A 72,089-nucleotide genomic window follows, 5' to 3' on the forward strand; every position below is an offset into this window, starting at 1 on the left:
GGTCACAAACAAGTAAACTAGCATGATCACAAACAAATGAAACATCAATCGGATAAAACATGTCTAAAGGGAATATCTGAAAGACTTGGAAAGTCTTCTAAAATGAAGAGAAATGGGTGCTACAGGACTTTAACAATTTCTCCTAAAAGAGGGGCTTGGGATGACTCCTTCATCGCCCTCGCAATGAAGGGGCAAGTGTCTAAAGACATCTAAAAGGCTGGGCTAGCCTACTAAATAAAAGAGGGAAGAATGCTACTAGGACTTAGTAAGTCCCCTAAAGTGATGGGCTTGGGCTAACGCCTTCATCGCCTGGGTAAGGGTCTAATGACTAGGCAAGCCTCCTACATCAAAAGAGAAAATAAAGGAATGCTACCAGTGAGGCTAAATAAGCCTCCTAAGAGGGTATACTTCTCTAAAATGAGGCAAAACTTATTTTCTAAGGTAAAAACTATCTAAAGAGACAAAGCATGTCTCTTAAAAGGGGAGGCTCTGGCTAGCGCTATCATAGCCTTGCAATGAGGAAAAGATAAATGTTCAAAGATTAAGTAAGTTCTATAAAGGAATACATGACACATATTAAAGAGTTTTAACGCGCACAATTATGAATGATAATGACAACACAAACACCTGATCTATATGAATGTTTTAAACTTCTTGTTTATAAACAACTAATAAGTACTAAAGTTTTCTCTTCTTTCATAATTGTAACAAATCATACGTGAAAATTTCATACCTCATAATCAAGAGGTTAAAAGATATATGCCGTACATTTATCACCTCTCAAAGAAGTTTTCTCTTTTATATTTGCAAATTAATCATATCCATATCAATATTAAAGCATCTGAATAACTATTTTATTCACAGTTAAAATATAAAGCTCTAAAAGATGATACTATGTTGCACAATATAAGACTTTGATAAATTTCTTCTTCGAGACCCAAACTAAAGGGAAAGCCAAATTCTTATAGAGCAAAATTTCTCATAAGCTACCCTTATTTTTTTCAATAAATTTTAAATGATGATTATGATAATGGACAGTAATATCAGCCTTGCTATGATTTAATATTCATATGAAGGCATATAGTTTGACATCATTAAAAAGAAAACTATCAACAAATTATCACAATTCCCAAAGGGCTCCTGTAAGCTTACTAAAAAAATAAGATGAGTTATATACCTACCAGAATACATTCAAAACAATGTCATTTTTTACAGGCCATATGATAAGAAAGGACATCCTGATCATACATAAAGTTACAAATGAAATAGGAAACCCCATCTTTATCCTATTTAAGAAAAAACAAATAATAATAATAATAATAATAATAAAAACTGAACTCTCTTTTATAGAAGCAATCAAAACCATTAAATGAACAAAGTAATCAATTTAAAGCCATTGGTCATTTTCTTTGTAAAAAAAATGAACTTATTTTCTCATAAGATATAAATCCACTAACACTACATTCACCTGTTAAGAACTGAGAATTCAAAAGAACTCTAGAGAACATAGACATTTTACATCTTCCAATAAATTTAGAGAGATTTTTTTTATGGATATTTCAGTCATTGAATTGGTTAAATGACATTTCATGTAAACTTACTTTAAACCCTGGAACTATACTCACAGCTTGTCATATAAAAAGAATTTGATTCTTGTTTTTACATAAGTCGATGAAAGCATTGTAGATCCAATCATACTCATAGGACAAAACATAATGCCATTATCAAAATATGGTGTCCCTAGCCATACTATTGTCAAAGTAAAATAGAATGAATACATGCTCCTAAAGGGAGTGACCTTATCACAATAATATCTCTACCACTGAACTGATCATACCTTCATCTAATAATTTGAAAAGAAAAAATCATCAAGGTCTATTACAAACATGGCTAACTTAGATGTGAACAACCTGAATTTGTATATCTCTAAGAAAGCTATATTATTATTATCACTTATACAAATAAGGTAACCCAAATAACAAAAAAAACAACACAGATCACAACACTAACACAGATACCTATGAACACTCTATTATAATGATTTCCCTATACTAGAGACCGCACATCTTGGGTCCGAAAGAGGTAGAATTCAGTAACAAAATATAAAAAACCTCAACCACTAAACTGAATAATATAGAAAATGGATATCCATTTTGAGTCAATACAATTGGTACTCTTATTAGCACAAAATGTAATAATAGATTTAATATTTTAGAGGAATGATAAATGCAAGTTCCGTGCTAAATTAACTCATAGATAATATAGAGCTAAACAAATTTTGTACCATTGCTAAAGCTACACATAGTTCATCATTCAAGAATAAAGCATAAAAGCCTTGTAATACAATTGGGAAGAAAAGAGACAAATTGGGCTATGCGATTATCAAACATGGTTGAGCTGACATCTTTCCCCAATAACTCCACCGCATAAAAACTCATTTTTAAACCCTGTATATGGGCGTTAACACGTCTGATCTTTCAAGTATTTCAGCTAAAAAAAATAGTCCAAAAGACCAAATACCATAGCTTGGCCTTGCTGGGGAATTTCATTGAAAAGCATTTCACAGCCAACATTTGGGTAAAAGAGTAGCCAAGAAAAATGACTTTCCAGGTAATAAAAAGGATCCGACATACATGGATGAAGCCTTAGAAATTTTTTTTTTCTTTTAATTTAAAATTGGACAGAATCTCAACATGATGATATAGGGAAAACAGTTTCTCATAAAAAATATGCTATTACTTTAAACCTTTTGAAACAAATCATTTGATTATTAGCTGGAAACAAACACTAATTCAACCCAAACTATAACTATATAACACCAAATAATCAGCAACAAAATCAGAGGACAGCAACCAATAAAAACGCAAATAGAAAACTCAGGAAATAGAACTCAAAGGAAAAAAAAGCTAGGATTAACAGACACAGTCTACCAAAACAGCCATAACGTTTTACCCACAGCTCCAAATTTCGACCATGAGTACTTGTTAGAAATATATCGAAAAGACCTAAAACTTTGTAGTTTACCATTTTTCCTAATTCTGTCATTTACTCACCCAAAAACGTGATTTAAAAACAGCCCAGAAGCTTATAGGGGGAATTGCACAGATATGTTATCTATATAGCCCTGCTTTTACCATTATCCTAACCTACCTTGTCTTTTAGCAACCATACCTGCTACAAATCTCCTGCTCAAGTTAACTTATTGAGATTAAACAATATGCAATCCTATACAGATTCAATGATTTATAGCATGAATCATAAAATTATGCAACATCAGATAATTATTCCCGACAGGAACACTAAATTGTTCGGAAAATCTTACCTTCTGTAATACAAAAAATCATTTTAATCTAAACCTCTAATTTCAATCTAGACGAAAATGAATGAAGACTCTGTTTTTCATGAGATCGACTAAAATTTTCATTGAACTTGCTTTTCTCACATGGAATTTACTTACAACCTGTAGCAATAAATCCAGTTCTTCATAAAACAAATTAATAACTCCCATGTATGGAAAATCAACTTAAATAGAATCCATTCAAAACATAAAAATCAAAAGCAAATGATCATACATCATCAAATCAATTAGAGCTACATCCATTAGAAGCACATAGAACAACAGATCCATATATATTCTCCATTTTAAGTCACTATTTCCAAAAAGAAAATATCATATATAGTACTTACCTGAGCTCTTGATCAAAATTTTCAGTTCAATCGAAGCTTTTTGAACCAAATGATGTGTTGATTCTCAAGATCTCAAAATTGTTGGAACTCGCACAATTTCCAAGACAAACTTATCTCCTTAAAATAAATCTGAAAAAAAATTTGATCTCAACTTCTCAGATATAAGCTAGGGTTTCTTAAGCCTGAAGTTAGGGTTTGATTAGAAAAAATCTCTTGCTAGAATGAAGAACAAGGAGGATTTTAAAAGTATAGATCAGCCGGAGCTCCGGCAAATCACCGAGATAAACTATCGGAGAAGAGGAAGAACTAGGGTTTGGAAAGAGAAGATCGGATCAGATTAAGCTCAGATCAGGAAGGAATCGGTAATTGTAAAGCAAAACAAAGAGGAAAACGAGAGAATCATGTCACTCGGAGCTTGCCGGAGCTAGCTGGAGAATGGCTGGAGAAGAAGAAGATAATCGGAGCTAGGGTTTGGGTTTTTAGGGAAATTTGGGGGAAAAAAATCTCTCAGCTCTCTCCCTTTTTCTAACGAATGAATTTTTTTTTTTTAAATGAGGAGTTGGACTGCTATTTATAGGAAAACTCCCCTAATTTTTAGCCCTATAAGTTCCCTCCAAACACCCCTCTTTATGTTATTTCAACTTGATTTATATCAAAATGAGTGGCCCGCAAGTAAAAGTCTTAATGAAATATTAAGAAATAAATTCTTATCCTTTTCCATTGCCCAGGGACACCCCTCCCTGCAGATTAGACACGCTTAATTTCCGCCAGGCCACCTCCTAGCCAGGATAATGCACACCCTTGCTGCTACACTATTTTACACTAAGCTACCTACCTCGCTTGTTCGCTAGGCAAATTGCGACGGATTTTTCTAAAATTTTAGAGGGATCTAAATGGGTCTCTAACCTACCCTAAGGATGAATTTGGGTCACCAGATCATAGATTTACTTGAGTTTTAATCAAATCAAGTGCAAAAGGGGTTCGGTCAAAATGGGGTGTCTACAGTACCTAAAATGTCTCCGACCCAGCGATGCTGCCTACACTCTCTAGGAGACTCATGAGGGGATCTGCGGAGAACATCTATGGGGCAAAGCACTGGCCATCAAGATATTGCTTAGGGGCCTATATTGGCCGACCCTGAGGCAAGATGCTCTCGATCTAGTAAAGAAATGCGAGAAGTGTCAGAAATTCTCATCTGTCAGTCACCAACCCGCCATTCCAATGACCCCCATAATCAGCCTCCTTCCATTTGCTGTATGGGTAATGGATATCCTGGGCCCCTTCCCACCAACTCCTGGCGGGCGAGAATTTGTGGTAGTCACAATAGACTACTTCACGAAGTGGGTGGAAGCAGAGCCCCTTGCCAAAATCACCGAACAGAATATCCAACCATTTTTCTCGAAATCCGTGGTTTGCCGATTCAGAATCCCTGAGCTCTTATAACGGACAACGGCAAGTAGTTCGACAACAAAAAATTTAGAAAATTCTGTACGGACCTCAAGATTGAGCAGCGATTCACCTCCGTCGCCCACCATCAAACCAATGGGCAGACGGAAGTCACGAACAGAATCCTCCTCCAAGGCATCAAGAAAAGATTAGATGAAAAGGTAGGACGATGAGCCGATGAGTTGTACCACGTCTTATGGGCATACAGCACCACTCCGCGTTCCACTACGGGAGAATCCCCTTTCAACCTAACTTTTGGAACCGAAGCCATAATCCCGATCGACATCTGCGTTCCCTCACCGCGTGTAACCTGCTTCAATGAACAATTGAACGGAGGCGGGCTCCGGGCCAATCGGGACTTACTTGAAGAAGTACGTGAAGAATCTTAGATCTGATCAGCGGCGTACAAGCAGAGGGTGTCCCGCTACCATGACACCAAAATCCGCCCCAGAGAATACCGTGTGGGTGACCTGGTCCTGAGGAGAGCTGCAGTATCCCAGCTGAGAAAGGTCGGAAAACTCTCCCCCACTTGGGAAGGGCCATACAAAGTGGTCGTAGTTATCCGGCCTGGTAGTTACAAGTTGAAGACTCTCGACGAGAACCAGCGCCCCCATGCTTGGAACTCCAAGAACTTGAGGAAGTACTACCAGTAGCCCATCAAAGGAGCGTCCTCCCATCTCCATTAAGACCAGAAATATATTTCTGGTCAGGATTGGTTGAAGCCTAAAACCAATAAAGCGCTCGATGAAAGCCCGAGTCATTAGCTCAGGCTAACTTGGTTCACCTCGACCATTTCCATTAAGATCGGAAATATATTTCTGATCGGGATTGGTTGAAGCCTAAAACCAATAAAGTGCTCGATGAAAGCCTGAATCATTAGCTCGGGCTAACTTGGCTCACCTCGACCATTTCCATTAAGACCGGAAATACAGTTCTGGTCGGATTGATCAAAGCCCAAGAGCCAATATGGCGCTCGATGAAAACCCAAGTCATTTAGCTCGGGCTAACTCGGTTCACTTCGATCATTTCCATTTAGACCGGGAATATATTTTTAGTCGGCATTGGTGTTGAAGCAGAATACCAATGAAGATCTTAAGCCCCTAGTTCTTTCACTAAGGACTTATGTCACCCAAGCCGTTCTTATTGAACTTAACAATGTACCTTGAATGAATCGACATGTGTTCTCAAAGTAAAGTAAGCGGATTAAAAATAAACACACATAGACGAAAAGCCGGCCTTATCCTTCTCCAACTTACCGACCTTCTCTTCAGACGAAGTCAGTGTCTTGGAAAAATAGGCAGACTTAATCGCCAGATCAGTCCAGTAACATTGGAGATGAAGAAAACAATACAAACTAAAGTAAGGTTCCAAGTCGTAGACCAAAGACAGATAAACAAGCCAAACATTTCAAGAAGAAGTACCTGATAAAGAGCACTAAAGCCCCCAACCTCGACCGTCTCGTTGTTCTGGTGGAGGATACGAAGCCGATCCTTGTGCAAACAGCTCTTCGTGACGATCTCCTGAGCAACCCAAGCATCATCCAAGCCGTAGTCGTCCTTTTTTACTCCCCACTTCGGACGAAAGGTGCTATTCGCTCCAATTCGTTTAGTAGGCGCCGCCTCCAAGCCAAGGATGGGCGTATCATCATCTCCAGAACGAGTGGCTCCACCAGCCGACGACCCCTCAATCACCTTTTGCGGATTTAGAGGCTGTACTGCCCTTGTCACCAAGGACGACCTTCTCTCTACCCTGAACAGTTGGAGCAACCAGTTTAGGCGGCTTTCTCTTCTGGCCTCCGCCCTTACCGAGGACGGACTGACGAACTTTTTCATAGGCCGATTGCTTCTGCATCTCTGCAAAGAATACAAGTAAATGAGAATGGCCCTTAAAAAAAGTATCTGAGAACGGCCTGAGACACCTACGTGTTCAGGTAGTGGAACTAATCCCGATCTCGACCAAAACCTCCTCCCTGGATAAGTCCGAGCAATGAATAATTCCTAAAGTGACCTCATCCTCATCATCTAAAGCCGGTTTGCGACTCATGGACTTCGTGTTCACAAAAGACCAATTTGTGGAGACCGGCCAACCTTCCTCGCACCTGGCGTAGAAAAACCTGCTCTTCCAAGTATGAATGGAGGTAGGAATGCCAGTAATCATCCTCATCTCAGCTCGTTAGCTAATATAAATCCAACATCCCAGTCGATGGCTTTTTAGTTCAGCGCACCTCCTGAAAAGGGGCACGGACAAGTTCCTTTGAAGACGGAACCTCACAAGATAAACAAAGCCGGCTATAGTCCTCCACGAGTTCGGCACCACTTGAGCGGGGGCCAGACTATAGAATCTCAGCACGACGGCTATAAATGAATTTATCGGCAACCTAAGACCGGCCTTCATGGCCTTCTCGTATATGCACAAATCGACGCTATCATTACACGCCCTATCCCCCTCTATAGCCGCTCTCAAGGTAAATCAGTCAGGAATACAGTACCGATCTCGAACATCACTAAGTCGAGAAGCATCAAGTGTGTTTTCCACCTGAGTGGCTGCGGTACCCTCTCTAACACCGCCCTCCATTCTCGCTGAAGCCAATAACTCGACCACTCTACTCCCAACAAGAGAGACCGACACTCTCCTCTCAAGGTTACTTTCCTCATCATCGTCCTCGGCTCCATTACTGTCATTAGTTAAGTTGTCCGGATTCTCGACCCGAACAGGACTCAGATTCAGGTCAACGATGACCTCATCCGAACCTACGACTACATCCTCCTCGTCACCCACATCGTCTGGCTGACCAGCCATGGACTCTTGCCCCTTCAAATTTGAGACCGATTTTGTCCTCTCCGACGAACCCGAACTGGTTCCGCTTGAGGAGGAAGGCCCTCCTGAAGACGAACTGGACCCTAAACCGGACTCCGAACTAGAACTACCACTACACATATGTGGCCAAAGAAAAATAAAAATTGGACTAGAAAATTACCTATGGGTAATCTGACCCCGAACTCAAGCAAGCCGCACCGAACTGACCAAAGAGAACAAACCGCGCTGGCAGAGCAAAGGTGAAAATAAAAGTTACGGATGGTAAAAATGAGGCCCTGGAGGCCCTCTTATACTCATCCCTGTTAGACGGCCGGCCGTGTCCGCCACCCATTTAGCGCCACTCGTCAGGATATTCAATGCAGACTTGAAAAACGAAGAGCCAAGTGCTAGGAATGAGATTGGAATGGAGGGAAAGCCGGAAAGGGAATAAGTAAAAACCTTCTGTTTAAAAACCATCAAGTATGGGAGATTTGGAAAGGGAATAAGTGAAAAACCATCTAGTATGGGAGATTTGGAAAGGGAATAAGTGAAAAACCATCTAGTATGGGAGATTCGGAAAGGAAATGAGTAAAAATCTACTCACCTAGAGGGGGAGAACGTACAAAAGCGAAGATCGTCTCAAGCTGTGGTGGATATAACGCAATCCACTAAACGACAAAAAAGAGATCGTCCCAAGCCGTGGTGGATATAACGCAATCCACTAAACGATAAACCGGAGAATGTCTCAAGCCGTGGTGGATATAACGCAATCCACTAAACGACAAAACTGAGATCGTCTCAAGCCGTGGTGGATATAACGCAATTCACTAAACGACAAAAAGAGATCGTCTCAAGCCGTGGTGGATATAACGCAATCCAGTAAACGACAAATAGGAAATCGTCTCAAGCCATGGTGTAGATAACACAATCCACTAAACGAGAAATCGGAGATCGTTTCAATTCGTGGTGGATATAACGCAATCCACTAATTGACAAAACTGAGATCGTCTCAAGCCGTGGTGGATATAACGTAATTCACTAAACGACAAAAAGGAGATCGTCTCAAGCCGTGGTGGATATAACACAATCCACTAAACGACAAAACTGAGATCGTCTGGATCCGAGCTGAAAAAGAAGGAAGAATATCCAGATCGTCTCAAACCGTGGTGGATATAACTTAATCCACTAAACGACAAAACTGAGATCGTCTCAAGCCGTTCTGGGTAAAACCAACTGGCTTCAGTATTGAACAAAGATTCAGATCGTCTTTGGCCGTTCTGGATAAATTCCACCGGCCTCAGCTCTGAATAAATAACTGAGATCGTCTAAAGCCGTTCTGGGTAAAACCAACCGGCCTCAGTACTGAAGAAATACTCAGATCATCAAATGGCCGTTCTGGATAAATTCCGCCGGCCTCAGCTTTGAATAAATAACTAAGATCGTCTAAAGCCGTTCTGGGTAAAACCAACTGGCCTCAGTACTGAAGAAATACTCAGATCGTCTATGGCCGTTCTGGATAAATTCCACCGGCCTCAACTCTGAATAAATAACTGAGATCGTCTAAAGCTGTTCTGGATAAATTCCACTGGCCTCAGTTCTGAATAAATAACTTAGATCGTCTAAAGCCGTTCTGGGTAAAACCAACCGGCCTCAGCTTTGAATAAATAACTAAGATCGTCTAAAGCTGTTCTGGGTAAAACCAACTGGCCTCAGTACTGAAGAAATACTCAGATCGTCTGTGGCCGTTCTGGATAAATTCCACCGGCCTCAACTCTAAATAAATCGCCAGATCCTCTCAAGCCGTTCTGGGTAAAACCAATCGGCCTCAGTATGGAATAAAGATTCAGATCGTCTCTGGCCATTCTGGAGAAATTCCACTAGCCTCCGTACTGAATACGGAAATCAACTTTCCAGATCAACCTATGCCGCTCTGAACAAGTTTAACCGCGCTGAACGTTAATCACAGAACCCAGTCCCCAGTTCATCAAACCAGTCCCCAGCTCATCAAAGACCTGGCCACCTCCAATATGACGCTCAAAGGAGCTTCTCTAAGTCATTACAACGACTCGAAGAGTTGGGGGGCTACTGATGGGGTATGTAAAACAACCCCAATCGTCATACGACACGTGGCACCAGGGCAAACCCCTAAAAGCTCTCATCCCCTAAAGGGTATCCTGGTCATTGCGCCAAACCAAAATGGAATCATCGGTTCACCTCACCCAGCCATGGGTCGACACCTGTCTAAGGGCGAAGAAACAGAGGCACAATTTGGCTCAATAACAGGACGACACCTGTCCCAAAAGGATAAGCAAACTTACACTCAAAGTCTCGCTATAAATATCCCTCATAAAGACAAGGTGAGGGACTCGAATCCCAAAAAAATCACTATACATCGCTTTGGCAGTTCAGTTTCACTGACTTGAGTGTCGAAGTGCCCATCTGGAGCAAGGATTCCGGGTTGGCCTTCTGAACTTGTGTGCCATTGTGCAGGTTATTGCCTCTTTATCAGCTCAGCTATCAGGATTCGCCAGATTAGCTCTTACATCACTGCCTTATCTGTTACCAATTCCGGGCGTAACAGTCGCTAATAGAACATGTATATGTTGAAGATAGTATTTGCGACCAAATTAAGTTGGTTGCTAAAAAACTAATGATTAATAGCGACGCAATATGTTGGTCGCTAATAGAGTTTTAGAGTCGAGCTAATAATCACTATTAGCAACCAAAATATTTCGTTGCTACAAATATATATTAGCGACCGCGCTGACCGTCGCTAATGCTTGATTTAGTTGTCTTTTTTGGTTGCCTACAAATCTTTAGCAACGGTTTCATGGGTCGCTAATGGGTAACATTTAGCGACTCTCATATTAATTTGGGTAGGTAAAGACTATTAGCGACGGTCGAATTAGCGACCACGCAGCGACCGAAAAAAATGGTCGCTATTAGTATTAGTGACGGTATTTTTAGTATTAGCGACCCGAATTAGTGGGTTGCCAATACCAATGTTTCTTGTAATGTCATATCCTTGGATATGTGCGGGGACACTCTTTCAAGTGCGACTTAGTTTCGAGTTCTACTCCAAATCAAGTGGTATCACATGCCATCAACTCATACTGTGAGGGCACTATATTTTGAGTGAGCCATTGCGGAGCTCTCCATCTCGTGTGGAGATCGAGAAGCCGCAGGGTCTCATCTCGCCGCCTGTCTCGAGATCGGGTCCCCCAATGTGCAGCCCCAAAATACAAATACAATTGAGCCCACATTGTTTGGGTGATCAAAAGCATTCATTTGATGGGCCCTGACATAATTAGGGTGTGCCAAAAAAATCTTCTCCCTACGATCATCCTAACCCTCCGATTGTTGAGGTATAAAATGGACGGCACAATATAGAAACCAGGACGGAGAGGAGGGTTGGGATGATCCTTTGGAAAAGAGTTTTTTGGCACGCCCTATCTATGTCATGGCCCATCAAATGAATCGTTTGGATCACCCAAACAATGTGGGCCCAACTGTATTTTGCGGTTGTCGGTCACCATATTAATTCTCAAAATTATAATGCTGTCCTAATTGGGAAAGGTGTGCGTACTCGGTCGAGTAGATAAGCTTCTCTACTCGGTTGGGTTAAAAACAGTGGGGGCCCACATTTTTGGGGTGATCCAAACCATTCATTTGAAAGGCCCTTACCTAGATAGGGTGTCCACAAAAAATCAGCCCCATAGGATCATCCTAACCCATCCAACAGTGAAGGGAAAAATGGGCAGATTTGTGGACAAGTTGTGTTTGTCCATTTTTCCCCATTTTTCCCTCCACTGTTGCATGGGTTAGGATGATCCTATGGGGCTGATTTTTTGTGGACACCCTATCTAGGTAAGGGCCTTTCAAATGAATGGTTTGGATCACCCCAAAAATGTGGGCCCCACTGTTTTTAACCCGACCGAGTAGATAAGCTTATCTACTCGACCGAGTATGCACACCTTTCCCGTCCTAATTTTATAGTTTTTTAACAAATCAAGGTTGTTGATAGTATCTTTTATCCACGTTACGGTCACGTCCACTCCATAATCCATTTTAAAAGGGAAAATGAAAGGAAGATTTGCGGAGAAGGCATTTCCCTAGCTATCACTCCTTGCACGTCTTCCGCATGCCAATGCGGCATTCTGAGGGTGATCTGCTTGTACCACGTGCATATAATCCAATCCGTTGATCTGATTTGAACCCATGTTGTTGATCGGATGATTCTAGGCCGGCTGTTCCAAGTAAACAATAAGGGCGAGATGAATATCACTGCCTTAATTAGAGACACTAATTGCTCAAATTCGCGTATGGTTGGATGGAAAGTAGCTTGAAATCAGGACCGTTAAAGTTACTGAATATCATAAGGCGACCCACATTGTCTTCATACCTTGCCGTACGGTCACTCCATCTGCAGAAGGAAATATAATAACCAACGGTTTAGATTTTCTAAACTAGGCTCTAGTGTACTAATGGCCACTCCATTACACTAGAGGGGGCTGTCCCAAGTTAAAATTTGGGTGTATATATCATTTACCATCTAATTATTCAGATGTCCAAAAGAAAAAAAACCCTCTCTTCCCAGCAGACACATATATACACCGACACAATCACCTCAAGAGAAAATAAAAAGCAGACACAATGCCTGTCCGAAGAGATCCACCCGCTCAAGCGATCTAGAGGCAAAAGATTACTGAGGGAAATCTTTGAAAGAGGAAGAGATAAAAAAAAACCTTCTACCCCAGGTAGAACAGGCAGAATAAGGTAAGGATCATCATCCTCCTTGAAGAAAATTTATTTATCTACAGGTAGGAAATTAGAGGAGGGTCTTCAAAATCTTTCTTCTTCCTGTGATAGATAGATAGATACAATGTTGGGTCGGTGCTTGGGAGATCGTAGGGTTCGACAGATCCAGAGAGCCCTAAGGCATGGTAAGGTGACCCTCCTCTGCCTCTTCATGACCATCTTGGTCCTCCGTGGCACTATCGGAGCTGGAAAATTCGGGACCCCCGAACAAGACTTCAACGAGATCCGACACCATCTCTCCTTTCGCAAAAGATCCGAACCCCACAGAGTCCTCGAGGAAGCTGAGACCAACATCCAAAACAACCAAGCAGTAGCAAAACCAAATGAAGAAGACGAAGAGGACGAAACCCCTCCAGATCCCAACAAACCCTACAGCTTGGGCCCGAAAATCTCCGATTGGGACGAACAACGTTCTAAATGGCTCAATCAAAACCCTAATTTCCCCAATTTCATTGGCCCTGGCAAGCCCCGTGTGCTCCTCGTTACCGGATCCTCTCCCAAGGCGTGCGAAAACCCTGTAGGCGATCACTATCTTCTGAAATCTATCAAGAACAAGATCGATTATTGTCGGCTTCACGGGATCGAGATCTTCTATAACATGGCCCTCCTAGACGCGGAAATGGCTGGATTCTGGGCCAAGCTTCCATTGATCCGAAAGCTCCTTCTCTCCCACCCTGAGGTGGAATTCCTCTGGTGGATGGACAGTGACGCAATGTTCACTGATATGGCGTTTGAGCTTCCATGGGATCGGTACAAGGATCAAAATCTAGTAATGCACGGGTGGAATGAGATGGTTTATGATCAGAAGAATTGGATCGGTCTTAATACTGGGAGCTTTTTGCTTAGGAATTGTCAATGGTCACTTGATCTGCTTGATGTCTGGGCTCCGATGGGGCCGAAAGGAAAGATCCGGGACGAAGCGGGGAAGCTCCTTACAAGGGAGCTTAAGGATCGTCCCGTGTTTGAGGCCGATGATCAGTCTGCAATGGTGTATTTGCTTGCTACTCAGCGTGATAAATGGGGGGACAAGGTTTATCTGGAGAGCGCCTATTACCTGCACGGATACTGGGGGATTCTTGTGGATCGCTATGAGGAAATGATTGAGAATTACCACCCTGGGCTCGGTGATCATCGATGGCCGCTTGTTACACATTTTGTTGGGTGTAAACCTTGTGGAAAGTTTGGTGATTATTCTGTTGAGAGGTGCTTGAAGCAGATGGATAGGGCTTTCAATTTTGGGGATAATCAGATCCTACAGATGTATGGTTTTACACACAAGTCACTTGTAAGCCGAAGGGTTAAAAGGATTCGCAATGACACGGGTAATCCCCTAGAGGTTAAGGACGAGCTTGGGTTGCTTCATCCTGCTTTCAAAGCTGTTAAGGCCTCCTCTTCCTGAATATCCACCATAGTAGTATTGACTTAGATTTTGAATCCCCTCTTCCTTCTGGGGCCCCTGGTACAACTGCTCTGCTGCTGCTGCGTATGATTTTGTTCTACCTCAGTACTAGTGCTTCTTTTTCTGATGTTTTCATAGTGTTTTCCTTTGTGAATCATAGCATATGAGATGCTATTATATGTATCATGTGTTGTACTTTTTGTTGGGTTTTCTGAAGATCTATTGTTGTCTTATATTTTTTATTGCACTCCAATTAATGGTTTTCAATATAAACAGGGGCCCCTCTGTTTTTACAATCGAATTTTGTCAATACAATGAATATAATCCATAGTTGTAAATTCCGTTTCGGTCGTCATTTCGTTTTGGCCACCGAAACAGAATTTCGGTGGGATTTCGGTCATTTCGGTGCATTTCGGTCGAAACTTTTCGTTCACACAAAAAATATATTAAAAAATATGAGAAAAATCCAAAAAAATAAAAAATCAATAGAAAAAGATGAAAAACTAATAAATAGTCCAAAATATGTGTCCCAAAAGGCATATTCATTATTTAAACACATAAAGTCTTGCACAAGTCCAACTGATGGTTTGATACATAGAAAAACATAAAAAAAAAAGATACATGAAAGTGAAACATAGACAATAGCTAGTAGCAACAACTCTCAGTCATCATAACCCGGATGATCATACTCAATGTCTTCTTCGTCGTCGTCGTCGTCACCACCTGGACCACCAGTAGGGACATCTTCTTCAAGAGGCATGAGAAAGTCGTCGTCGTCGTCCCCGGCCCCAACCACAACAGTAGGTGCTTCAAGATTTTTCTACCCAATGTCTTCCGGCGTGAATATGACATCTTCTTCTTCTGCAACCCAATCCATCATGACATCCAGATGGTCTATGCTCAAAGGGTCACTAGTGGTAGATGATTTCCTCAACAAGTCCCTGAAAAGGAAAACATTAAGTTTAATGTCAAAGGTTAAACTTAAAAGCTTAAAGTGATGAGGTGAGAGTTGAAAACATTATATTACGTTGTATACCTTTCTCGAAACTTAAGATTGTAATGGACAAACACCAAGTCATCTAATCTCTGGTGCTCCAACCTATTTCTCTTTGCAGAGTGAATGTGTTCGAAGGTGCTCCAATTCCTTTCACACCTAGTCGCACTGCAGGTCTGACTGAGGATTCTGATCGCAAAGGTCTGTAATTCTTCCACGTCACCTCCGAATTGATTCCACCATGCAACTGTAAAGTAACAAATAGTAAAGCATTATTTGTTGAGAAACTGAAAGTTAAAATGAATTATGCTTAATTAAACAAACAACTCAAATATACCTGGTCCCAACTTCGTTCGGTTGCGGATTGCAAGCTTCATTCCAAACATACCCTTAGCCTCTCGATAATCCTCAATCTGATTGGTGATGAGGTCTTGTGTACCTTCATTAGGTACCAGTCGAGTGATGCATGCCAACAAGCCTCTGGTTACTTCACTGTGCCTAGAGAAGGTAGGAGTGAAAAAGAGAGCAGGGTTAAGAAAATATCCTGCTGCATGGAGGGGACTGTGGAGTTGCCTATCCCATCTTTGGTCGATGATCCTCCAGATGGGATTGTAATATGATTTTCTCTTCAACCTCTCCTTGATGTTCTCTTTGGCCTTATCCATGGACTCATATAGGTAACCCATCACCGGTTTGTCCTGCCGATCTACCAAACGCAGCACTCTCACTAAAGGCTCGCTGATATTTAGAATGTACTTGCATTGGTCCCAAAAAGATTTATCCAACACAGTACTAACTACCCCTTCACTCAGTGGGTGTTGGACAAACCTACTAGTACTATACTCATCAGACACAAACATATGCTGAAGTGCTTTCCGATTCAACACCAGACTTTGTATGCTAATGAAATTTGTAGCGAATCTGGTTGCAGCAGGGCGGCACAACTCCTTCCCACCTGTGAACTTCTTCCTCATCAAATTCAAGAGGCTTCCATGATTGTAGATGAACTTTGTAATCGTCCGAGCCCTCTCAATTGTGGTTGCTATGTGAGGAAAAACAGTCAGTTTGCACAAATGCTCCAAGATGAGATCTAAGAAATGAGCTGCGCACGGAGTCCAGAAGAATGTACCAAACACAGCTTCTAGTCTTTTCCCAGCAGCTTTGTAACTTGGCTCATTGTCAGTTACAAATTGCACAACATATTCTGGATTCACCTCTCCGACAATCTTTTCAAAGATATTGTATAATTCATCAGCATTCTTCACTATGACAGATGCATCAACGGATTTGAGGAATATGACTCCTTTAGGGCAGTACACCAAAAAGTTGATTAGGGAACGTTGTTTGGTGTCTGTCCATCCATCTGCCATAATGCTACAGCCAGTGTATCTCCATGACATCTTAATCTCCTCCAAGTAGTTGTTTACCTCATCCACTGTATTCTTCAAAATGGGACCCCTTAAAGCATGAAAAGTAGGTGCCTTATAACCCGAATCCACGGCATTCACAGCATCAAACATAGGTTGCCAGAAAGGTGAATTGGCAACGTTGAAAGGGAGATTGGCATCGTAGCAAAGCATGCCAACCGCCATGTCTGCTCTATCCATTGTTTCTTTAGTAGCCAAAGCACTTTTAATGCTTGGCTGGGCTCCGGGGGTTGTTCGTGCTGCAAAGAAATTCCTGATCCCTCCTGTGATTCCCTTCTTCTTCCTTTTTGTACCACTCGGTTCTACAAGAACTTCCTTACCTCTTCGTTGAGGAAATTGTGTGCCAATGTCTTCTTCATCCTGCTCTTCTTCTTCATCTGGTGTGCCATAAAAACCTCCAACCTCTGCTCTGGATAGGCTCATCCTAGCCCTTTCTTTTCTCTTTGCATCTAAAAGTTGCTTCATTCGATATTTTACATCTTCAGTCACTTTTTTGCATGATGCTACTTCACCAGGAACAACCGCTAAATGTTCTTTCAAGCGAGCTATACCTCCACCCAATATGACTTTGCCACAAAATATGCAAGTTACTTTATTTTTTTGACCCGGAACCAATGTACCGTAAGCCCATGTCGGGTCATCCGATCTAGCGGGTGCCAAACCAATAGAGGATGCTCCTGTAGAAGGTCCCGAGCCCGACCTACTCATTCTGAAATGAAGTAGAAGAAGGGGAAAAATGAATTAGAAGAAAGAAAATTGAAACAAATTACAAAAAAATGAAGTAGAAGGGGACAAATGATGTAAGAAATCAAAGAAAGGAAATGGAAAGAAATAAAGAGAACCTTGAGGTTGAACTTGAGTTGAAGAGAAGAAGAAAAAATTAGCCTTCACTCACTTGAAATAAGCCTTTGGAAATAGTTCTTGACTTCTTGTAGTGGTAAGTTGAATGTATGCCTTCCCTTTACTCCAAAATAGACTTGGATTGAGTTGAAGAAGAGGGTAAACTTGTAGGAAATTTAGTAGAATAGATAATGTAAGTGAAAGTAGAGAAAGAAGGAGAGAAAGAAAGAGAATCACTTATGTGAAGGTGGAGGATAAGAAGATAGGGAAAAGGCTATTTAGAGTTTTTAATTGGTTGTGCATTTAAAAATGACTAAAATACCCTTCCCAACGGCTATAAACGGTCACATTTTGAGGTTAAAATGGTCAAAAACCAAAAAGAGCCGTTCCAGGGGCATTGTCGTAAATTATGCAAAATCCAGTCAAACTAGCCGTTATTTTGAATTTCGGACGAAATTCAAAATTTCGTCCATTTCGTCCGAAATCCGGAATTTCGGTCAATTTCGAACGAAATGACCGAAATTTCGGACGAAACGAAATTTTGCAGATTTCGTTTCGTTTTCGTTCCGAAAACGAAATGTTTCGTCCATTTCGGACGAAACGAAACGAAATTTGTAACTATGATATAATCTGTTTTTGGATTCCATGTAAGGCCATTGTATTTTTATATATCGGGAATATCTATTTTCTATGTAGATCCATTCAATCCCACACAAAAAGAGCTGTTTGATTTTACATTTGAATTCTGTCAATGCTATTGATATTATCTGCTTTTGGATGCAAACTAAGGCCGCTGCAGTTTTGCAATAATTTGGAATATGTATTTTCTTTGATGCTTAATTCAATCCCATGCAACAATAGCTGCTTGCTTGTTTTTCAACTGTTGGCATTTTCTTCTCACTCTTCTTATTAATGCTTAAAGCCATACTTCCATGATTTATGTAAAATTTCAGATTTCACTAATCTCTGATATTTCATTACTCAGTAAATGGTGCTTAAAATAAGCACTTACAGATGAACAGATAAATAGATAATGATGAGTAAAAGATAAAGATAAGAAGATAATCCTAATCTAATCTATTTCCTAATCCAACCCAACTACCTAATCAAATGATCTCATCCTCTAATGATCCAATGGTCTGATCTTACCAAAAGAGATCAGATATATCTTAACATGCCCCTCAAACGTATATTGATTGAAAATCTATATACGCTTGATAACAACAAAAATGCCCCCAATTGATTACAATATAAAATATCCCCAACAATTAGCGGCATACTGATGAAAGCACACCCAACCCAAGCTGATGCTGATGATGAAGGTCCACTGATGTTGACTGATGCTTTTTGCCGAATGTCCACTGATACCGGTTGTTGCAAGATGATCAATGAAGAGAGACTCAAGGCCTTGATTGGCGAGCCACGTTAAATGGGTCACTATGGACCAATGCCACAATGGGCAAAGACATGGGTCATTTGTTCGACTCTCTGAGGCACGCACTTAGGGTCCGAGACATGTACCTCAAAAGGACTAAAGCACCTCAACTGAGCAGAGTGTTATTTCAGGCACGCACCTCAAATAGAGGTACCTCAACTGAAATAAACAAATGAAATAAACTAAAACTACAGAAAAATAGGTAGGAGAGCGACAACTAGCGACTAAATAGGGACAACAAGGCAACATCAAAGGTCAGACGAAATCTTTTAAAAGAAATTGGACAGCGTCTACACAAAGATGGGTGAATGTCAAATATTTGAATAAATATTTGAGTATAGACAAAGGGGTGCTGTTATCAATACCTTGGGTAGCTATTTTGGAAAGACAAAATAGACAGGTGTGAGAAAGAAGAAGAGGGATCAAAAAGGAAAGAAAGAAAGCTGTTGAAGACATCTGGGATAGATAAAAAATGTCAAGAAACTTCTTACAAAAACTGAAAATAATTACATGGGCTTGGGATTAAAAGATTTGTTGTATTTTTCACTATCTCTACTTATATCATTAAAAGCTTTGTTGTATTTTTCACTATCTCTACTTTTATCAACCGGCTGTAAAAATTAATAGAAATGGGTTTTTCCCTTACTTGCTTATTGAAATTGGACTCGTGTTTCTTTGTTCCTTTTACTATCAAAATATCTTGAAGCCAGTTTTCAAATGGTAGGAAGGGTGTTGATGAGATTTGAGTGATTTTAACCTTAATGGGAGGACTAGTACGAGAGCTTAAGCTTAAGGCACAGTTTGGTGCTTTGGATTGTGTTGAAGGGAGGTGGAATGAAGGGAGGACTAACGGAAAAGCCATTGACATTGCGAAGGGGGTTTTTACTTGCCTTACAGGAAGGTAGGTATTTGCGTCACCGGAAGGAAGGAATGAGATTTGCATTAGAGGAAGGAAGTAATGAGATTTGCGTTAGAGGAAGGAAGGAGATTTGCATTACCTGGAGGAAGGAATGAATGAGATTTGCGTTGGTACAGTGGCAAAGGAAGGAGGGAAATTTGCGTTATCGGAAAAAGGTAATTCATTTTTCCCCAAGTTTCGCCCAAAGTGCTACTAAAAAGTAAGCAAATCTCAAAATTCAAATGTGGGAATCAAATTAATTCTGCTGGGAATCAAAATAATGACCACAATCTAGAGAAAATGTAGAAGGTTAAGAAGATATTTGATGCATATGAAGGCATACCATGCATGCTAGGTGGAATCTTGATGTTTTGGAGGGAAGATTGTATTCAGCTTCAACTCATGGATGCATCAGTTTCTAATTCATGTTGTAGTGCACCGCCAAGAGTTTAAAACATCCCTAGTGGCTTCTTTCAATATATATGTTAGTCCTTAGCCTCTCATTGCTGATCTTTTGGAATGAACGCCAGATCTAGTTAGCTATATTCTAATTCCTCTATTTCCCGAGACACCAATAGGAGATCTGAAGGAAACTCTCCAAGTGAGAAAATAGGATTACAGGATGTAATTTTTCCTAATCTAGCTTCGCAAGGGATTCTGGATTGGAAATCTGCTTTCCACGCCATCTTCCTCACATTTGGTTCATAGCTTGAGCCTCCTTAACACATCTCCAAATAGTAAACCAAAACAAAGTCTTTTCAATTTGTGGCTCCTGCACATGTAGCCTGACAACATGACTAAATCTTAACCATCAAACCAAAAACAAGAATTCTTATTCAACATCAAAAAGTCCCCAAAATACATCAAAAGAACAATGTATGTCCCTCAAAACCTTAGCCTATTTTATTTAATCCCAGACTTTTATCTAAACTTAAAACAAACATAATTTAAATAGAAAGAGGCCTCTAAACCCCAAAATACTCTTCTCGTTTAACAATGATAATCACACAAAGAACCCCTGAAACGTCTAAAGTAAAACTTCTATATTATCTACCTTGTTAAACAACCAATTACTCCCAAAGCTTAAGCTGTTGGAGAAGGCGTTATTTAATCTTCTATACTTTAACACTCCCCCTCACGTGTGCCCCTCTTTTTAGGGCTAGCCTATACGTGGCACATGTGGTCCCCTCTTTTTTTTTGGTTGGCCATTGCATGTGGAATTCTAATATCAAGGAGGTTTGAACTCAGGACCTTTGCTCTGATACCATGTTAAACAACCAATTACTCCAAAAGCTTAAGCTGTTGGAGAAGGCGTTATTTAATCTTTTTTACTTTAACATACCTAAAGGCATGGTTTTATATTTCCATCGAAACTGGCACGAAACAACCGAAATGTTGCTGTTCCATCCCCACCGAAACGCATACCAAAACCAAATCCGAAACCCATAAAGAAACCAAACTTTTAAATGTACTAGTTCTATACTATTCAATATTTGTTACATAATTATATTTATATAATTATATTAATTGCATGTAAAATGTAGCGTATTCGTTATGTATAAATATTTATATAAATTATTCTATGTGAAATATTCGATGTTGTTAAATCATTATGGATTGCTGTCATGCTTATGTGATGATTTCTATGTATGTATTTGTGCATATTCAAGCGTTTCCTGAAGTTTCATATTAAAATTCCATCATTGCATATGTTTGCATACGTTTCTGTGATTTTACTGGATTTGCTTCACAATTTCCAACCGAAACCACGACATTTATGTTTCCCTAGCGACCTAAACCGAAACCGAAATTTAAAACCTTGCCTAGACCTAGAGGTAAATAATATCTGCACTCCATTTCTTTAATAACGGCCTGCCTTTTTTTATGGGACGAAACCCTACTCTATCTTATTAAAGAAAAAGAAAAAGATGTTGCAATTTCCAAAAAGCTATCGACAGCTAAATTAGAGACGTGTATAATGAAGTGAGGAGTGCCAATATAATTTTCCTACCCAAGTTACCCCCATTCTTTTAAATTTCCACTGAAATTGACTTGAAACGATTAAAATGAAAACATTTTAATCCCCACTGAGGAAATGATTGAGAATTTCCACCAGGGTTGGGTGATCATCAATAGCCGCTTGTCACGCATTTAGTTGGTTGCAAGCCGTGTGGAAAGTTTGGTGATTATTCTGTTGAGAGGTGCTTGAAGCAGATGGATCAGGCTTTCAATTTTGGCGGTAACCATATCCTACAGATGTATGGTTTCACGCACAAGTCGCTTGCCAGCCTGAAGGGTCAAAAGGATTCGCAATGACACTGGCAATCACCTTGAGGTCAAGGACGAGCTCGGGTTGCTTCATCCCGCTTTCAAAGTCGTTAAGGTTTCCTTTTCCTGAATACCCACCACAGTAATGGTATTGACTTAGATTTTGAATTCCATCCTGTTGCTGAAGCCTCAATACCACAGCTCTGCTGCTTTTGCAGTTGATTTTGTTCCAGCTCAGTAGAAGTACTTCTGCTTCTTAACCTGTTTTTTCTGCTGTTTTCTTTCTATTTTCCTTGTTGAATCATAACATATGAGATGCTGTTATATGTACCATGTGTTGTTCTTTTTGTTGGGTTTTCAGAGGATCTATTATTGTCTAGTTTGCATGTTCTATTGTTTCCAACAAAACAGCCTCCCTCCCGCCTATTTTTGCAATTCAATTCTGTCAATACAATGAATGTAATCTGTTTTTTGATGCCAGGTAAGGCCATTGTATTTTTATAATATCGGGAACATCTATTTTCTATGAAGATCAATTCAATCCCACACAACAAGAGCTGTTTGATTTACAATTCTATTCTGTCATGGCAATGGATGTTATCTGTTTTTGGACGCAAACTAAGGCCACTCCAGTTTTGCAATAATTTGGAATATCTATCTTCTTTGAAGATTAGTTCAATATCATGCAACAATAGCTGCTTGCTTGTTTCTCAACTTTCTAGCATTTTCTACTCACTCTACTTCTTTCTGCTTAAAGCCATACACCCATAATTTATGAATTTCTCTTCTTGTCCATATAATCTTGAATAAACTTCCTCCACGGCATCTTTCTGCAAACAATGCCTCGTACCATTTCCCTCCTTTGGAGTCCTTTCAGCAGAAAATGCTTTGCACTGTATCCTAACCGAGTCTTATGTGTCTATTGCTATTTTCTTTGTTAATCTCCATGTATGACCAAGATAGAGAGAACCATTGACATGGATGGAAACATTTTCCTCCATAGCAGCTGTTACAGGTAAGTCCATTCCACTCTAATGAATGGGAGTTAGGGTGCCCCTATATTACGTTGAGTCGTGGTGGACTTTGACTGAACACAAACCATATCATAGTTCTGTTGGAAACCAGAATAATGCCCAAAATCGAGTGAAAATGGTTATCAAAGATAAGAAAAAATAGTTAAGAAATTTAACAAAAATATTTGATGCATATGATGACATCCCATCCTTAGGCATGTCGAGTGGAATCTTGATGTTTTCGTGCGATGATTGTGTTATTCAACCTATATTACAACCAGCCATGATTAAGTTTGATGGGACACATAAACTAGATCATAATTCTGTTGGGAAACAAAATAATGACCAAAATCTAGAGAAAATGTTGAAGTTTAAGAAGAGATTTGATGCATATGAGGGAATCCCACACATGCCAGGTGGAATCTTGATGTTTTGGAGGAAAAATTGTATTTGGCTTCAACAAATGGATACATCCAGGTTCTCATTAATGTCGTAGTCCACCACCAAGAGCTTAACCATCCCTAGTGGCTTCTTTCAATATGCATGTTATTCCTTAGCCTCTCATTGTTTCTCTCTTATGGACATATGGAATGAATGCCAGATCTAGTTGACTATATACCAATTCCCCTAATTCCCAAGATGGCAATATGTGATCCAAATGAAACCCTCCAAATGAGAAAATAGGATTATAGGATGTATTTCTTGTCGTAATCTAGCTTCAGTAGAGCTGATGTCAATGATAAATGGTACACGTCACATATCTAGGTTTATCAGAAACTCATTCACTTGGTCTAATTGTGGGACGCAGAAGCACCCCCTTGGATTCCCCTTGGAGTCTTTACATTGGCCTTTCGCTTGCTCATTAGCTTATGTTTATTTTGTTTTGGTTATGGCTAGTGGTGTATTGGTGGTGGTATGATGCAGGTGCATCCAGCAGTTCGAAAGCTTCAAAGACATGATCGAACAATTTGGGCCTTTAGATCAAACACCAAGCGATTGGATAAAGCTTCAGATGTCATGGATCGTCGATCTGCCTGATCATTGTACCCAAAAGCCGTTCACCCAGATCGCCAAGAGTTCAAGACGGCGCCCGGATCAACAGCTCACATTGATCATGGAGTTCTTTTATTTTATTAGAATTTTAGTTCAATTAGAATTTTTAGTTGGACAAATTTCCTAGGAATTTGTGACTTTTTAGGAGTTATTTTTAGGATAGTTTGAACAGGATAAGTTTTATGTCGAGATATTTTAGGAATTTATCTTTATCTTTTGTTTCCTAAATTTAGTAGAAATAGGAGACCTTGTTTTTTTTTTTTGACTGGTAATAAACCTTGTTTGAGTAGGAAACATCCACCAAAGTCTATAAATACATGCATTGTAAACCAAATTCATGGGCTTTATTGAATATTGAATATAATTTTATGCAGGTGTTTTTTTTTTCTAACTTCTTGATCTTTTTTTTTCTAACTTCTTGATCTTCATACAACCATCTCCTTTTTTAGGCCCTTTTTCTCTTTTCCAAACCCTTTTCCAATCCATTTTCATCTCTTTCAACCCTTAACTTTAAGCTTCCGCAACATTTATCTTTAACCTCCCGCAACAACATCCCTACACCAATTGGTATATCTGCCCCCCATCATATGGTGTCACAGCCCATGGAACAAGAGATTCCATCTCTCTTATACTCTTTCGAGACATCCCTAGTTAGTTATCCTAGCCTAGTTTAAGCCTTTTATCATTTTTCTAATAATATTTCGGCCTTAGATTGTTAACTTTTTTTGTGGACCGCAGCTTAACAGTTAATAAAGTTGAATATTTGAGCCTTAACCTCTCTCATTTTAATATTATTTATGCCATTATATGCTTGCATGCTTAGTGTAGGTTATTTTCCCATTCATGAGTTCTCTTTAAAGCTTACTGTTGAATCTTTAAGTGGCCATTAACCATCTTTTATTATTTGCTCATTTATTTTGGATTTGGATACGATTACGAGAATATGAAATTGGTTCCCATGAGCTCCCAAAATTTCCTAAAGTTGCGCGCCTCCGGGTTTGCACCAAATTTTATAATATCCAATGCAAGGAACCTCTATTGGAAATAATGTCTTCTTCTCCTACACTTTTTTCATGGTTTGGTAATGGTGTTTCTCACTTTCTCCTATCACATCTTTAGCCATTACTGTATATCGTGAACAGTCATTGTAGGTATATACAGAAGAATGAAAGTAATGGATGACTCAAATCATTAACCAATCATAATATGAGTCAATGGATCTTGAGTTGGGTTATACCAAGGTTGCCAGATCAGGAATCGAAAGCGGGAATCGAAGGCTCCCAGGGAAGAATCCTGCTCAAGGTTGCTAGAGCGGGAATCGAAAGCGGGAATCGAAACGGGAATCAAAAGCGGGAATGGAAGGCTCCCAGGGAAGAATCCTGCTTCCTTGGGTTAAACTATTTCAGATCTTTATATAGCAACTCTTAATGGTAAAAGGCCACGTACTCCATCAATTCCCTTTTTTTTTTCTTTTGATAACTTGTCTCCTTATAAAGGCTTTGTAGTTGTCCCTTTCTTCGTCGTTTATATTGTTAAATGTTTGTCTGATAGACGGATCACGACCAAATACTATGGGTCTATCTCTTTTACCACTCTTATGTAGGGTATTTAATAGTCTATATGGGGGTCTTTATACTAGCTAGGGTTAGTATAAATAAGGGGTGTGTTGTCTTTTCTGGGGACTTTTGATTTTGAACAACCAAGAACTTGGATAACTTGTTTTTGCCATTTCCTTTTACAAGAGGAGGAGTTTCTATCCAAGGAAATCGGGTGCAGGTATCGAGAGTACCCATAACCCTTGTTTCCAATTTTCTAGCACCTGTTGCAAGAGAATTTTTAAATTGTTGAATTCGGTTTCATTCTATTTTCCTACGATAGAAATTTCTCTTTAATTTTATTTCTTATCATTGAATTTCATATGAACTGTTTTAATATCTTACCTAGTTCTGTTATGATGGGGTTTGATTGAAAATTTCGGTTCTTCTTCATCTACTAGAATGCAAGACGTTGAAATTGTAATGGACATTTGTATATACAAATAGAAAATAGGTCTGGAGATATCTTTTGCGTAGGTTCTTATTAATGGGACTGGATCCAGTGCCTTTAGGGTTTAAATCTTACAAATAAATGGAATGAAGCTGAACTGAACAGTAAAAGAAAACATCAAAGATGCAAAAGCACGTGTGCTCACAGTTTGATTAAACATCGACTCCAATACAGAGCTGTCACCATTCGTGAATGGGTTTGGAATTTCCACAGCCGAATGCCTGTGCATGCCATTTATCAATGCGAAGCATTTCCTTGTCTTTTCTCCAAGGTTCCTTGGATTTGGAACTCATCCAGAAAGATCAAGTCGTAGATTTAACACGGTTGTATTGCAGTCTAGTTCAGGTGAAAAGATGTTTTTTCTTTTGGATTATTACGAGGTTCAAGCTACAGAAAGTTTAAATTTTGCATGTGGATTTGCATTCCTCAAAACCTCCATTGTATAAAGGTCCCTTGCATGTATAGAATCGTTACTCATAGATGCTCATGGATCAATGCTAATTTGAAGCATGTAATGGGACTACAAGTGGAGGCCTAGCTTGAGAGTTTGGTTTACATGGTTTGCCTCATCAAATTTAGATAGGAGAAGTTGAATTACTTGCATGCACGCCACTTGTTTGTTGAATGGTCTAAGAGGCTTCACTAAAGGAATTGGTCGGTTCCTTGAATTTACTGTTGGAAAGAGCATGCGTGCTTTCCCTTCCTATTGAATAGAACATGGGAATTCATTTACAAGGCATTTGGCCCTCAATTGCATTGGAATAAGTCCATCTACTTGAGATTCAAGTTGGAAAGCTACATTGGAAATTCAGTTTTAAACATGAACATTCTATTGCCTTTTCCAAATATGAGAACTAATTGATCATTAAGTGCCGAAATCTGTTTGCAAGTGTTGTGATTTCACTTTCGTGAGCTTGTTAGCCTCATCATTTTAGAGTCGAGCGGAACCCAGCCACCTCCCCTGAATCAAATTGGTAACAGAGCCCAACGAGCTCTTCATCATTTTTGGTATTGGAGCTCTATTTATTGGTCGTTTGAAATCTCACTCTCTTCTGTCAAATCTATCTCGTGCGTCAATTTGGTATCAAAGCTTCCCTGCGTAGTCAGCTCTACATCAGATTTGCTAATTTGACCTCCTTGCTTGGTATCTTAGCCTCTTTCTACAGTTCTCCATCTTTACCGAATTGTCGTGTTTGGTCTCCTGATGTTCAAGGTGGTTTCTCATTTTGCTCTTTTTCCGCTGGTTAGCTCACACGATATGAAAGTGTGTCGTTGTTCTAAAATTTGGCAACCCATCGCTCTGCCAAGGGTGGTGGCTTTTGCTTGGACAGTTTTTCATAAGAAGATCAACACTTGCGAACATTTAAAGAGTTGGTGCATGCACATGGCCAGCATGTGTGTCTGATGCAAAGAGGATGAAAGGTAGGATCCTTTAATGATTGAATGTCCTTTATCCCACAGGTTGTGGTAGACTATCATCGAGTGCTTTGGATTCTAACCGGTGTTCCAAAATTCCATAAAAAAGATTATGATGAATTGGAAGGAGGGCGAAACGATGTGGAAGCTGGAATCTATGCTCTCATTTTGCATATATGGAGAGAGAGAGAGAGAGAGAGAGAGAGAGAGAGAGAGAGAGAGAGAGAGAGAGAGAGGGTAGAATCTTTAGGGGAGAAGAAGTTAGGGAAGAATATCCTTAGAAGTGAAATTGGATCGGATCTTATCTTTTGGGCAAGAGGTAGGCTGGCATCAAGTTATACTACGGGAGATATTCTAAGGAAATGGAAGACGATAGTGACTGCAAGAAGAGAGAAGAAAAGCTGCTCCAAGATGGAATCCGCCACCTACAGGTTGGTTAAAATCAAACTTTTATGACAGCACAAAAGGAAATCCATGGCAAGCAGGCATTGGTGGCATCTTATGAGACTCAAATGGAAGGTGGTTGATGACTTTTTTAGGACCTATAGGTAGGTGCGATTGAAACGAAGCGGAGGCTAGAGGTTTACTTTGGGGGCTAAAATGGTGCATGAAGGGAGGGGAGGGGCTCCCCTAATCATTGAGGGTGATTCTAAAATATCCCGGCGTGGGAATCAAATAAATCAAATGGGCCTTGAAAGCTAGCAGAGATCATCGCTAAAATTAGAGACCCAGCGCCTCAAAGTATTCCCAATTTTTGGTATAGGCTACGATCAACAAACGCTAAGACAGATCAATTAGCTATGGAGGGAGGGAGTGGAAAAGGAGGAAGTGGGGATTGTGGAGTTTAGCCCAGAACTAGAGGGGGAAGGAATGTATAATTTCGGACTGATATATGTGACTGGGTTTTCTATTTGGGATCCTTTGTCCCATGATTTTGCTGTATTTCCCTTTATGTTTGACTAAAATGTCATATTTGAAAAAAAAAAATGAAGGTTAAAAATGCTTAAAGGGACCGAGGGAGTTGTATATGGTTTGTAAACTTAGGAAGGCATTCTATGGTCTGAAATAGTCTCCTTGTTTTGATAAAATCAATTCTACTATTACCAAGTATGGTTTTTGTCAGTCATGTGGATAATTCTGTATTTTTTAGATAGGGTACTGAATTTTTTATACTGGCTGTCAATGTTGATGATATCTTCATTACATGCAATGTTCATATTGGTATTAATGCTTAGAATACGACATGTTTATACAAAGAATTTGTTGAATTTAGGGCATTTATGATATTTTCTTGGAATTGAACTAGAAAAGTAAAAGTTTGGGATCAGCCTAATCACAGAAGAAGTATCTTTCGAAGTATTGTCAAAAACAAGTCGAAACCTTTTGATCCTGTCAATGTATTCTAATATCATTGTTACGTATGCTGTACGTTGGGTTGGGTACAATCACAGGAGTTAGAATAGGAATTAGTTTTTGAATAATTATCTGCTGTTTGAATAATACTGTTTGAATAATCATCCTTGCTGTATCACTTGGTTGTTATCCTTGTTGGGATGAGAATTGTTACCATTAGGTGGTCTGTTCCTATTGGGTGGAGAGTGGACTTGCATCCTATTTTCTAGGAAAGGGTAGTTGTAGTGAATAAAAGGATTTGATACTGTAATCAATCGCATCATCTTGTAATTCAAATTTTAATCAAGTGAAGGCTTCCCCCTGGATGTGGGAATTTGGTCTGCAACCTGTGTTTCTTCTTCCTCATATTCATATCATCTGGTATCGAGCCAACTCTTGGATCGCAGAGAAGAGTGAGATGACAGAAGGGACTAGGGGACAGGAAGCTAGACATGTGGAGTCGTCTATTTGGCACCTTCGCGAGAACTCTGATAAACAAGCCAAGGCTATTACCGAGCTCAGGCAGCTAGTCGCAGCCATGAATTTGAAGTACGAACAGCTGATCTCAAAAAGTCCATCTCAAAGGGAAGATGATCAGGCTGAATCCATGCGACAGTTACGAGAGTCTTCTTCATCTTTACGTGGGTCTATACAAACCCAGTTTGCGAAGATCGACTTTCCGCGGTTCAATGGAGACGATCCGAAGGCATGGGCGTACCGTTGTGAGAAATCTTTTGATTTCAATCAAATCGATGTAGCTGACAAGGTACAACTCGCATCAATACACTTAGAAGACAAAGCCCTGCAATGGTTTCGGTGGCTCGAAAAGACTACAGGACCGGTAGGGTGGGTCGAATTCGTCCAAGCTCTAAACACACGGTTTGGACCAACTGCATATGAAGACTCAATGGGTGAACTGAAAAAGCTGAGTCAAACAAGCTCTGTCAAACAATACCAAGAAAAGTTTGAAGAGCTCGTTAATCGGACCAATGGGTTACCTGAAAAGTTTTTTGTGAGCTGCTTCATTAGTGGACTTCGGGATGAGATTGAGGCAGGGGTTCGCATGTTCAAACTAACAACGATCAACGAGGCCATTGGCCTAGCCCGTTTGCAAGAAGGGAATATCGAGGCCATTGCTAGAAGGACGAAAGGCAATTGGAAATCATTGACACCAAGTCCTACAAACACTAAGCCAATTGTTCCCCCTTCTCTACCGCCTATTCGACGTCTAACACAAGCAGAAATGGATGAACGGAAATCAAAAGGCCTATGTTACAATTGCGATGAACGGTACTCAATGGGCCATAGATGTAAGTGGCAACAGATCTTTTTATTAGAGGGAGTGGATGACGAGCCACCCGAAACATCAGAAGAAATCGAAGAACCCCCCGAAGAAGAGCTCCAGATCTCGGTCTATGCGTTAGCAGGGTCTACATCTTATCATACCATGCGTATCAAGGGCTACATCAAGCGAAGACCGGTGACTATACTTATTGATTCTGGCAGCACGCACAACTTTTTGGATCCAGAGGTAGCCAAACGTACGGAATGTGATGTGCAACCCACCAATCCACTCTCTGTATCGGTGGCTAATGGGACCAAACTGATCAGCTCAGCAACCTGCAAGGGTTTTCAATGGGTAATGCAAGGCACCAACTTTCAGGCGGACATGCGTCTATTACCTCTTGGCGGTTGCGACATGGTCTTGGGCATCCAATGGCTCTCCACTCTTGGACCAATCATATGGGATTTCAACCAACTACAAATGGAGTTCTCGTGCAATGATAGGCTTCATGTTTTGCGAGGATCTAAAGGTGGGACTGTTCAACTAGTAGATAGCAATCAAATGAAGAAGATTCTAAGGAAACCGGTGCAGGGAGCAGTCGCACAGCTGTTTGCTATGCAAACCATGGAGGAAATATGTGCCAATCCAGAGATGGCCACATTGTTGCATCACTACTCGGACATTTTTGCAGAGCCACATGGTCTTCCCCCATCTAGATCACATGACCATTGCATACCTTTAAAAGAGGGTAGTGAGCCTACCAACGTCAGGCCGTATCGGTACCCAAACGTCCAGAAGAACGAGATAGAAAAGGTGGTAAGAGAGATGCTGGCAGCAAGAGTGTCAGTCCCAGTGTTAGTCCCTTTTCTTCTTCGGTTCTGATGGTAAAGAAGAAGGATAATTCGTGGCGGATGTGTGTAGACTATCGGGCTTTAAACTGCAACACCATTAAGGATAAATTTCCGATCCCAACTATTGACGAGTTACTGGACGAGTTACATGGTGCCAAATATTTCTCTAAATTAGATTTGCGGTCCGGGTTTCACCAAATCCGAGTTCACCCTTCTGACGTGCACAAGACAGCTTTCCGGACACATGAAGGACACTACGAGTTCCTTGTTATGCCTTTCGGGTTGACCAACGCGCCATCTACATTCCAGAGCTTGATGAATGAGGTATTCCGTCCCTATTTACGCAAGTGTATCCTTATTTTTTTTGACAATATTTTGGTGTACAACAAGTGTTGGTCCGAGCATCTACAACACTTGCAAACGACATTAACGCTCCTACGCGAGCATCAACTTTACGGAAAGAGATCAAAATGTTTATTTGGCCAAACTGAACTGGAATACTTAGGTCACATTATTTCGCAACATGGGGTGGCCGCCGATCCTGCCAAAATCGACGCCATGGTACATTGGCCACGTCCAAGATGATCACCCATCTACGTGGCTTCTTGGGATTGACCGGATACTATCGTCGGTTTGTACGTGACTATGGGAAAATCATCCATCCTTTGACCCAACTTCTAAAGAAAGATAATTTCATTTGGACTAATGATGCAGAGCAAGCATTTGAGTCATTGAAGGCCATGACTAGCACACCGGTCCGTGCCCTACCCAATTTTGACAAAGTGTTTATTATTGAATGCGACGCATCAGGCAAAGGAATCGGTGCCGTCCTTATGCAAGAGGGTAGACCAATTGCTTTTCTTCGTAAAGCATTGTCAGAAAAAAATTTGGGCCTCTCGACATGAAAAAGAAATGCTCGCTATTGTCTATGCAGTTGGAAAATGGCGGCTTTATGTCGTTGGGCATTGTTTTCAAATTCGGACCGATCATCTCAGCCTCAAATATTTCCTAGAGCAGCGCATCACGTCTCCTATACAGCAGAAATGACTCACGAAATTATTGGGTTACGACTATGATATTGTCGACAAAAGCGGCCATGAAAACAGGGCAGCTGATGCCCTCTCTCGGGTGCATGAAGCTGATGGTAACTTACTTGCCTTATCTGCCATACTCCCACACTGGCTGGACGATATCCTACAAAGCTGTGTTGATGATGCAGAACTACAAAAACTGATCAGGGAACTCCAAGCTAATCCGGATTCACATCCACAATACTCATGGCAGCAAGGGAGACTTTTGTACAAGGGACGGTTGGTGGTGGGGTGTAATCAGACTCTTAGGAACCAAATCCTACATGAGTTTCATAGTAGCCCGGTGGGGGGCCATTCAGGAGTTCAAAAAACGATACATTGGGTCGGCTGAACATTCTACTGGAAGGGTTTCCGCCAGGACGTACAGCGATTCATTTCCGAATGTGATACTTGCCAACGAAAGAAGTCTGAGACAGTTGCCTCGCCTGGGCTTCTGCAACCTCTACCCATTCCTACCAGAGTTTGGACTGACATCTCATTAGACTTCATCGAAGGTCTTCCCATCTCCCACGGAAAAGATGTCATTTTGGTGGTTGTCAACCGACTCACCAAGTCTGCCCATTTCCTGCCACTCTCCCATCCATATACTGTTAAGGAAGTCGCTCAACTCTTCTTCGACAACATTTACAAGTTGCTCGGTATGCCATCAACTATTGTTAGCAATCGTGATGTGGTATTTACTATTAAATTTTGGACAGAATTATTCCAACTTCAAGGCACACAATTGAAGCTGAGTTCCTCCTACCATCCATAAACCGACAGGCAAGCTGAAGTTATCAATTGTTGCTTGGAGAACTATTTGCGGTGCATGACAGGTGACCGGCCTAAACAATGGGTTAAGTGGATCTCTCTTGCTGAGTGGTGGTATAATACTACATATCATTCCTCGACAAAAACTACACCATATGAGGCATTGTATGGGCAACCTCCACCCCCCACATTCCATACCTTGTTGGTGATTCTAGTATTGCTGCAGTAGACAATCAGTTAAAAGACCGAGAGGCTGTTGTTCGTCTTTTAAGAGAACACTTGCAAATGGCTCAAGAGAGAATGAAACACTTTGCTGATTCGCATCGTAGCGAACGTGAGTTTCAGATCGGTGATTGGGTATTTCTAAGGCTCCAACCATATAAACAAGCTACCATTGCCCTACGACACAATCTCAAGCTTGCACCTCGATATTTTGACCCATACCGTATCCTAGACAAGATTGGTAAGGTCGCATACAAGTTGGAGCTTCCATCCTCTTCTCGCATCCACCCTGTATTTCATGTTTCTCTCCTAAAGAAAAAGGTTGGACAGCAGGTTACTCCTCAGACGGAGTTGCCCGAAGTAGATGATGATGGTCAGATGCAGCTCTGGTCCAATTCATTTGCCGAAGACGCTTCATGGGAGGATTGGCAATCTCTCTCTCGACGGTTCCCTCATTTCCGCCCTTGAGGACAAGGTCGATTCCATGGGGCTAGGAGTGTTACGTATGTTGTACGTTGGGTTGGGCACAATCACAGGAGTTAGAATAGGAATTAGTTTTTGAATAATTTTCTGCTGTTTGAATGATCCTGTTTAAATAATCATCCTTGCTGTATCATTGTTATCCTTGTTGGGATGAGAATTGTTACCATTAGGTGGTCTGTTCCTATTGGGTAGAGAGTAGACTTGCATCCTATTTTCTAGGAAAGGTAGTTGTAGGCTTGTAGTGAATAAAAGGATTTGATACTGTAATCAATCGCATCGTCTTGTAATTCAAATTTTAATCAAGTGAAGGCTTCCTCCTGGATGTGGGAATTTGGTCTGCAACCTGTGTTTCTTCTTCCTCATATTCATATCAATCATATTGTTAAAGGATCAAGGAAATATACTTGAGGACCCTGTAGATATTGTCGTCTTGCTGGAAGTCTAATTTACCTGATTATTACATTTCTCAGTATTTCCTTTCATGCAATTCATCGGATTATGAGATATCTAAAGTGTGTATCGGGCAAAGAAGTCTTAAAAAAGAATGACCGCTTGAGAGCAGGAAGGTTAAATGCATGTTGCTTTGGATCTAATTCTGGCTGACGTTCTAATTTTTTATATTATACCTTTATTGAAGGGATTCTAATTGCTTGGAAGAGCAAGCACTAGAATGTATATGCATGTTTTAGTGCAAAAGCAAATTATCTTGTGATTTCTCCCAATGCAAGAGAATTCACATGGTTGAAGACTTCAATGGAAAGTATGTGTTTTGAGGTTCACAAGACTGTGACAATGTTATGTGATAATCATGTGACTATTGACATTACTAGTAATTTAGAATTTCATGAGAGAACCAGGAACATTGAAGTTGATTTTCAATTTGTTCAAGAAAAAATTACTTGCAGAATGATATCTATTAGTTACTAGCAAACTGATAGTTTGAATTCACACCCTATGAATTCTTTCATTTCCCTTATTACTTTTTTGATTTCCTTCTCTTCCATGCCTCAAACTTCATGAATGTTCTCTAAGAGGTATTTCCCTCTACTTTAAAACCCACGTTAAAACCATCTATTAGGCCAATGAGTTCCATTGTTACTAGCTAGCACTCTACTAAGCCGTTCCCTATTTATTGGGAAGAGATGATGGGAACGGTCAGAAACCCTTAGGGGCTGTTTGGATACACAGCTTTTAGAATCCAGGTTTTAGTTTGAAGACAGTGTAAAAGAGGGTCAGGATCAAGCTGCTGGTATGCTGTTGGCAGCGTTTCTTGGATTTTAATTTACAAAACCAGGATTTAGAAATCTCTCCCGCATCCTGTGATTTCTAAAACCTAGAAACATGGGACGATTACCAGCTCTTGTTGTCGGAAAGAAGGGCTAGAAATAAAAAAAACCAACGGCTGCTCTCTTTCTTCTCGTCTCCCAACTACAATTTTGAAGAAATCCAGGATTCTAAAATCCGCGTATCCAAACGGCCCCTTAGAGCTCTTACAGGTGCAAAATAATTATTGTTAACAGGTATTTTTAATTTTTGATTCCTTAGAAACTTCTTCTCTTATTTTTTGTGGTGTCAAGATGATGCTGCGCTGGTCTATTTTATCTCTCTATAGGAAAATGGCATCTCCTGTGAAGATTTTCATCTCAATCCTTCTTTTCTTTCCTTATGACGGGGTATTAGCTAATGTCTTCAATTTCTCTATGCATTAAAGACGGCCTCTCTAACCATAAAAAAGTGGTCGGTATCAACTAACAGTGATTCCTGACTCGGATCTGATTAGCAATTTCAGCTATTAACACAATGATGGAGTGTGCCAACAATAGATTAGCACTCGTTCACGTTTTCTATCTCTCCCCAAAACCCAGTATGGCAGACAAGTGCTCCAAAAAATCCCAACCAAAGAAATTGTAGGTTTTGTTTTTATATCAATGCTACGGTATACCCCTACAGAACTTCGGCCTTTGTTTTTATTTCATTGTAGGTTTTGTTTTTAGGTGTGCGCGTTAGGTCGTGCCTACTTCTCTCTTTTGTTCCAATAGGACTGCTGCCTTGAGTCATGCCTAGGCCTCTTTTTGGTCCAACAGGACTTCGGCCTTGAGTCGTCGCGCCCTGTTGTCTTTTTTGGTCTAACAGCACTATTGCCTTGTGTTGCACTCAGGCTTTTTTTGGTCCAGCAGGACTTCGACCTAGGGTCACGCCCAATTCTCTCATTCGGTCCAATGGGACTGTTGCCTTGAGTCGCGCCTAGGCATTTTTTGGTCCAGCAGGACTTCGGCTTTGGGTCGTGCCCAGTTCTCTCTTTTGGTCCAACGAGACTTGCCCTGAGTTGTACCATGCCTTTTTTGGTCCAATAAGACTTCAGCCTTGGGTCGCTCTAACACAGTGGCGATGTAGCGGATTGATGCTTTGATACTAAATAATGCAGAAACGTATGGAGGGGTATAACGATGGTTGTCAAACTAAAAATAAAAACATATGGCTTTTATTTGATGGGACAAACCGAGCAGAAGGTGGTTCGTTCGTGAGAAGATTTTATTAAGGCAACAAACCTTAATCACCAATTTAAATTTTTATTCCAAGAAAAGACAATAAAAAGAATTACAAAAAGCCATATTTATAGCCAATAGCCTACTCAACGTCTAAATCCAACTTCTACACAAATAGGAAACTTAAACAAGTAAAACAATGAGAAACGTATACTAGTGCTACTAAAACTCCTAAATATTCTCTAAAAGAAATCTAAAAGATAAACAAGAGGCCTAAAAATCCTCTAACTCTAAACGCCCATGACAGAGATACTAAAAAAAATTAATAATTAAATCAAATACTAAGCAAACTAAAAAAAGGGCTCTTTGAAGAGTAGTAATCAAGGTGAGCCGTTGATCGAGATGCTGTCTCATATCTTCTGATCTGAGGGTCTTGAACGATCCGATTATGGTTCTAATGATCTCAACCATTGATCTTTGTGATCGTACGAGATGCACATGCATCACGCGCCCAGTTATCTTTTTGGTCCAATGAGACTATTGCCTTAGAGTCGCACCTAGGCCTTTTTGATCCAACAGGACTTCGGCCTTCGGTGCCAAGTTCTCTTGTTTGATCCGACAGAGCTATTGCCTTGAGTCTCCACCATATGTATGGGTTTGATTGGAGATGATGGGACTCACTCCTCACTCCATCAAAACATGGTGTAAAATGTTGGGCTATACCAGGGGCGGAGCCAGGAATTTGCTCAAGTGGGGTAGAGAAAGATTGATATAGCATGTTGGGGCTCTCTTTTTTTTTGATGATTAAGCTGGGGTTAGGCAAGACCCCCACTAGATATATTAAAGAAATAGGAACCAATAGGTACAAGAGGCCCCCAGGGCACAGAATTAAATCTCGGGGTTGGGCTCGGAGAGCTTACAGAGACAGAAAAAAAGCAAAATACAACAATAAATCAGTCCATTCTAAGACTACTTTGATAAACTACAGCCTTTGATAAATCTCGCCGGCTTGATCTTTGTCTAGAATATCCATCAGAGGCAAAGGGATGGAATGGCTGGGAATATTTTCGCCTTTGCATGGACAACTTCTTTTTGATAGATAGTCGGCTGCGAAGTTTGCTTCTCTCCAAATATGCGAGATCCTCCAATCAATACTATCGAGATAGCTCCATGCGTTCTTGATGTCCGGGAGATTTTTCCAAGGTGGATGGGATGATTTATCCATAGAAGCAACAACAAAGGTGGAGTCAGCTTCAATCCACAGTTTTGTGATCCCTAAAGCCATAGCAATAGCGACCCCAGTACAGATAGCATGAATTTCCAGAGAATAAATTTCGCCTTTTGGAATTGACAGGGAGAAACAGTATATCGCATCCCCGTTTGAGTCCTTGATGATTCCTCCTATGCCACCTCCTTCGTCGGACAGAGACGCATCAGAATTGAGCTTAAATTCTCCCGGGATTGGCGGAATCCATATGCAGAATCTGTCAGTTTTACAATTTAGGAGAAATTTGTACCCGAAATTGTTAGCCATTAGAATATTTCTTTCAGCATGATCATCAGAGATATTAAGATTTCTCAATTTTATCTTGATATCATCCAGAATTTGACTGAGGACCTGTCTTTTGTGTGAAGCCTTTCCTTCAAAAATTCTGAGATTCCGCTCTTTCAATATTCTGTATATGGAGGCAGCAAATGCTACCTTAATGGCAAGAGTACTGTCTCTTTCCCTTCCAATTGTTCCTTATCCATTCTTCTTCTGCAGAGAGAGAACGTTTGAGGGATCTTCGAGTTCCACAATGCCAAAGAATAGATTTCCAAATCCAAGCAGAAATATCCACAGCGGAAAAATAAATGATTTATATTTTCCTTACTAGATTTACATAGTGGGCATCTGTCATCAATTGAAGAGTTGATGAATATTGGGTGATCTCTGGTGACGAGTTTGCTGTGAAGAGCTTTCCATACCGTGATCGCATGTCTTGGAACATGCCCAGTGGAGGACCAAGGTTTAACAAGATACTTAGCTCTAAGAAAATTCCAGGCACTTTTGACAGTAAATTTGCCATCCACAAAGGGCATCCACACCACAGAGTTCATTGGTTCATCATGGAACAATGCTTTTTGCAAGATAATTTTTACATCAAGGAAAGAAGGCTTGTCGAGGATGGGGTGCCAGGAGTCCCTGAGGCGGATTTCATTCAGAGTTTTGATGGGTGCCAGGGAGTAGTCCACCCTCGATTTCGAGATTAGTTTGTCAAAAGGATCCTCAGGGTGCCAAGGCTGACCCCACACATCAATCTCAGCTTCGGCACCAATAATGTAGCATATATTTTCTTTGATCATCTCTCTGGCTTTTAGAATACTTCTGAAAGCCCACGATGGTTTAGACGGAATGGGTATGGTCCAAATATTCATATTTTTCAAATACTTAGCACAAACCCAAGAAGCCCAGAGCGAATCATTCGGCTGAAGGAGCCTCCAAATGAGCTTACATTGGAGTGCATTGTTAATGTCGCTAAGATTACGGATACCCAGACCTCCTTCTCTTTTTGATCTGCAGATGGTATCCCAGGCCACTATATGCAGCTTCTTTTTATTAACATATCCAGCCCAGATGAAATCTCTGCTCAACCTTTCAATTTTTTCCAAAGTACCTTTAGGAATATTGAAGGATGATGACCAATAAATCTGATAAGCATGAATAACCGATTTCACTAGTTCGATTCTGCCAGCATTGAAAGGAAACGATTGTTCCAGGTGCTGATTCTCTTATTCACCTTGGAAATGATAGGAGAACAGTCGTTCAAGGTGAGCCTGGAGGATGTGAGAGGGAGGCCAAGATATTTTATGGGGAGAGATCCTTCAGCTATATTCAGCTTCTCAAGAATTCTTCTCCTATCAGCTGGCTTCTTTCCGAAAAAAAAACTTCGCATTTGGCCAAATTAGCCTGGAGACCAGTGTATCAATGGAATCTTTTAAGACAGGAAACAATTCCTTTAGCAGACGAGAGACTTCCTTTAGTGAAGACCATAAGGTCATCAGCAAATAGAAGATGAGTGATTTCAACACCTCTATGTTTGAAAGGGATTTTAATTTTATCTTTCTTTAAAGCTCTCTCAAAAATTCTGGACAACATATCCATTGCCAAACAGAAGAGAAGAGGAGAGATCGGGTCCCCTTGCCTAATACCATTGGAGGATGAGAAGTGGCCTTGAGTCCCGTTAACAAGGACTGAAAATGTTGGAGTTTCAATACACTCAGCGATCCAGTTGCACCATTTTAGATTAAACCCCTGTTTCTGCATAAAAGAGATTAAAGCACTTCTATTGACATTATCAAATGCCTTAGCAAGGTCAATTTTGAGACACATGGAAGGGGGAGCTGACTGATGATGGAAATTATGCAGGATTTCATGCGAAAGAAGAATATTGTCTTGGATTAATCTCCCTGAAATGAAGGCAGATTGCGCTAGATTTACTATTTTATTGATCACAGTTTTAAGTCTTGCTGCCAAAATTTTGGTAATGGTTTTGTAGATAAAAGAGCAGAGCGAAATTGGCCTGAATTTGCTGGGGGAGAAGCATTGAGTCCCTTGGGAATGAGAGATATTGAGGTGATGTTAACCTCTTTAAGTAGCTTACGTCTTGCGAAGAATTTTGGATGGCAGATACCAAAATTTTGGATTACCTACCAGATACCAAAATTTTTTGAAAAAGTTTCCATTGAAGCCGTCAGGACCAGGAACTTTATTCCCATCAACAGAGAAGACTGCTTGCCTAATTTCCTCCCTAGAGACCTCTCTGGTCAAGAACTCAGCTTCCTCCGGCGATAGCTTTTTATCAGGATTCGGAACAGTGAATTCAGGGGGAGTCTTTTGTTCAGTAGGTTCTGATAAAAATCAACAAGAATACTCAAAATCTCATTTGGATCATAAGTGATAGTGCCATCTACACGTTCCATTGCCATGATTTGATTCCGATGATATCTCGCCTTAACCGCCGCATGAAAGAATTTAGAATTAGTATCCCCTTCACAAAGCCACTCTACTCTTGATTTTTGCTTCATCATAGATTCCTCTTTTCGAGAAACATTCAGGAATTCCTCCCTCACCGCAATTTCTTCATTTCTAATATCTTGATCCCCAGGATTAATAGCCAGTCTGTTCTGTACATCGTGAAGATTTCTTCTTGCAATAGGAAGCATGATATCAACATTCCAGATGCCAATAGCTCTTCTGACTTCTTTAAGCTTCTAAACTATTCTATACATGGGTGTAGACACCCCATTTTGCTCCACTTTAATCAACAAAGAAGTTAGTGTTCTTGTTATCAGTATTTTTCAGTGTTTTCTATTCCCATGTCCGCCTCGTATGTTTTCTCGATCTTTTCGGTCATCTCGGTCATGTTCTGCATTTTTCTGCTAAGCGTTGAGAGGGGTTGTTCGCAAGAATCCAAGCAAGAGAGAATTTTGACCCGTTTGCTGGGCCCGTATTGAGCGCTTCTTATTAAAATGAGATCCCGCATTGTGCCTTGCATTGATATTAACAAAGAATAACAAAGAATATGGGTTTTGAACTCACTTTGGACCCAATGAGCGAGATCAATTTCTACGATGGGTATAGTGTTTTTTTGGGAATCTGGTGAGGGCCCGTTATTATGAAAAATTAAAACTTAAAATCGTGGCTCGTCGAATTGGACGATTTGGATCATCCCATGGAATAGATTTAAGGAGCGCGACCAATTTACATTTCGGCCCTCAATATTGGACGGTAGGGGCAGCTATTGGTTGAAGACTATGATTCGGTCATTTGAAGAAGATTCCCAAATTTGGTCAATGCCGGTGGGGGCCCACTTCAAAATATATTTTACCCAACCAGTAGATCAAGGATCTAGGATCATTGAAGAAAGTGACTTACACTCTAAGTCTAGCCTTGTAGAGTGGTTGTGTTTGGATAAGACTAAATGGGCTCATACATTGTTTTCAACGTAGAAATGAATTTTGGCCTTGTGGGGGCCCACATATCAAGATCGATTTGAAAGGAAGGACCTACTGTGTGTTTTGACTATTTGGTAGAGGCCCACCATGCGTCCAACATGTGTGGACCCACCACCATGCGTCCAACCATTTTTAAGAAGTTAAAAATATTGAATTTTGAGTTCGGTCAACTTGGAATAAAGGGGCATATCATTTTTGAAAATCATGGAATTTAATTCCAAAATGGAAATTTATTCAAACACAAGTGGAATAAGGGACCTACATGTAATTCTCCTTTCTAACACCTCTCCTTTCTAACACCAATGAGGCCATTGCAATAGCTTTCCTTTATTGACCGTATACTCTTCCGAGGAAGCTCCTATTTTCATTATGGGTTACCATCTTAAGCCTTCGAGGAAATCTTGCTATTTTAATAAGTACCGGTGCCTTGAAAATTTTCTAAAAAAGAAAAAAAGAGAGAGAAAGCATCGACTGTCCAAATTGGTAGCTCACTGGTTGTTCCAAAAATAAGCAATATTTATCTATTGCTTGGACGGTCAAGATGATCTCAATGAAATCAATAATTTCCATTCTCCTCTAAGTGTATTAGTGGACATGCTAAATGGAGATCAAAGAAGTTGCCAAAGATGGTATCTATAGAAGCTAGTATCGGCAATTGCCATGAAAAAAAATGGAATTTTTCTCACTCGGATGGGGGAAGAAGGGGATATACGGCAGATTCCCTTCGGAGGGGCAGGATGAGCTTTTTTATTTTTTTGGAAAAGGAGAGAAAGACAGAGCATCGGCTCTCTCCCTCTCTCGGATCCTTCCTTACCCTCTCAAGCCATGATTCTCGATCGATTATTTCTTCTTTTTCTTTCTTTCATTCACATCTTTGCTAAAAAAAAAAAAAACAAAAAAAAAACAAACGTGAAAAAAACAGAGTATCTATATACTGTGTTTTTTTCATCTCTCGGTTTATCTCTCTCTCTCTCTCTATACACTCCTCTCTCTCTCTCTATACACTCCTCATCTTTCTCTCTTCCTCACACACTCTCTGTCTCTCGAATTCTCTCTTTACCCCCCATCCTCTATCTCTCTCATTCTATATATATCCACTCTACCTGTCACTCGCATTCTCATCCCTCTCGGCTCTTTGTCTCCCTCACTAATATCTCCCATTATCTGTCTCTACCTCTCACTCTCTATCCCTCTATATCATTCTCTGTCTTTCCCTCGCTCTCACTCACTCACTCTCATCATCTCTCCCTATCACTCTCTCACTCTCTCTTACTCTCATTCTCTCTCTATCTCTCTCTCTCTCTCTCTCTCTCTCTGTCTCCCTATCTCTCACACTCTCTTACTCTCTCTCTCTATCACTCTCGGCCTCAACCTATCGGCTTTCTCCCTCTCCTCTACGCCTATCCCCAACAACAAGGAGATTAGTGTGAGAAAAATAAAAGAAATAAAAAACAAAGAAAAAAAGAAAGAAAGCGGACATCGGATCGAGCGGCGAGATTTTCGGATTTTTCGGCTCTTGGATTGGGCAAGGACTCTATCACAGGTAGGTGCACTGCTCTCGGATTTTTTCAGAATTATTTGGTATTTTTTTATATTTTTGCATGATTTTTAAGCATTTAAATGAATTTAATTCAATATTAAATGTGTGTGCTCAAAATCATGATCTGCATTGGTGTTTCAAATCCGTTTCGTCCCGAAATTTAATACGATGTTCTACTTAAACAGAGTAAAATAACTATCGGATCGGATCGGACATTGGATCAAAGGTTTTCGAAAATTTGAGTGAAGAGTGGTATTTTATTTAAAATAATGGCTGAGTAATTACGAAATTCGAAAAAATAGCCATCTCAGGATGATCTATTTTTTGGAATTTTAAATTTCTTGTGTTCATTATATCAGAACAAGATTAAAGGATATTTTCCGGAGTCGTAATTTTCTCGAAAATCGTGTTTTAAAAATAGAAAACTTTTCAAAAATATCTTTTTGACGAAGAAAAATAAATTATATACTAAACGGATTCGAAAATTAATGAAATTTCATGGAAAAATAATATGATACTGGTACATTCTACCATGAATTTTTGAGAATATTTAGAATTGGTTTGGTATATTATTTTATGCTTTGTTTGAAAATTATCATATTTTGGGAGAATTTTTACAGACATCAGATCACAGATAAAATTCCCAAAATTTTTACAGTAGTCTTATATTCTATATTTCTAGTTGCTGTAAAAGTTTCAAGTGATTTAGATCTTGTTTCATATGGGATGTATTTTTAATTCATAATCTTGTCTGAAAATTGAAAAATCCGAGACTGATAGTAAATGGTTTTCAAAATTCATGAAAATCTCACAGCATGCTATTTTTACTTATATCTTACTACTGTAGAAATTTCATTGAAACATAGATTCCTATTTCTAGTAGTTTTTGTGTTATTTTTGCAATCTGGTCTTATTGTTGTTAAATCAAAATTAAATATGAGCTTAATGTAAAAATCTGCAAAATTCATCCAGTAAGCTGCATGCATTCCCATCTTGCTTTTGTAGAAATTTCAATTCATTTCGAATTCGTTTGCAACAGTTTCACTTGTAAAATCACTCATATGGTTTAAAATTGTTAAAATCCATTAAAATATTGAAATTAATTGAAATTCATCCGAAAATCTCTAAAGAACCTTAAATCTCTGTCACATGTTAACTCCTTAATCCATTAAAACAGAAATCTTAGGATCATTAGAATTCCTTGGAAAAATGGCTAGTGCATCCATAATCGTATCCCAATTGCAACCGATCTTTGACAATTTGAATACTTAAGCTATAACATGTTGTTGGCTCCAAGGTTACTGTCCACGGAAATCCTGAGATATGCCAGGCAATAAGATGCTATAACCTAAGTATTAAATTGCGCAAGGAAAGAGCGCACGATTCCCTTCCTTGGATGCTATTCTGGGCTGAAATTGGTGAACCCTAGAGCCATTGGTAATCCTTAAATGTCCAAAAACTGAAAATCCTTGAAATCTGAAATTAACTAACTTCAAGAGCTTAAATCGATTTGTCTCGAGTCTTCCGGAACCATTGAATTATGGTTTCCGATATAAGAACCATTAGAGCCCAATTTAGGAACACTGGTGTCGTGTCTTGTCCTAAGTTTTAGGAAGTCTTAGGTTTTAGGGAGTCCTAGAGTTAAGAGTCCAGCCTCATCACGGACGTTTGCTATGGATAGCAACCGTGCCATAGGTTTAGTTACACTAGTCACCCAATCTTTCCCTAGGACAAGCCTAGTAAACTAGGATGTAGGCTAACCTGCATTAGTCTAACGAACAACTTGCATTTAGATAAGAATCATATAGCATCTTAGATGAAATCCTAGGATAATAAAATCCTCCACTTGAATTAAATAACTCCTTTTAAAACTGTTGAAACAGTCAAATCAGTCTAGATCGGGGTCTTAGTTGAGTTAGGCATAAGTAGCTTAGCTTAGGTGCACCGAACTACGTCGACTCTGATCCCAGTGAGGCTTGGGTACGTAGGCAGCTTGGATGTCTGATGGCATACCAACCGCGAGTCGGCACTACAACAAATTGTGGTGTTTTGTATATTAATTTTCTTGTAAATGCTTAATCAAATCACTTAGGATTTTCCATGAAATTAGAATTTTAGGAGAACTTTCACTTAGATAGAATCCAGACAAATTAAGAAATCAAGATACACATTTAGGATTCACATTGAAATTAGATCATAGGATGCATGTCCCGTAGTTAGCACATTAACAGAGAGTTGAATGAGTCATTTAAAATAAATTTAAAAGAGTTAGCTTTTGGAATCGAAGACCGATTATCGGGCAGGAATGGTGCATGTGGTGGATAAATTCCCATACCTTCCATTCTTGTAACCAGGTAGCGAGTCTAGATTTCTGGTTGATTATGGGTCCTAGATCCCACATCTAGGTGGCGACTCTGTCAGTCTCTTTTGTGTGGAATTCGGATTGCCTCAGTGATCCCAAGTTCACATAAAAGACGAACTAAAATCAATAATAAAATGCACACGCCAATCACGTGGGTACGAGAGACCAAGAGGAGGAGTGGCGGCTCGCGCCCCACCCCTCCCGCGGGATCGGGTCCCACAATGGGGTTGCCCACAATTTTGATAGCCCAAGCTCTCTCAACTTTAGGGTATAAGGAAGAATCATTGAACCACATGTCCATAAATAGGAAGGGCTTAGGCCCAAGGCTGCTTTGCTCCTTGAGGCTAACAACGATAGGGCTGTGATATGAAATTCTAGGAGCTCTGTATTCTGCAAATGTGAGGGGATAATCCTGAAGCCATAAATCATTGATGAGAGCTCTATCAAGTCTAGCATACTTCCTTCCTTTCAGAGAGGGAGGCTCTATTACTCCAAGACAAGGGATGTCCAATAGAGTGGAGATCGGCCAAAGAGCAATTGTTGATGCAACTGTGGGACCCGATCCCGCGAGAGGGGTGGTGGCGCGAGAGCCGCCACGCACTATCTCTTGGTCTCTCGTACCCACGCGATTGGCGTGTGCCTTTTATTATTAATTTTAATTCATCTTTTATGTGAACTTGGGATCACTAAGGCAATCCGAATTCCACACAAAAGAGACTGACAGAGTCGCCACCTAGATGTGGGATCTAGGACCCATAATTAACCAGAAATCTAGACTCGCTACCTGGTTACAAGAATGGAAGGTATGGGGATTTATCCACCACATGCACCATTCCTGCCCGATAATCGGTCTTCAATTCCAAAAGTTAACTCTTTTAAATTCATTTTTAATGGCTCATTCAACTCTCTGTTAATGTGCTATCTATGTGACATGCATCCTATGATCTAATTTCAATGTGAATCCTAAATGTGTATCTTGATTTCTTAATTGGTTTGGATTCAATCTAAGTGAAAGTTCTCCTAAAATTCTAATTTCATGGAAAATCCTAAGTGATTTGATTGTTTCAACAGTTTTAAAAGTGATTAGCCCGAGTCCCCAGATGATCTGGTATTCATCCAAAGAAGCCTACGTATCCCCGCCTCCACGAGAATCAAGGCAACGTAGTTCTTCGCGCCTATTCTAAGCTAGGATGCCTAAGACACCTAGACTTCTATCCTAGACTCGATCTAAAAGACCGAACCGATTATTAAAGTTTCTTGTACGATTATTTAAATTTCAGTGAATTGTGGATTTTATGACACCCTATATGCCCTAACTAAATGCAGATTAGCCCTAAGCTAATGCAGGTGGTTCTTACAACCTATGTGTGACTAGGCTGTATTTCCTAAGGAAAACCAAGGGTGGACTAGCGTATCCTACTCTAGTCATCACTCGGCGATATGGATCGCCGACTGACCGGACGGAGGCGCTCCTATAACTCTAGGACAGACCCCTAACTCTAAAAACAAGCACACAACAAACAAACAATCAAACTACCTATCAAAAGAAAAACCCTAACTCTAAAACTCTCTATCTAGGAGAAACTCCTAACTCTAGAGGAAGATCTTTTGAAAATAAGATTTTAAAGGTTTTTGAAGAAAGTTTAAGATATTATTTACAAAAAAGGTTTGGCTGGACTTGGGATATAAATCCCAAGCTGCACTACGTACCTCGGAAGAGGATCAAGCCAACGTAGTTCGAAAATCGAACTCGCCTAATACGCTTCTAAAAGAAACACTCAACACTTTAGATTTTTTTTAAGGTTTTTGATGTTTTCAAATGTTTTTTGAGTTTTAAATTTCTAATGTTTTTGGATTTTATAGCTTTTCCAATGCTCAGGACCTTAAAATATTTTTAATCTTAAAGGGAACACGCAAGTAATACCACAAACTAGGGCAAAGCCCTAAAGCAAAAGGGGAAACCCCGAATAAGCAACTAGCGTCTCAAAGAGACAAACCACAACAAGAAAGATAGCGTCCCAAGAAGAGAGAAAATGGTCCAAGATCCTAAGCAAGCAAAGCTCTAATAAGACTGAGTTAGCCTCTAATCAAAAGCGAAGTAATCAACAACTCTAAAGGAGAAACTCCGAACTAACAACACTAAAGAGGGGAACAAATGAGTCAGAGACTCTCTAATACTACAACTTAGAGGAGGAATGAGTCAAAGACTCCCAAATAACGCCAACAGAAGAACCAATGAGTCAAAGACTTCCTAGTAGTACAACAAAAGAACGAATGAGTCAAAGACTCTCTAAAAGAAATGGAAACATGAGTCAAAGACTCCAATAACACCAACTAAAGGATAGATGAGTCAAAGACTCTCTAAAAGAAAAGGAAACACGAATTTGCACATTTGGCAGAGTTAAAACACCCAGCCGGGCCGGACAGCTACCTAGCCCTAGGGTGCAACAAATGTGCAACCCAATACCCATAAGGGTAGGGGTATGAAGCCAAGCCGAGTAGGGCGTTCTTCCAAAACCAAACGGCGCACAAAGAGGACTAACGAGAGAATGAGACCGGGCGGGTCTTCCAAACACACACAAAGATGAAGGTGCTTTAGAGATTTTAAGATGATTTTCACTTAATTTTTTATTTTTTTAATGGATTTTACCAATTTTTAACCATATGAGTGATTTTACAAGTGAAGCTGTTGCAAACGAACTCGAAATGAGTTGAAACTTCTCCACCAACAAGATATGATGAGATGTAATTTACTAGAAGATTTTTACAGATTTTTACATTAAACTCATATTTAATATGGATTTAAAAATTAATTAACCAGATTGCAAAAATAACACATAAACTACTAGAAATGGATATCTAAATTCCATGAAATTTCTACAGTAGTAAGAGATAAGTGAAAATAGCATGCTGTGAGATTTCCATGAATTTAGAAAACTATTTACTATCAGTTTCGGATTTTTCAAATTTCAAACCAGATTATGAATTAACACTACAGCTCATATGAAACAAGATCCAAATCACTTGAAAATTTTACAGAAGCAAGAAGTATAGAATTTAAGACTACTGTAAAACTTTGGAGAATTTTATCTGTGATTTGACGTCAGTAACAATTCTCCCAAAATCTGATAATTTTCAAAGAATGCGTAAAATAATATACCAAACAAAATCCAAAAATTCTCACAAATTCATGGTAGAATGTATCATTATCATATTATTTTCTCACGAAATTTCATTATTTTTGGAATCTGTTTAGTATATCGTTTAGTTTTCTTTGTTAAAAATCATGCAAAAATCCGAAAATATACCAAATAATTCTAAAAAAAATTCCGAGAACGGTGTACCTACCTGTGATCGAAATCCTCGCCGAATCCGAGAGCCGAAAAACTCAAAAATTCCGCCTCCGTGCGATCGCTTCCGCTTTCTTTCTCTTTTTGCTTCTTTTTTGTTTCTTTTTCTTCTTTTCTTGTTTCTTTTCTTTTTTTTTCTTTTCAACCCCTCATAGCAACTTTGTTAGAACACATGATAGAAGAGAAATGAGTTCTCCCTCCCTCTTACTCACCCTCATTGAACCATTTATAGCAAAGGAATGGGAGGGTGGTGGCCACCATTGTGGACTTATTCCATGGTAGGTGGCCACCATTGTGGACATATTCCATGGTAGGTGGCCACCATTGTGGACATTGAATTTTGACATGTGTGTGGCCCCATGCATGTTTTTTAAAGTTCTTTTGAGTAGGTAAAAGATAACCCAAATGGGTCCCATATGTGACCAAATTCCCAATTGTGCATAAAATCATATGCCCCACTCCAAAGTATGATCGGAACCGTTCATTTGATGGGCGACAATGTGATTTAATTTGTGCTCCGCTAATCAATCCTATGGGCTGATCCAAGCCATCCAATAGATCAAAATGTGAATATGTTACCCCATTTTTAAATCACTCCTATTTGATGATCCGAACCGTCCATTTGATGGGCGACAATTGATGATCTTGACCGTTCAAATGGTGGGTCGCAATGTAAATTGGTTGTGCCCCCTTAAATCATTCCTCTATGACGATCCAGACCATCCAATTGATGGGTCCCCTACCTAAGTAGGTTGTGTCCTCCTAAATCATTTCAATGGGCTGATCCGAGTAACTCAACCTGATGATCGAAACAAAATTGGTTGTTAAAACGACTTCTCTGAGATCTTGACCGTTCTCTTGATGATCATCTTTAGGTGTTGGATCGAAGTAGGTTCAAAACTCATTTTTCACTAAAACAATGTGCGGGCCACCCTGTTTGATCCAAATCTAAACAAATGCTCAAGACGGGCCCATCAATCGGATCCAAATTCTCTCTTGTTCGGATTCTTGGGAATAATCTCTCTCAACACTTAACGGAAAAGTGCGAAACATGGCGGAAATGATTGAACGGGATTTCGCCCAAGCATAGCGAACTTGGGTCCGGTCAAAATGGGGTGTCTACAGATGCCCCTCTTTGGCAAAGCGTGTGTAACACACGAATGGCAAAGCTGAACAGACGACACATTTTGGCCGGCCCGAAAACAAAGTAAAACAAGTTTTTTTTTTTTTTGTTTTTAAAATGATGTTCATCAGGGTAAAACAACAAAATAGCACTACGAGACTGAAAGACTAGAAGCAAAAGGGAGATGACCTCTCACCGACCCTTAACTCGGCAATCACGACATCTCAATGAGATGGCCTCTCTCTAATACTCACAACTCAACTATTTAAATCAATACGCAAAGACTCTATTAAAGCAAACACAAACATACTCTGTTAAAATAAAGCTTCTAAGAAAACGAACCCAATGAAATTACCTCAAAGAAAGCAGACCACTATCGATGCAGACGTAAATCAACCCTTCAAAGAATATCAAATCAAATTACTCAAAGAGTATGTAACACTCATAGAGTCTCAAATCAAACACTCAGAGAGCTTCATAGAAATCTTTATACTCAAAGAGCCTCAACTACCCGAAGAGTCTGTAACACTCAAAGGGGCTTAACTACTCAAAGAGTCTCAAATTAACGCAAAACATTTATACTCAAAAAGTCTCAACTACCCGAAGAGTCTGTAACACTCAAAGGGCCTTAACTACTCAAAGAGTCTCAAATTAACGCAAAACATTTATACTAAAAAAAGGTCTCAACTACCCGAAGAGTCTGTAATACTCAAAGGATCTCAACTACTCAAAGAGTCTTAAATCAACAAAGATCATTTATACTCAAAAAGTCTCAACTACCCGAAGAGTCTATAACACTCAAAGGATCTCAACTACTCAAAGAGTCTCAAATACATCACAAAAACATTTATACTCAAAGAGTCTCAACTAACACTCAAAGGATCTCAACTACTCAAAGAGTCTCAAATCAACAAAGATCATTTATACTCAAAAAGTCTCAACTACCCGAAGAGTCTGTAACACTCGAAGGGTCTCAACTACTCAAAGAGTCTCAAATCATGGCGAAACATTTATACTCAAAGAGTCTCAACTACCCGAAGAGTCTGTAACACTCAAAGGGTCTCAACTACTCAAAGAGTCTCAAATCAACACAAAAAATATTTATACTCAAAGAGCCTCAACTACCCGAAGAGTCTGTAACATTCAAAGGGTCTCAACTACTCAAAGAGTCTCAAACACATGCAAAAATCTTTATACTCGAAAGAGTCTCAACCACCCGAAGAGTCTGTAACACTCAAAGGATCTCAACTACTCAAAGAGTCTCAAACGCACACAAAAACATTTATACTCAAAGAGTCTCAATTACCCGAAAAGTCTGTAACACTCGAAGGGTCTCAACTACTCAAAGAGTCTCAAATACACAAAAACCATTTATACTCGAAAGAGTCTCAACTACATAGAGAAACATTTATACTCAAAGAGCCTCAACTACCCGAAGAGTCTGTAACACTCAAAGGGTCTCAACTACTCAAAGAGTCTCAAATACATCACAAAAACATTTATACTCAAAGAGTCTCAACTACCCGAAGAGTCTGTAACACTCGAAGGGTCTCAACTACTCAAAGAGTCTCAAATTAACGCAAAAACATTTATACTCAAAGAGTCTCAACTACCCGAAGAGTCTGTAACACTCGAAGGGTCTCAACTACTCAAAGAGTCTCAAATCAACACAAAAAACATTTATACTCAAAGAGTCTCAACTACCCGAAGAGTCTGTAACACTCAAAGGGTCTCAACTACTCAAAGAGTCTCAAATCAACACAAAACATTTATACTCAAAGAGTCTCAACTACCCGAAGAGTCTGTAACACTCAAAGGGTCTCAACTACTCAAAGAGTCTCAAATACAACACAAAAACATTTATACTCAAAGAGTCTCAACTACCCGAAGAGTCTGTAACACTCAAAGGGTCTCAACTACTCAAAGAGTCTCAAATTAACACAAAACATTTATACTCAAAGAGTCTCAACTACCCGAAGAGTCTCTAACACTCAAAGGCTCTCAACTACTCAAAGAGTCTCAAATTAACACAAAAACGTTTATACTCAAAGAGTCTCAACTACCCGAAGAGTCTGTAACACTCAAAGGGTCTCAACTACTCAAAGAGTCTCAAAACAAATCAAAACATTTATACTCAGAGAGTCTCAACTACCCGAAGAGTCTGTAACACTCAAAGGGCCTTAACTACTCAAAGAGTCTCAAATCAACACAAAAATATTTATCGATCTTATATCGAGTTCATTGATAGCATAGCTATCTCCTGCCGAGAATAAATGGGAGTGCATGATCTTTGCTGAAAGCAAAACTCAAGTAGATTGATGAGATTTTTAGGTGCTGACTCTCTTTAACAGATGAAAAGCATTCTAATGAGGTTTGAAGGATGCAGGAGTAGATTATATACCCCGCTGGGAATTGAAGTTTATGAAACTTTGACTCCAAAAGAAACAACTTGATCAAGGAATTCAACTCAAAGAGTATGTTCAAGCTTCTCTGGTTTCTATTTGCTAAGAATAGATATCCCAGTTATCATTGTGTAATATCTTTTATGACGCAAGTCATAAAAGATGCCCCTAGTATGATGTGCTTCCATGACAAGGTCTTAAGAAAGCAGAACCAAGGTAAGTAGGAAAAATTTGAGTTTGCATGGGTTCTTTCTTTGGTATAATGGTAAGACCACCTTCACAAAGGCTGAACGTAAGAGTTCTTCATTTTGCTCATTGCTTGAGGCTTTGATGTTTCAGGTAGGTTTGGACCAAATGTTTCTTGTCCTTTCCTTGATTCTTAAACCAGGATCTACTCTAGATTTTCTTTACATTTCGAAAGGTGTACACCCATTCTTTTCAGTGCCAAACACTTTGGATTCTAAAAGAAAACAATGATAAACAAGGAACAGACTCCTGAGGACTCTTTCAAAGAAGACTTACAATATTCAAGGGACTTGACTAAATTTTGATTCACTCTTAAATCAAATGTATCATTTTTTAAATGGTAAGGTCAGCCACTCTTAGAGTAGTCTCAAAAACCATGCCAAAGGCTCTAGTTTCCTCCATCAGGACATCCGTCATGGTTATACCCCTTTGGATTGCTCGGTTTTAATGCCCCTAGTTTAAAAAGGTGTCAAAGTAAGCCTTGCTGACACTATTCGGATTCCAGGATCCTATCCTATAGAGGTTGCTTCTCGGTCTCCTTGATTTGTCTTTTCGGAAGAAGTCAAAATTAATGTCTTCCAAGTTTTCAGTCTAAAAGACCACTTATCTCAACTTTTGCTTTCCAATCTTTCAGTCTAAAAGACTACTTATCTCAATTTTTGCTTGTACTCAAACTTGGGAATTCTACGTAACTGAGGAACTCCTTCTACTTCTATTCAACTCAACTTTTCATGGGAAGTATTTGCCTCTGACTAGATTGTCTCTTCAAGTTTTCAATCCAGCATACCGTTACCCTTACTTTACATAAGCCAATCTCTTTGGTTATTGACTTAGCAAGAAAATGACTTTATTTAGGCCGCCCTTTCGGGTTTTCAACCTAGCGGGTCTTGAGACTCTCATTCTTTTCTTTCTGTTTTTCTTTTCCTTCGCCTCGAACCTTTGCTTGTTTCACCAGAAGGATTTTTTTTAGGTGGGCTTGGGTTCAAAAGGGTTGAATACCTAAGGTTCTAAGGATTTGGACCGAATCTGGTCTAGCCAGACTACCTACGTACCCCAAAAATGGAGGATCAGATCCGCGTAGTTCGCGTAGGGATTTTTCAAAGAATGGTTTAGCATTTAGCTTCAAAATTTTGAAAAGGGATGTTATCCCAAGGTTTGACCGAACTTGAATTAATCAAGTTGCCTACGTACCCCTGAAGAGGTGGGGATCAGGTCCGACGTAGTTCGGGTGCATAATGCCCCGGATTTATAATATGTTTGAAAAGAAACATTGGCTTTAAATTGTTGGCCCAAAGGGTTCTCAAAAGGATTTTAAAACGTTAGGATTTTGGCTATTAAGGCTCAAACGTCCAATGATGGCCTCCTGATGTATTTGATGTATAAGCTCTTGAATGCTGAGGTTCAATGACTTTGAAAATTTTCGAGGAGTCTGATGGCATGTCAGGCAAAACTTCAACCACTATGCTCCACTCCCATCTTGCCTTGAAATCATAATGAAAATACACAGCCCAATTTTTCTTTTAGGGCTCAGATCTATGACTTCATTTCGAGAAAGTCTTCTCTCACTTCTTCATCAGCTCCACAGGATATCTGATGCTCAACTCTTTAAAATTTTACTCTTCAACTGGATGTCTAAAGCAGATGAAGTCTTGCTTTGCTCAACGAATGCTGAGGTTCAATGACTTTGAAAATTTTCGAGGAGTCTGATGGCATGTCAGGCAAAACTTCAACCACTATGCTCCACTCCCATCTTGCCTTGAAATCATAATGAAAATACACAGCCCAATTTTTCTTTTAGGGCTCAGATCTATGACTTCATTTCGAGAAAGTCTTCTCTCACTTCTTCATCAGCTCCACAGGATATCTGATGCTCAACTCTTTAAAATTTTACTCTTCAACTGGATGTCTAAAGCAGATGAAGTCTTGCTTTGCTCAACGACAGGGCATTCCCCTGGTTTATCCTTATAGGATCAAGCAAGACTACCTCAAACCCCTCTAAACAGGTTTATCAATTCTTTGTGCTCCTTAGGAGATAAAGTTTTTCCAATCCATTTCTCCCGAGTTTTGGATTTCGATACCACTATCAATGGCTTCGATTTCTTCTTTAAGTGGCTATGCTCGACGCTCTTCCTCTCGTTCGACCATCTTTCAGATCTCGAGGTGAATTTCGTCTGCATTCTCATCTGAGAAGGGGGTCTTTAGTTGTTTAAACATTAGATCTAAGAGTGAATCATAGAGTATCAAAGATACGAAATCAACCATTTTATTGAATTGAAGACTGTAAGTACATTGATGATTTTTGACACGCCTCGATGGGCTCTTCACCAGTTCTATAAAACAGAACACTGACTCTATATAAGAAAGACTGACAGATATGTCACCTTTTTCTTCTTCTTTTTTAACATCTACATAACTGAACTTTTTCAACTTAGAGAGAAGAAAGTTGATGTACACTTAATGAAAGACAAATCTAAAGACACAGGACACTTCTTCAAAGGTAGTGAACCGGCACTGAAAGTTTATAGGTGATACACCTTTCTTCATGATAATGATAATTATAAAGTTCGATCCCGAAGTAGGAATCCCAGAAAAGGCAACTCCACAAGGTCTAGGTTAAATGGGGCAACAAAAGGCTTATGCTGACAATGTGGGTAAAGCAATAGACTGATGTATCGAATGAATTCAGAAATGGTCAGTCTTTTGGAAGAAGGGCTTTTTGTTGAACACAGACTTTTGACTTAGAAGCAATCACACTATCTCAATAGTCATGGGATAAAAAATTCTAAACAAATAGAGAAAAGAGTAATCTTGAAATACATCAACGGGTATGTTAATTTGGAAAGAATCCTCAATCTATTCCTTAAGATGTTCTTTGGGTATAACCGTTCTTTTGGGAATGAAAGAGTCAGGAACGATAAACATCCCTAATCAGAATAAGTTTCGATCTCAGCAACAATCATGCACTCAAAGAATACAGGTAAGATCAAACTTTTCCATCAATGATTTCGATATGATCCAAAGGTAAAAGATATATGATAGGTAAACATTGATCAATGAAAAATCAATGGCTCAGATAATAGACCATGGCCATAAGAATGACAAAAGTAGAGTCCAGGGCCAGATCTAAAATCTGAATGATGGATATCAACAACTGTAGATCAATATGATTAGATCAAGATGAGATGAGATAGCATAAGATTGCTTTCAACGGATGGATCATGAATGACTAATCTTATGAGATCTTTGGAAATGAATGGGATTTACATCCTAACCCCAAAGGAAAAGTTTTTTTTAATCTTCGCACATTTTATCAGTGTTACCTGAAGGCATCAATCCTAACCCTAATCTAGCGGAGTGGAGAGAGGATCTCGACTCATGACTTTGTTTGTGTACCTAGGACCGATCGTAGCCATTGAAAGATGGACTACGGCCTAATCTAGACACAAATGGGTAGGATATCCTAAACTAGGCTCACACACACAATTGGGTAAGATATCCTAAACTAGGCTCACACACGTGATGCACATGTGTTCGTATACTACATGCATGTGTGGGTTAATCTAGGGGTAAGGCCAAGAGTTCCCTTAGCGCGAATCTATGTTCGATATACTGTACCAGTGTCCGGTGTATCAGTACGTGAACAAGAGATCCGTTTACGTACCATAAAGGTACTAGGCTAAGGGTGGAATGCTTCTCTAGCACAGAGGCACCAGGTGATGAAATCCCAGTCAACCATGCTAGATAACACTCCGGGTTCCTAAAATAGGACGTGTGTGCATGTGAGATGCAGGGGTTTAGATGAAAGTGATGTAAGTGTGTGCAATAAGTTCGCGCAATCTATGATGCCTTCAGGTTTTGTTAGATTAAGTTTGAGTAAATGTGATGAGAAAATAAAGCATACAAACTAATCTAACAAGCATAAAAGAGATAGAGTTTTCATGAGCCAGTTGAAATAGATTCAAATGAGTAATCTTTTGGAATTGTAATGAAGTTAGGTTATCCCCAGCAGAGTCGCCAGTCTGTGGGACCCGATCCCGCGAGAGGGGTGGTGGCGCGAGAGCCGCCACGCACTATCTCTTGGTCTCTCGTACCCACGCGATTGGCGTGTGCCTTTTATTATTAATTTTAATTCATCTTTTATGTGAACTTGGGATCACTAAGGCAATCCGAATTCCACACAAAAGAGACTGACAGAGTCGCCACCTAGATGTGGGATCTAGGACCCATAATTAACCAGAAATCTAGACTCGCTACCTGGTTACAAGAATGGAAGGTATGGGGATTTATCCACCACATGCACCATTCCTGCCCGATAATCGGTCTTCAATTCCAAAAGTTAACTCTTTTAAATTCATTTTTAATGGCTCATTCAACTCTCTGTTAATGTGCTATCTATGTGACATGCATCCTATGATCTAATTTCAATGTGAATCCTAAATGTGTATCTTGATTTCTTAATTGGTTTGGATTCAATCTAAGTGAAAGTTCTCCTAAAATTCTAATTTCATGGAAAATCCTAAGTGATTTGATTGTTTCAACAGTTTTAAAAGTGATTAGCCCGAGTCCCCAGATGATCTGGTATTCATCCAAAGAAGCCTACGTATCCCCGCCTCCACGAGAATCAAGGCAACGTAGTTCTTCGCGCCTATTCTAAGCTAGGATGCCTAAGACACCTAGACTTCTATCCTAGACTCGATCTAAAAGACCGAACCGGTTATTAAAGTTTCTTGTACGATTATTTAAATTTCAGTGAATTGTGGATTTTATGACACCCTATATGCCCTAACTAAATGCAGATTAGCCCTAAGCTAATGCAGGTGGTTCTTACAACCTATGTGTGACTAGGCTGTATTTCCTAAGGAAAACCAAGGGTGGACTAGCGTATCCTACTCTAGTCATCACTCGGCGACATGGATCGCCGACTGACCGGACGGAGGCGCTCCTATAACTCTAGGACAGACCCCTAACTCTAAAAACAAGCACACAACAAACAAACAATCAAACTACCTATCAAAAGAAAAACCCTAACTCTAAAACTCTCTATCTAGGAGAAACTCCTAACTCTAGAGGAAGATCTTTTGAAAATAAGATTTTAAAGGTTTTTGAAGAAAGTTTAAGATATTATTTACAAAAAAGGTTTGGCTGGACTTGGGATATAAATCCCAAGCTGCACTACGTACCTCGGAAGAGGATCAAGCCAACGTAGTTCGAAAATCGAACTCGCCTAATACGCTTCTAAAAGAAACACTCAACACTTTAGATTTTTTTTAAGGTTTTTGATGTTTTCAAATGTTTTTTGAGTTTTAAATTTCTAATGTTTTTGGATTTTATAGCTTTTCCAATGCTCAGGACCTTAAAATATTTTTAATCTTAAAGGGAACACGCAAGTAATACCACAAACTAGGGCAAAGCCCTAAAGCAAAAGGGGAAACCCCGAATAAGCAACTAGCGTCTCAAAGAGACAAACCACAACAAGAAAGATAGCGTCCCAAGAAGAGAGAAAATGGTCCAAGATCCTAAGCAAGCAAAGCTCTAATAAGACTGAGTTAGCCTCTAATCAAAAGCGAAGTAATCAACAACTCTAAAGGAGAAACTCCGAACTAACAACACTAAAGAGGGGAACAAATGAGTCAGAGACTCTCTAATACTACAACTTAGAGGAGGAATGAGTCAAAGACTCCCAAATAACGCCAACAGAAGAACCAATGAGTCAAAGACTTCCTAGTAGTACAACAAAAGAACGAATGAGTCAAAGACTCTCTAAAAGAAATGGAAACATGAGTCAAAGACTCCAATAACACCAACTAAAGGATAGATGAGTCAAAGACTCTCTAAAAGAAAAGGAAACACGAATTTGCACATTTGGCAGAGTTAAAACACCCAGCCGGGCCGGACAGCTACCTAGCCCTAGGGTGCAACAAATGTGCAACCCAATACCCATAAGGGTAGGGGTATGAAGCCAAGCCGAGTAGGGCGTTCTTCCAAAACCAAACGGCGCACAAAGAGGACTAACGAGAGAATGAGACCGGGCGGGTCTTCCAAACACACACAAAGATGAAGGTGCTTTAGAGATTTTAAGATGATTTTCACTTAATTTTTTATTTTTTTAATGGATTTTACCAATTTTTAACCATATGAGTGATTTTACAAGTGAAGCTGTTGCAAACGAACTCGAAATGAGTTGAAACTTCTCCACCAACAAGATATGATGAGATGTAATTTACTGGAAGATTTTTACAGATTTTTACATTAAACTCATATTTAATATGGATTTAAAAATTAATTAACCAGATTGCAAAAATAACACATAAACTACTAGAAATGGATATCTAAATTCCATGAAATTTCTACAGTAGTAAGAGATAAGTGAAAATAGCATGCTGTGAGATTTCCATGAATTTAGAAAACTATTTACTATCAGTTTCGGATTTTTCAAATTTCAAACCAGATTATGAATTAACACTACAGCTCATATGAAACAAGATCCAAATCACTTGAAAATTTTACAGAAGCAAGAAGTATAGAATTTAAGACTACTGTAAAACTTTGGAGAATTTTATCTGTGATTTGACGTCAGTAACAATTCTCCCAAAATCTGATAATTTTCAAAGAATGCGTAAAATAATATACCAAACAAAATCCAAAAATTCTCACAAATTCATGGTAGAATGTATCATTATCATATTATTTTCTCACGAAATTTCATTATTTTTGGAATCTGTTTAGTATATCGTTTAGTTTTCTTTGTTAAAAATCATGCAAAAATCCGAAAATATACCAAATAATTCTAAAAAAAATTCCGAGAACGGTGTACCTACCTGTGATCGAAATCCTCGCCGAATCCGAGAGCCGAAAAACTCAAAAATTCCGCCTCCGTGCGATCGCTTCCGCTTTCTTTCTCTTTTTGCTTCTTTTTTGTTTCTTTTTCTTCTTTTCTTGTTTCTTTTCTTTTTTTTTCTTTTCAACCCCTCATAGCAACTTTGTTAGAACACATGATAGAAGAGAAATGAGTTCTCCCTCCCTCTTACTCACCCTCATTGAACCATTTATAGCAAAGGAATGGGAGGGTGGTGGCCACCATTGTGGACTTATTCCATGGTAGGTGGCCACCATTGTGGACATATTCCATGGTAGGTGGCCACCATTGTGGACATTGAATTTTGACATGTGTGTGGCCCCATGCATGTTTTTTAAAGTTCTTTTGAGTAGGTAAAAGATAACCCAAATGGGTCCCATATGTGACCAAATTCCCAATTGTGCATAAAATCATATGCCCCACTCCAAAGTATGATCGGAACCGTTCATTTGATGGGCGACAATGTGATTTAATTTGTGCTCCGCTAATCAATCCTATGGGCTGATCCAAGCCATCCAATAGATCAAAATGTGAATATGTTACCCCATTTTTAAATCACTCCTATTTGATGATCCGAACCGTCCATTTGATGGGCGACAATTGATGATCTTGACCGTTCAAATGGTGGGTCGCAATGTAAATTGGTTGTGCCCCCTTAAATCATTCCTCTATGACGATCCAGACCATCCAATTGATGGGTCCCCTACCTAAGTAGGTTGTGTCCTCCTAAATCATTTCAATGGGCTGATCCGAGTAACTCAACCTGATGATCGAAACAAAATTGGTTGTTAAAACGACTTCTCTGAGATCTTGACCGTTCTCTTGATGATCATCTTTAGGTGTTGGATCGAAGTAGGTTCAAAACTCATTTTTCACTAAAACAATGTGCGGGCCACCCTGTTTGATCCAAATCTAAACAAATGCTCAAGACGGGCCCATCAATCGGATCCAAATTCTCTCTTGTTCGGATTCTTGGGAATAATCTCTCTCAACACTTAACGGAAAAGTGCGAAACATGGCGGAAATGATTGAACGGGATTTCGCCCAAGCATAGCGAACTTGGGTCCGGTCAAAATGGGGTGTCTACAGCAACAATTAAAGTCGTCCATGTCACTCTGATTGATAATCATCCCTTCAGATTTCTCAAAGTGGTAACGGACCGCATTGAAGTCCCCTATCAGAATCCAAGGTTCTTGAATAGTATTGCTTAAGGTCTCCATGTCTTGCCAGAGGATTTTACGATCACCCCCATAATTCCTCCCGTAGACATTAGTGAGAAGGAATGTCTGGTGAGTTTGAAGCAGAGTGACTCTAGCATGAATGAATTGACTAGAATCATTAAGGATATCTAATTACACATGATCCGGATCCTAGAGAGTCCAAACACACCCTTTAATAACATGATTGTAGTTGCCAAAAAATTGCCAAGAGCTACAGACATCATAGACATGATCTCTCATGATCTGTCTTCTGGCTTTAGTTTCCTGGAGACAACAGATAGGAGCATTTGAGTTCATAATCAGGTTGTACACTTCACCTTTCTTACTCGCCGAGCAGATCCCTCTAATATTCCAGGAGGCAATAATCTTCATTAAGAACTGATATTGAGGGAGGATACTGGGGCTATCAAAGGAGCATTTTCTTCAATATCAGAAATCAGTGTTTCTTCCGAATAGTTTTGGCTGATTCCTTCTACTCTAGTATCAGAGAGCATACCTGACATAACTTCAGTTTTGCTTCTTTGGGTTTGGATACCAGGAGACCACTTCTTCTTTAATGCAAGGGATGAGTCTTCCTTATCTGATCCTGATAACTGGTCTTCAGCGGGATTGGATTGAGACTCTGTTTTCTTCTTACGAATAATCCTGCGAGGATGCCGAACATTTTCCTCTAAATTGTCAGCTTCAGTGAGGGCTGGCAAATTAGCTGAGTTTTCCGTAGTAGAAATTTGTTGTCTGTGAGTAGTAATAGGCATGCAATTAAGGGTGTCAATTTTGGCTCGGGCTCGGAAGCTCGCTCGAGCTCGGCTCGAATCCTTAGCGAGCCGAGCCGAGCCCGAGTTAGTCCAGGCTCGGCTCGGCTCGGCTCGTTAAGGCTCGTTAAGAATTTAATATGTTTAAATATATATATTATATATTAATATATACACTAAAAGGGTTGTCTAGGGAGTGAAAGGGGGAGGCAAAATATGTCACTTCTTTTTTGGAACCCCATTTGTTACTTGGACCACCCCCTAGTGTAAAAAGAGTAGTAAAAAAACACTAGATAGGGCTGTCCAGGGAAAATGAGGGGTGTAAAATTAATATGACTCGAGCTCGATAAGGCTGAGCCTGACCGAGCCGAGCCTGGTTCGAGCCCGAGCCCGAGCCCGAGCCCGAGCCCGAGCCCGAGCCGAGCCTGGATTTTGAGCTTAACGAGCCGAGCTTGGCCTGGCCAAGCTCGGCTCGGCTCGGCTCGTTTACACCCCTACCTGCAATCCACAGACTTTTCCCTTTGAGAATTACTAATCAGCTGACCCTGAGTAGGTCTCACTGAGTTAATCATTGGCTCTTTTTCAAGTTCCTTTTTATCATTTTCATTCATCTCCCCCAAAATGGAATAATGGTTATGGGTTTTTAAAAAAGGGCCCGGAATGGTATTCTTTGCAACATTTGGGTTGATAACTATGCTATTGAGCTCTCCCGTGAGCAATTTATCTTCAACTTTATCATTCTGCTGGTCTTCCTCCAACTCAATAATCGCCCCCTCATTTTCTCTAATTTCAGTTGTTTCCTTAGCAGTTTCCTTTATTCTCCACACCTGTTTTTGTTTGAGTTCTTTGGAAGGCACCGCATTTTTCGCACAAGCTTCTGTGGTATGACTGAAATTACTACAGTGTTTACATGCAACCGGTTTCCAGTCATACTCCACCTCCTGATTATGGACACCCTTAGAAGTGTGGATAGGGATAAACTCAGGGTACGACGACCCTGCTTCCATCTCGATGCACAACCGAGCGTAGCTCAGTCTTCTCATTTCCGCAGTATATGCATCCATATATAGCGGATTACCAATATAGCTAGCAATTTTGCTTATGCCCTCGGCACTCCAGAATTGCAACGACAAACCTGGAAACCTTACCCAGATTGGAACAGAGGATAAGCTAAGTTTTTCCAACGGGGTGTCAGCGCTCCATCTCCTCAAAACTAATGGTCTGCCTCCATAGGAGTGATCGCATGATTCCAGCACATTATCGCAATCTTCTCCACAAGTAAAATTAAATAAGTAGAATCCCTTGTTTAGAGAAAATATTTGTAGATCTCCCTTAATCTTCCATTTCCTCTGGAGGTTTTCCCTCAGATTTTGAAAATACGGCCTTCGACCGATGAAGTAACCCACCAGGCTATTGGACCATTTACTCCCAATATCCATAATTTCTTTGTCTGCAAAATATATCTTTTTATCTCCTTCCTCCGTTAACTCGGGTTTCCTGAACCTCAGCTTCGACGATTTCTTCTCCTCACTCCTGAAAAATAGTGATTTCCATGGGTTATGATCCCTCTTTTGTTGATCAGTACTGTCTTGAGTTTTTTCAGCAAAAGTTTCTCTCTGTGAAGAGCTTCCCTTTTTCGGTGAAACTGATGCCTTTCCCTGGGCTGGGAAAATCTTCAACTTTTTCCTCAGCCAACTTTGGATTTATCTGTGGGCCCTCATTGATTGGAGAGGTCTGTGGGGGATGTCCTACATATCTGACTAAGACAATCAGTTGTCACTTTCTGTACAGCAAGAGCGGGAAAATTTTCATTTTTGAATTTTGGAGGCTCTTAGTTAGCCATAGAGTTAGCTGAGTTTGAAGAAGGCGAGTTGTGCTGAGTTAAACGAGACTCCCTTTGGGGAGACTTAACGGGTGACTCACTACCTGGATTAGTAGTGCATAGGAAAAGATCGAAGGTAGGAGGAGGAGGCGCAGGTGTTTCGAATTTTTCTGATGGAATACGAACTGTTTCCGAGCTCCTTCAACTTTACTGTGGGAAGGTTCAACTTTGGCACTTTTCTTATTAATGCTTTTCTTCTCTCCAGAGGATGAGGGTGATGCCTTTCCAGCAACTTTTGCATTATTTTTAGGGAAGATTTTGTGAATTTGTGTGCCCCTCTTGAAGTGGGTGGTGTGGTCCAAGCTCACATAAGAACAGCTTGGAAAACAGGAACTAACTGAAGCAGAGCGGGACAGGAAGGGCTTAGGCCCTTGGATGCCACTAACAGTGAAACTGAAAGAAGATGGAGTCAAACCCAATTTGTCTTCTCGACACATTTGCAGCGGGTTCCTCGGGTCATGAAGGACTTGGGTCCTTGCAAGGGAACTTGAAGGGCTGGGCCCTCGAACAGACTCTGTAGGACCCGATCCCGCGAGAGGGTCGCGAGCGCGCGAGGCACGACACTCTCTCTTGGTCTCTCGTACCCACGCGGTTGGCGTGTGCTTTTTATTATTGATTTTAATTACCCAACTAAGCAGGCAGCAACCAAGCCATAGGGTGCAAACAAAAGTGCAACCCAGTACCCATAAGGGCAGGGGTAAGCCGCCGAGCCTAGCAAGGTGTGATTTAATTCATCTTTTCTGTGAACTTGGGATCACTAAGGTAATCCGAATTCCACGCAAAAGAGAGTGATAGAGTCGCCACCTAGATGAGGGATCTAAGACCCATAATTGACCAGAAATCTAGATTCGTTACCTGATTACAAGAATGGAAGGTATGGGGAATTACCACCACAAGCATCATTCTTGCCCGATAATCGGTCTTCAATTCTAAAAGTTAACTCTTTTAAATTTCTTTTAAATGGCTCACTTAACTCTACATTAATGTGCGAACTACGTGACATGCATCCTAAAATCTAATTTCAATGTAATTCCTAAATGTGCATCTTGATTTCTTAATTTGTTTGAATTCAATCTAAGTTAATGTTCTTTTGAAAGCTAGTTTCATGGAAAATCCTAGGTATTTTAATTAATTTAGTTAAGGATTCATAAGAAAGTAATATACAAAACCCCACCATTTATTTGTGGGGCCGACTCGTGATTGGTATGCTATCAAGCATCCAAGCTGCCTACGTACCCAAGCCTCATTGGGATCAGAGTCGACGTAGTTCGGTGCACCTAATTTAAGTTACTTCTGCCTAACTCATCTAGGACACCGATCTAGACTGGATTGACTGTTTCAACAGTTTTAAAAGAAATTATTTAGTTCAAGTTGAAGATTTTATTATCCTACGACTTCATCTAAGATGCTATATGGTCCTATCCAAGTGCAAGACGTCCCTTAGACTAATGCAGGTTAGCCTACATCCTAGGTAACTAGGTTTGTCCTAGGGGAAAATTGGGTGACTAGTGTAACTAGATCTATGGCACGGTTGCTATCCATAGCAAACGGCCGTGATGAGGCTGGACTCCCAACTCTAGAACTCGACTGATTTTTTATTTTCAAGGATTTTGTATTCCTAAATATCTAAGGGATACCAAAGGTTCTATGGTTTGCCAATTTCGGCCTCGAATCACAATCATGTATGGGAATCGTGCTCTCAACCCTTGTATAATTTAGCAAGTAAGTTATAGTATCTTATTGCCTGGCATATTTCTCAGGATTTTCGTGGATAGTGGACCTCGGAGCCAATATCATACTATAATTTACGCACTCCAATTATGCAGGATTAATCGCAATTAGTATACGATTGTGGTTGCGATCTCGACAGTTAGACTATCGCGGTATAGCAAACTTACATGGGAGATCTATGAACTCTAAGGTTTTTATTTCAAACAAGTTGGGAATTAAATTCATGATGTAAAGTTAAGATTTGTTGGAGGTTTTTATTGACTTTTGTGTTGATTTGCTATTAAATTATGATGTATTAACATTAAGACCAGATTACTAGGATTACAAAGAAATCGTAAGAAATTGAACTATAAATTAGTTGAAACTTTTTTCGTAACAAAATATGGATGATTGTGGCTAATTGAAAAAATTTCATGAATTATCATTAAGATTTGATATATATTTTTGATTTTTTAAAATTCAAATCAGATTATAGATTAACACATCAACCTATAGTATATCAATTGCAAATTAACCCAAACTTTCACAGAATAGATATATAGATGATTATAGCTTACTGAACAAATTTCATGAATTTTCATTAAGATTTGATATCAATGTTCGATTTCTCAAAATTCAAATCAGTTCATAAATTAACACAGTAACCTATAGCATATTAATTTCAAATCGACTCAAACTCTTACAATATAAATATAATCATGAAATTAGACTACTGTATGACTTTCATGAATTTTTATTACGATCTAATGCCAATTGAAATTCACACAAAAATCTGATGAAACCAAAGAATTACTTAAAAAGCAAACCTAATGGTATTCTAAAATCAAATAAAAATTTTTAGTAGATATATAATAGATTATAAAATTTTCTATCAAAATTTCAAAACTTAAAAATTAAATCTCCTCCATAAAATTGATTTTTAAATAGAAAAGGAGAATTTATTTCCTAGGAATTGAAACTCATTTATTAAAATAAATTACAAAACCATATTAAAACTTTGCAAAACCAATTAAAATTTTTTCTCTAATATTCCAGTAACCTAAGTTACCGGTTTGTAAAGAAAAATTTCAAAAATTTACTAATTTAATATGAAAAAGAATTACGGCACTTAAACCGAAGAATCGATTAGAAAACAGTAACGAAAACATTTTTTTCAAAATTATATTCCCTAAAACTTCAATTTATAATTAAACATGAGTTCTGGAAAGTTTCATCAATTTTTAAAATCGTTTGATATTTGTTAAAAATAACCCAAAATTAAAATAAATTAAAACCGGATTAAAAAACATCAAAAAATTCCAAACATTTTATAGTGAACTGGAAATCCAAAAATCGGTTTGGAAACAAAATTTCATGAATTTTGGACTTGATTGGACCCGTTTTCCATTTTATTCTTCAAGAAATAACCCTTTGTTGGGTTAACTTTCAAAAAATAGAACGGAAACCGAGGCGGTCAAACCATGCTCAAAGATCATGATTTCTAGTAGTTTTAGAATTTTTAGAACCCTAAAAAAAATTCGTTTTTTGAAAATGATCATTTTTTCAAACACTTGCTTTGAAAATTCTATTTAAATACATATTGAAAAGAAAAGAAAGAAATTCAAGATTTATGTGGAGGAAAATTAATTTTTGGACGAAATTTTAGATTTTAAAAGCCTATAATCTATGTTATAACATACTGGAATTTTAAAAGAAAACTCATACATTTGATGCTTCAAAAAATAAAACCCTAGCATGCTTTTTTAATTCGCAAAGAAGGGAAATTCTTACCGTCGATCGCAATCCGTATCTCTTGGGATGGTAATCCGAGATATTTGCTTTGTCCAACCCTTTGATACGATGAAAAAGACCCAAAGAACACCCCAAAGATCCTTGATGTGTGATTTGTTGAAGAAGAAAAGGGAATTCAAGAATACTTTTTGTGAAGAACCCTTGAGAGAAAGAGATGAACACACTTCAAGAGAGAAGAGGTCTTTTTCTCTTCTTTTTTTTTTCTTGGGAGGAGAGAGATAAAGGATGAATTTGGATTTTTTTGAATCTTCCTTGGATTGTTTGCTTTTATTTTTATACAAAAAAGCTAAGGTTAAGAGAGAAATTTAAGATCGTTCCCCTGCTAAGTTGAAAACCCGAAAGGGCGGCTTAGGCAAAAGCTAAGGGGATAGCCTGCTGAATCGAAAACCTAGAAGGGCGGTTCAGGCAAAAGTTAAGGCCACCACGGTCCGCCAAGTTAAAAACCCTGAAGAGGTGACTTGGTCATGGTAAGAGAATCATTGTAAGAAGGCTACAGCCGGTATCAGGACTGAAGATCAACTGAAGTTCAAGCAAATTCAAGTGACATCCTCAAAACTGGGGGCATTGGAGCTAAGCAATCCTAGGAGTTGTAATTAAATCATTGAGGCATTACTATTTTAAGGAAAAAGTCCAGTGTTTACCAATTAAAAAAAAAAAAATATTCCTTGAAAGGATAGACTTACCAAATAAAACGTTAACTAAGTCAGAAGCATTACTGTGTCTGTCAGTGTAGTTAATCAATCGTTGTTATTCTATGTTCATTCCTTCAGAGCTCCTCAATCCTTTGAGTAGTGTCTTTTATCTAAGTTTTCTCTTTAGAAAGAGTCAATCGTCGTTCCTATGTCCAAATGATGTAACTGTCTTGGTGAAGGAGGCCCGGCCTAGGCAGCTCCCTTCAATTGTACCTGAAAGAGCTCGAGAATTTAGTCAAACAACTTCATTTCAAAAAAGATCAGCTCAGAAAAATTCAGAAGTGGAAACATCAGAAAGCCCAGCTTCCGTAAAAAGATCATACCTCAAAAAGGCATCTTAAACTTGGAAGAGCCTCAGATGCAATGATGGTCGAGCCAATTTCTCAGAAAGATGAACCGTTAAAATTCAGAATTTCCTTCCAGTTAGTTAAATACTTTCCTGGTCAAGAAATGTTTATCTAAACACCTATCAAGAGGCAAGTCCCACTTTTCCATGATTATATCCAAGAGAGCCGCTGTTCTAGATTACCAATTTCAAGTGTCTTGTTCAAGGTTTCAGTCATCCAAATCCCCAAAGACAAGACCAGCAGTCTCTTTGAGAAAAATCTTGTTGAAGTTTCATAAAAGTGTTTCTAATCCATTCTTGTTAGTAATGGTTCTTCGGTTTGCCGTTTCATCATTCGTCAAAGTCCTAGTTTCCGATATCTTTGTCAGGCACGATCTATAACATCCTCGATTTCATTAAGTTCAAAAAAATCAAAAATTCATCAAATCCAATCCTATGTCAAATTCAAGTTCATGAAAAATCTCTAAATTCTTCGTTGTTGAATTCATCAATCAAAGCTATCTTGTTTCTTTGAGCCTGTTTGTGAACGGTGCCTCTTTTCTCGAGTCCATTTCTAAATGGTCTCATCTTCTCCTTGAACCCGTTTGTGAACGGTGTCTCATTTTTCTGAGTCCATTTATGGTCTCATGTCCTCCTTGAGCCCGTTTGTGGACGGTGCCTTATTTCTGAAAAATCAAAAATTCATCAAATCCAATCCTATGTCAAATTCAAGTTCATGAAAAAACTCTAAATTCTTCATTGTTGAATTCATCAATCAAAGCTATCTTGTTTCTTTGAGCCCGTTTGTGAACGGTGCCTCGTTTCTCGAGTCCATTTGTGAATGGTCCCGTCTTCTCCTTGAACCCGTTTGTGAACGGTGTCTCATTTTTCTGAGTCCATTTGTGAATGATCTCATGTCCTCCTTGAGCCCGTTTGTGGACGGTGCCTTATTTCTGAAAAATCAAAAATTCATCAAATCCAATCCTACGTCAAATTCAAGTTTATGAAAAATCTCTAAATTCTTCGTTGTTGAAGCTATCTTGTTTCTTTGAGCCCGTTTGTGAACGGTGCCTCATTTCTCGAGTCCATTTATGAATGGTCTCATGTTCTCCTTGAGCCCGTTTGTGAACGGTGCCTCGTTTCTCGAGTCCATTTGTGAATGGTCTCGTCTTCTCCTTAAGCCCGTTTGTGAACGGTGCCTCGTTTCTCGAGTCCATTTGTGAATGGTCTCGTCTTCTCCTTGAGCCCGTTTGTGAACGGTACCTCATTTTCTGAGTCCATTTGTGAATGGTCTCTTATTCTCCTTGAGCCCGTTTGTGAACGGTGCCTCGTTTCTCGAGTCCATTTGTGAATGGTCTCGTCTTCTCCTTAAACCCGTTTGTGAACGGTGCCTCGTTTCTCGAGTCCATTTGTGAATGGTCTCGTCTTCTCTTTGAGCCCGTTTGTGAACGGTACCTCATTTTCTGAGTCTATTTGTGAATGGTCTCATGTTCTCCTTGAGCACGTTTGTGAACAGTGCCTCGTTTCTCGAGTCCATTTGTGAATGGTCTCGTCCTCTCCTTAAGCCCGTTTGTGAACGGTACCTCATTTTCTGAGTCCATTTGTGAATGGTCTCATGTTCTCCTTGAGCCCGTTTGTGAACGGTGCCTCGTTTCTCGAGTCCATTTGTGAATGGTCCCGTGTTCTCTTTGAGCCCGTTTGTAAACGGTACCTCATTTTCTGAGTCCATTTGTGAATGGTCTCTTATCCTCCTTGAGCCCGCTTGTGAAAGATGTCTCATTTTCTTTAAAAAACCGCTTGAGAACGATCTTTGTTCTTTCTCTTCGGAATCCATTCGAAACTGGTATCTCATTCTCTCGTTGCCCGTTTGTGAACGGCACCGCATCAGGATTTCTTATTATGTTCTAATTCTAGGATTTCATTTAGGGTCTTGCATTAGGTAGTAAATGTTTGCGTCTAGGCTCCGTTTTGTGTAGAGTCTTTTGTCGATTAAAGCTACGCAAAATGGCTCTGTCATTTTGACTTTGGTATTCGATGACTACGTCATCTCTACCAAAGAGGGGCATCTGTAGACACCCCATTTTGCTCTACCTTAATCGATAAAGAAATTAGGGTTTGTTTTCCGTCGGTTTTCCAATGTCTTTCTTTCCCGCATCCGTTTGTTACATTTCTAAATATTTTTGGTCATTTCCGTCGTGTTTCGCATTTTCCCGCTAAATGTTGAGAAGGATTATTCAGAAAAATCTAAACTAGGGAGAATTTGTACCCGTTTGTGTGGGACCCGCTGGTGTGGGACCTGCTAGTGTGGGACCTGCTAGTGTGGGACCCGTTTGTGTGGGACCCGTTTCTGTGGGACCCGCTGATGTGGGGCCCGCTTGTGTAGGGCCCGCTGATGTGGGACCCGCTTGTGCGGAACCCGCTGATGTGGGACTCACCATTAGCATGACTTAACTTTCTCTACCATTTCCACTAACTTCATTTTTCCCTTTAAAATAACACCATTATCTCCATTACCATTATATATTCCATTATCCCCACCACCATTCCCACCATTACCATTATATATTCCATTATCCCCACCACCATTCCCACCATTACCATTATATATTCCATTATCCCCACCACCATTCCCACCATTACCATTATATATTCCATTATTCCCACCACCATTCCCACCATTACCATTATATATTCCATTATTCCCACCACCATTCCCACCATTACCATTATATATTCCATTATTCCCACCACCATTCCCACAATTACCATTGTTTATTTCCATTATTCTCCACCACACCCACCATTCACATTATATATTCCATTATTCCCCACCACAATTCCCACCATTACCATTATATATTCCATTATTCTCCACCACACCCACCATTCTCATTGTTTATTTCCATTATTCTCCACCACACCCACCATTCTCATTGTTTATTTCCACCTCTCCACTAAGTTTTTCACTATATAAAGAGAGGTGATGAGAGGAGAAAAAAAAAAAAAGGAACACATTGTTTTTGGATAGTTTTCTCTTTCTCTCCCTCAATATCTCTCACTCTCTCACTCTCACACTATCATTATCTACTTTCTCTCCTTATTTGTTTCTCCCCATCTCACTCCCTTGTTCCATATAAAAAAAAATATAAAAGAAAATAAAACAAAGAAAAAGAGAAAGAAAGCGGAAGCGGATCAAGCGGCGGTGCGATTTTCGAATTTTTCGGCTCTCGGATTCGGCGAGGATTTCGATCACAGGTAGGTACTTAATTTTTAGATTTTTCTAGAATTATTTGGTATATTTGCATGATTTTTAGTATTTAATTGGATTTAGTTGAAAATTAAATATGTATGCTCAAAATCATGATCTCCATGAGTGTTTCGAAAATAAAATATATACTAAATGAATTCCAAAATTAATGAAATTTCGTGGGAAACTAATATGATACCAGTACATTCTACCATGAAATTTTGAGAATTTTGAGAATTTGTTTGGTATATTATTTTATGCTTTCTTTGAAATTTACCAGCTTTTGGAGGAATTGTTACTGACATCAGATCACAACTAAAATTCTTAAAATTTTTACAGTAGTCTTCAATCTCACATTTCTAGTGACTGTAAAAGTTTCAAGTGATTTGGATCTGGTTTCATATGGGATGTAGGGTTAATTCATAATCTGGTCTGAAAATTAAAAAATCTGAAACTGATAGTAAATGGTTTCCAAAATTCATGAAAATTTCTCAGTATGTTATTTTTACTTATATCTTATTAATGTAGAAATTTCATTGAATTTAGATTCATATTTCTAGTGGTTTCTGTGTTATTTGTGCAATCTGGTCAATCAATTGTTAAATCGAAATTAAATATGAGCTTAATGTAAAAATCTGTAAAACTCTTTCCGTAAGCTACATTTCATCATATCTTGCTGCTGTAGAAATTTCAACTCATTTCGAATTCGTTTGCTACAATTTCACTTGTAAAATCACTCATATGTTTAAAATTGATAAAATTCATTGAAAATCCGAAATTAATTGAAAATCATCTGAATATTTCTAAAGAACCTTAAATCTCTGTCACACATTAACTCCTTAATCCATTGAAACAGAAATCTTAGGATCATTAGAATTCCCTGGAAAAATGGTCAGTGCATCCATAATCGTATCCCAATTGCAACCGATCTTTGACAATTTGAATACTTAAGCTATAGCATGTTGTTGGCTCCGAGGTTACTGTCCACGGAAATCCTGAGATATGCCAGGCAATAAGATGTTATAACCTAAGTATTAAATTGCGCAAGGAAAGAACGCACGATTCCCTTCCTTGGATGCTATTCTGGGCCGAAATTGGTGAACCCTAGAACCATTGGTAATCCTCAAGTGTCCATAAATCGAAAATCCATGAAATCTGAAATTAATTAACTTCAAGAATTTGAATTGATTTGTCTCGAGTCTTCCGGAACCATTGGATTATGGTTTCCAATCTAAGAACCATTAGAGCCCAATTTAGGAACACTAGTGTTGTGTCGTGTCCTAAGTTTTAGGGAGTCCTAGAGTTAGGAGTCCAGCCTCATCACGGACGCTTGCTATGTATAGCAACCGTACCATAGATCTAGTTACACTAGTCGCCCAATCTTTCCTTAAGACAAGCATAGTAAACTAGGATGTAGGCAAACCTGCATTAGTCTAAGGGACAACTTGCATTCAGATAAGAATCATATAGCATCTT

The 72,089-nt window shown here is 39.5% G+C and overlaps 3 protein-coding genes across 3 annotated transcripts; 2 read left to right on the top strand and 1 right to left on the bottom strand.

Annotated features, from left to right (window-relative positions):
* The first annotated feature begins 12,537 nt into the window (after positions 1-12,537).
* LOC143854696 (xyloglucan 6-xylosyltransferase 2-like) lies at positions 12,538-14,379 on the top strand. The gene has a single exon (XM_077364793.1). The coding sequence runs from the start codon at positions 12,812-12,814 to the stop codon at positions 14,144-14,146; it is 1,335 nt and encodes a 444-aa protein (XP_077220908.1). The 5' UTR covers positions 12,538-12,811; the 3' UTR covers positions 14,147-14,379.
* A 361-nt stretch (positions 14,380-14,740) lies between these two features.
* LOC143869780 (uncharacterized) lies at positions 14,741-15,826 on the bottom strand. The gene is made up of 3 exons (XM_077376338.1): positions 15,478-15,826; positions 15,183-15,387; positions 14,741-15,087 (listed from the first exon to the last, which is right to left on the bottom strand). Exons 1-3 carry the CDS (start codon positions 15,824-15,826, stop codon positions 14,967-14,969), a joined length of 675 nt encoding a protein of 224 aa, XP_077232453.1. The 3' UTR covers positions 14,741-14,966.
* A 13,520-nt stretch (positions 15,827-29,346) lies between these two features.
* LOC143869781 (uncharacterized) lies at positions 29,347-31,095 on the top strand. The gene has a single exon (XM_077376339.1). The coding sequence runs from the start codon at positions 29,347-29,349 to the stop codon at positions 31,093-31,095; it is 1,749 nt and encodes a 582-aa protein (XP_077232454.1).
* Positions 31,096-72,089: the final 40,994 nt, after the last annotated feature.

Source organism: Tasmannia lanceolata, unplaced genomic scaffold (genome assembly GCF_043159265.1).
Source record: "Tasmannia lanceolata isolate RefF3 unplaced genomic scaffold, GAP_Taslan_0.1 ptg000003l, whole genome shotgun sequence".
Lineage (NCBI taxonomy): Eukaryota > Viridiplantae > Streptophyta > Magnoliopsida > Canellales > Winteraceae > Tasmannia > Tasmannia lanceolata.

Excerpts from the sequence above, each read along its gene's own strand:
- LOC143854696 (XM_077364793.1), top strand. The coding sequence starts at position 12,812 with ATGTTGGGTCGGTGCTTGGGAGATCGTAGGGTTCGACAGATCCAGAGA.
- LOC143869780 (XM_077376338.1), bottom strand. The coding sequence starts at position 15,826 with ATGGGTTACCTATATGAGTCCATGGATAAGGCCAAAGAGAACATCAAG. Across the intron at positions 15,388-15,477 it reads CCGAACGAAGTTGGGACCAG|TTGCATGGTGGAATCAATTC; the intron begins GTATATTTGAGT and ends GTTACTTTACAG. Across the intron at positions 15,088-15,182 it reads AATCTTAAGTTTCGAGAAAG|GGACTTGTTGAGGAAATCAT; the intron begins GTATACAACGTA and ends TTTCCTTTTCAG.
- LOC143869781 (XM_077376339.1), top strand. The coding sequence starts at position 29,347 with ATGACAGAAGGGACTAGGGGACAGGAAGCTAGACATGTGGAGTCGTCT.